Raw genomic sequence first — 72089 nt, 5'->3', positions numbered from 1 at the left:
CATCGAAAATATATACAATCAACATTGTAAACACCAGCAATCAACGACGAAAATATATACAATCAACATTGTAAATACCAGCAATCAACATCGAAAATATATGCAATCAACATTGAAAACATCAGCAATTGACATCGAAAATATATGCAATCAACATTGCAAAAACCAGCAATTGACATCGAAAATATATGCAATCAACATTGCAAACACCAGCAATTGACATCGAAAATACATACAATCAACATTGCAAACAACAGCAATCAGTGTCGAAACTATATACAATCAACATTAAAACACCAGCAATCTGCTCGAAAATACATACAATCAACATTGCAAACACCAGCAATTGACATCGAAAATACAAACATTCAACATTGTAAACACTAGCAATCAGCGTCAAAAATATATACAATCAACATTGCAAACATCAGCAATCAACATCGAAAATACATACAATCAATATTGTAAACATCAGCAATTGACATCGAAAATACATACAATCAACATTGTAAACACCAGCAATTGACATCGAAAATATATACAATCAACATTGTAAACACCAGCAATCAGTGTCGAAAATATATACAATCAACATTGTAAACATCAGCAATCAACATCGAAAATACATACAATCAACATTGCAAACACCAGCAATTGACATCGAAAATATATACAATCAACATTGTAAACACCAGCAATCAACGACGAAAATATATACAATCAACATTGTAAATACCAGCAATCAACATCGAAAATATATGAAATCAACATTGAAAACATCAGCAGTTGACATCGAAAATATATGCAATCAACATTGCAAACACCAGCAATTGACATCGAAAATATATGCAATCAATATTGCAAACACTAGCAATTGACATCGAAAATATATGCAATCAATATTGCAAACACCAGCAATTGACATCGAAAATATATGCAATCAACATTGCAAACACCAGCAATTGACATCGAAAATACATACAATCAACATTGTAAACATCAGCAATCAACATCGAAAATACATACAATCAACATTGTAATCACCAGCAATCAACATCGAAAATATATACAATCAACATTGTAAACATCAGCAATCAACATCGAAAATACATACAATCAACATTGAAAACACCAGCAATTGAAATCGATAATATATACAATCAACATTGCAAACACCAGCAATTGACATCGAAAATAAATACAATAAACATTGCAAACACCAGCAATCAGCGTAAAAATATATACAATCAACATTGTAAACACCAGCAATGAACATATAATATACATACAATCAACATTGTAAACACCAGCAATTGAAATAGAAAATACATACAATCAACATTGTAAACATCAGCAATCAACATCGAAAATAATACAATAAACATTGCAAACACCAGCAATCAGTGTCAAAAATACATACAATCAACATCGTAAACACCAGCAATTGACATCGAAAATACATACAATCAACATTGCAAACATCAGCAATCAACATGAAAACTACATACAATCAACATTGTAAACACCAGCAATTGACATCGAAAATACATACAATCAACATTGTAAACATCATCAATCAACATCGAAAATACATACAATCAACATTGCAAACACCAGCAATCAGTGTCGAAACTATATACAATCAACATTGCAAACACCAGCAATCAGTGTCGAAACTATATACAATCAACATTGTAAACATCAGCAATTGACATCGAAAATACATACAATCAACATTGTAAACATCAGCAATTGACATCGAAAATACATACAATCAACATTGTAAACATCAGCAATCAACATCGAAAATACATACAATCAACATTGCAAACATCAGCAATTGACATCGAAAATACATACAATCAACATTGTAAACACTAGCAATCAGTGTCGAAAATATATACAATCAACATTGTAAACACCAGCAATTGACATAGCAAATATATACAATCAACATTGTAAACATCAGCAATCAACATCGAAAATACATACAATCAACATTGTAAACACCAGCAATTGACATCGAAAATACATACAATCAACACTGTAAACATCAGCAATCAACATCGATAATACATAAAATCAACATTGTAAACACCAGCAATTAACGACGAAAATATATACAATCAACATTGCAAACACCAGCAATTAACGACGAAAATATATACAATCAACATTGCAAACACCAGCAATCAACATCGAAAATACATACAATCAACATTGTAAACATCAGCAATTGACATCGAAAATATATACAATCAACATTGTAAACAACAGCAATTGACATCGAAAATATATACAATCAATATTGTAAACATCAGCAATCAACATCGAAAATACATACAATCAACATTGCAAACATCAGCAATCAACATCGATAATACATACAATCAACATTGCAAACACCAGCAATCAGCGTCGAAAATACAAACAATCAACATTGCAAACACAAGCAATTGACATCGAAAATACATACAATCAACATTGCAAACACCAGCAATTGACATCGAAAATATATACAATCAACATTGTAAACACCAGCAAACAACATCGAAAAGATAAACAATCAACATTGTAAACATCAGCAATTGACATCGAAAATATATACAATCAACATTTTAAACAACAGCAATTGACATCGAAAATATATACAATCAATATTGTTAACATCAGCAATCAACATCGAAAATATATACAATCAACATTGCAAACACCAGCAATTGACATCGAAAATACATACAATCAACATTGTAAACATCAGCAATTGACATCGAAAATATATACAATCAACATTGTAAACATCAGCAATCAGCGTCGAAAATACATACAATCAACATTGCAAACACCACCAATTGACATCGAAAATTGATACAATCAACATTGCAAACACCAGCAATCAGTGTCGAAAATATATACAATCAACATTGCAAACACCAGCAATTAACGACGAAAATATATACAATCAACATTGCAAACATCAGCAATTGACATCGAAAAGATAAACAATCAACATTGTAAACATCAGCAATTGACATCGAAAATATATACAATCAACATTGTAAACTTCAGCAATTAACGACGAAAAAACATACAATTAACATTGCTAACACCAGCAATCAACATCGAAAATACATACATTCAACATTGTAAACATCAGCAATTGACATCTAAAATATATACAATCAACATTGCAAACACCAGCAATCAGTGTCGAAAATACATACAATCAACATTGTAAACATCAGCAATCAGCGTCGAAAATACATACAATCAACATTGTAAACATCAGCAATTGACATCGAAAATATATGCAATCAACATTGTAAACATCAGCAATTGACATCGAAAATACATACAATCAACATTGTAAACATCAGCAATTAACATCGAAAATATATGCAATCAACATTGTAAACATCAGCAATTGACATCGAAAATATATGCAATCAACATTGTAAACATCAGCAATTGACATCGAAAATACATACAATCAACATTGTAAACATCAGCAATTGACATCGAAAATATATGCAATCAACATTGTAAACACCAGCAATTGACACCGAACATACATACAATCAACATTGTAAACATCAGCAATTGACATCGAAAATACATACAATCAACATTGTAAACATCAGCAATCAACATCGATAATATATACAATCAACATTGTAAACACCAGCAATCAACATCGAAAATACATACAATTAACATTGTAAACATCAGCAATCAACATCGAAAATACATACAATCAACATTGCAAACATCAGCAATCAACATCAATAATACAAACAATCAACATTGCAAACACCAGCAATTGACATCGAAAATATATACAATCAACATTGCAAACATCAGCAATTGACAACGAAAATACATACAATCAACATTGCAAACACCAGCAATCAGCATCGAAAATACATACAATCAACATTGTAAACATCATCAATCAACATCGAAAATACATACAATCAACATTGCAAACACCAGCAATTGACATCGAAAATATATACAATCAATATTGTAAACACCAGCAATCAGCATCGAAAATACATACAATCAACATTGTAAACATCAGCAATCAACATCAAAAATACATACAATCAACATTGCAAACACCAGCAATTGACATCGAAAATATATACAATCAATATTGTAAACACCAGCAATCAGCATCGAAAATACATACAATCAACATTGCAAACACAAGCAATCAGTGTCGAAAATACATACAATCAACATTGTAAACATCAGCAATCAGCATCGAAAATACATACAATCAACATTGTAAACATCAGTAATCAGCGTCGAAAATACATACAATCAACATTGCAAACACCAGCAATTGACAACGAAAATACATACAATCAACATTGCAAACACCAGCAATCAGCATCGAAAATACATACAATCAACATTGTAAACACCAGCAATCAACATCGAAAATACATACAATCAACATTGTTAACATCAGCAATCGACATCGAAAATACATACAATCAACATTGCAAACATCAGCAATCAACATCGATAATACATACAATCAACATTGCAAACACCAGCAATTGACATCGAAAATATATACAATCAACATTGCAAACACAAGGAATTGACATCGAAAATACATACAATCAACATTGTAAACACCAGCAATTGACAACGAAAATACATACAATCAACATTGCAAACACCAGCAATCAGCATCGAAAATACATACAATCAACATTGTAAACACCAGCAATCAGCGTCGAAAATACATACAATCAACATTGCAAACACAAGCAATTGACATCGAAAATATATACAATCAATATTTTAAACATCAGCAATCAACATCGAAAATACATACAATCAACATTGCAAACACAAGCAAGCAGTGTCGAAAATACATACAATCAACATTGTAAACACCAGCAATCAGCATCGAAAATACATACAATCAACATTGTAAACATCAGCAATCAACATCGAAAATACATACAACCAACATTGCAAACACCAGCAATTGACATCGAAAATATATACAATCAATATTGTAAACACCAGCAATTAGCATCGAAAATACATACAATCAACATTGTAAACATCAGCAATCAACATCGAAAATACATACAATTAACATTGCAAACACCAGCAATTGACATCGAAAATATATACAATCAATATTGTAAACACCAGCAATCAGCATCGAAAATACATACAATCAACATTGTAAACATCAGCAATCAACATCGAAAATACATACAATCAACATTGTAAACATCAGCAATCAGCATCGAAAATACATACAATCAACATTGTAAACACCAGCAATCAACATCGAAAATATATGTAATCAACATTGTAAACATCAGCAATTGACATCGAAAATATATACAATCAATATTGCAAACAGCAGCAATCAACATCGAAAATACATACAATCAACATTGCAAACACCAGCAATTGACATCGAAAATATATACAATCAACATTGCAAACACAAGCAATTGACATCGAAAATACATACAATCAACATTGTAAACACCAGCAATTGACATCGAAAATACATACAATCAACATTGCAAACACCAGCAATTGACAACGAAAATACATACAATCAACATTGCAAACACCAGCAATCAGCATCAAAAATACATACAATCAACATTGCAAACACCAGCAATTGACAACGAAAATACATACAATCAACATTGCAAACACCAGCAATCAACATCGAAAATACATACAATCAACATTGCAAACACCAGCAATTGACATCGAAAATATATACAAACAATATTGTAAACATCAGCAATCAACATCGAAAATACATACAATCAACATTGCAAACACAAGCAATCAGTGTCGAAAATACATACAATCAACATTGTAAACACCAGCAATCAGCATCGAAAATACATACAATCAACATTGTAAACATCAGCAATCAACATCGAAAATACATACAATCAACATTGCAAACACCAGCAATTGACATCGAAAATATATACAATCAATATTGTAAACACCAGCAATCAACATCGAAAATATATACAATCAATATTGTAAACACCAGCAATCAGCATCGAAAATACATACAATCAACATTGCAAACACAAGCAATCAGTGTCGAAAATACATACAATCAATATGATCAACGTCGAAAATAAAAGAACAAGAATAAAGAATACCATTGCTTATTATAGTGTTACATATTGTTTGAAACAAATCATTCACACAATATTCATATATACACAAACAACAATCAATATCCAACCAAAAAATTACTTATGGGACACTGATATAATATTTAAACGTGTAAATATTCTCATCAAAGATATATTCAAAATGGGACAAGTCACTTAAAAGAGGGACGAAAGATACTAAAGGGACAGTCAAACTCATACATTTAAAACAAACTGACAACGCCATGGCTAAAAATAAAAAAGACAAACAGAAAAACAAAATATAGATAATATTAGGTTAAAAGAGATATATATATTACTATGAAATATGAAATACTATAAAACTGGGTAAAAAGCTTTTAAATAAATGCATTATAAATTGATTAAAGAAAAAATATTACTGTAAAAAAAAAAAATCTACGGAAATAAAATATATGTTAACAGTTACAAAAATAAGACTGAATATTGATACAATTCATAGTTTCAATCAATTTTCTGTTTGTATTAAAATCTTGAAAGTCTTAAATAAGTTTTGGGCATTCATTAAAAAGATTGTATCGAAGATCGTCATATAATAAGCATTCCATTAGAAAGTGTTTTTCTGATTCAATGCTGTTTGTTTCGCAAAACACACACATATTCTGTGTTCAATGGGTGTAGGCGGCCTGGAGTATCTTCTCGTCTCACACGCAAGTGGAAGTGGACCGGAGCGAAACAGAGCCATTATACGTCGCTCAGTTTTGAAAATGTTCAGACGGATATATTGTTCGGTTTTCACACTTTGTTTGTATTGCCTATAAGTTCGTAATTTGTTTCCGCTCTGTTAGTTATGTCTATCATTAAAAACTTCCCCGTGCCATTTCGTGTTATCTAATACACTTAATTGTTCGCTAATTGTACGCAAAACAGTTTTTTGAAGAGACAGATAAATTGTACACAAGATCTCTCATATTTAGCAAATCAACAGTTTTGTGCACTTGGAAAGCCCAGCCCTTTCTATAGTTGAAGTCCATTTTAGTATTTTATTACAGTTGCTATGTTGATCAGAGCATAAAAGTCTACACAAAAGCCAAGATTGGTAAATTTGATGTTTTGTAAAGCACGACGTCAAGCCCATATCGCCGCGAGACGCTAAATTAGACGTTCGTTTTCCGACAGACAAAAATAATTTACAGGCCCTGTTCTAAATTATCAAAATGGCACTAAACGATTTAGTGCCGCAAATACCACTACAATAGAGAAGAACTGGCTCTACCATTGATGTATGCAGTTTAGTGTAAACCTTATATATCATTCCGCCTAACATAGACGCCTTTGTCAGTAACGTTCCGAGGGCACGACTAGCCGCTTTTCATAGTTTTGTTACATGTTTTTCAAATGTCAAGTACTCGTTCATCCAGAAACCTAAATTTGCAGAATTCACAGTAATCCAGATTATTGCCTGAACAATTGAAAATCCGTGCTGACCTTGCAATTGATTGCTTTTGAAAATGTACGATTTTAGTTTTGTTAATGTTAATTAAAAGTTTCCATGTAGCGCACAAGTCCGACACGACAGCTAGCATTCGTCGTACACTATTTTCGTCGGGTGCGATCAAAACTATGTCGTCAGTACATACTAAAATATTCAAATGAATTCATCAACCTTCACTCCACAGTTCAACGCATTAATGCGGTCTGCTTAATATATATATAAAGAGAAAACAAAATGGGTGAACAGAAACATCCCTGATTTTCTCCGGCTTCAACGTAGAACCCCTGAGTAAGGTCATTATTTACACGAACGGCACAGTTAACATCATCATACATCGACTAAATTGCGAACAAAAACTTTCCCCTAACTCCTGCACGTTGCAGTTTATACCATAAAAAGCTATTCTCAACTGTATCAAAGGCTTCTTTCAACTAAAGAGGAAGAACTGGATCTTCCATCACTGTATTGGATACCTAAACTGCAGTCCTTACAAGCAATGGTATATTGCTGAGTTTCTCAAGTGCTCCACGAAACCTCTTTCTAAAATATTAACATCTAATTTATTAAAAATCAAAGACGGGCTTCAAAGTTATTGTGAGACTGCAAATTCTAGAGGTGGCGTGAATCAGATGTGGATACTTAAAAAATACCAAACATCTTTTAGAGTACATACAATCTAACTCTCTTTCATCTTGTAATAGTATTAAAACATTTGACTTTTCTACTCTTTACACGACAGAAGGGCCAACGTACGTAGCATGTGTAGATACAAGTATGTTTTCGTGGGGAGGGATAAATCCTACTTTGTAAAAGGATCACTCTGATTGAAACAATAAATTCTCTGAAACTAATATTATCAAGATGCTTGATTTTTTGATTGACAACATATTTGTTACGTTCGGAGGATGTGTTTTTCAATAGACTGTCGGCATTCCATTGGGAACAATACCCCTCTACTTGCCTTCTTGTTTCTTTATTATTATGAGGCTGACTTCATGCAGGAACTTCTCAGGAAGAAATATAAGAAGTTAGCGATATCCTTTAACTCTACTTTCGCTATATAGATGATGTTCTTTACAGTTAAGTCGGCCTCATATCTGACTTACATCTAGAAATTGACAATGAGGGTCGGTTGAAAACAAAACTTTACGACAAAAGATATGATTTCAGCTTTCCAATTGTGAACTTTCCATTTCTAAGTAGCAACATTCCAGCAGCACCTGCATACGGGGTATATATCTCCCAATTGTTATTCCCGTGCTTGCGTTTCATATCACGATTTTCTTGATAGAGGGTTGCTGTTTACAAGGGAGCTATTTAACCAAGAGTTCCAAATGGTGAAGTTGAAATCATCCCTTCGTAAATTTTACAACGCCATCACGAGTTGGTTGACCGTTATATAATAACCGTTTCCAAAATTATATCGGATATGTTCCTAACGTCGTAACTACAATTCCTTTCCCTTTCATGAATGTGACCTTCCGAATTAGACTATTTACAAAATTTGTTATCACATTGACAGCATTTGATACAGGGTGACATGAATATGAAGTTGTTGACAACAGTTAGGAATAGGACAAAAAGGAATAGAACCATGTTAACAACAAACTCAGGACTCAGTACTTCGGTACTGGCATGATTGATAACAAACCTTTTTTTTTGTCATACAGCTCTTCAACTTCGGTACTTATATATCTCTGGCTCTCAAAGATTTGGCATTGAGCGTTCCTGATGAAAGTAAATCCAGAAAAGCGCTTCGCATGATTTTATTAGACTTGTTGTTTACATTTGTTGAGACAATGGAAAAGGAGTACAGTGATGTTTCCACCAATAACCCAAGTAAATTGAAAAGAGCGATGTTGACATTGCTAAAACACAATCAAAAGATATCAAATGGACATTCAAAACAGTAGAAGAGAAAAATTTACTACACCCTGACAAAATCTAAAAGCACAGAGCAAACAAGCTATATTTTATTTTTCCGTACAATACATAGACAAGTGTGAACTGAGGAAAACAAACATTATCAAAAGCCGAAGAGGCATCCGATGTGTTAGTCCGTGTAAGGTAAAATATGCTTAAAGATGAAAATACCCCTTTAAACATTTTGTGAATAAATTCGCCTTCCGCAGCAATGCCTGAAGCCAAGCATGTATAAGAAGTTGTATACATAAAGATCTATATAATTTAATATTTGCTTCAAAGTAAAGTTATTCCAAATTTTCCTTTTAGAATTGAAATAGATAGTATTCAACCGATTCTTCCGAATGAAAAATCTGGCTATAAAAGCGGGTTGGATGCTGCAAACAGCTACCTTGTAAACTGTATTAATATTTCAACTAGTTACTTTTTATTCATAGCATGATGTTAATGCTATAAAAACGATGACGATTTTCCCATGTTTCCGTCAAGGTGTAATATTCAAATATATATTTGGAAACGACAGGACGACATAGTTCTAGAACACGGTGTGTTTTATGAATGAATGGCATTAAAACTGCTCTATTATTTTAGGCCATCCTGTAATATAATACTTATATGCAATAAAATTCTATTATAAACAAGCAGAATGAGGTTATTTAAATTGGAATTTGCATTTGTGTACTTTTTGTTATGTTCATTTATTTTTGATGATTAAGATAAAACATCATGTTAACTGGTATACCACTATTTTTAACCTATTTACCTTTTATATTTATTTGTTTTTGTTCACGCATCATTGTCAATATCATAAAGGTTGATGCGACTGTCACATAAATAATATGTTAAGTCCGATATAAAACTTGGTTTAATCCGTTTTTTCCTACATTAACAAATGCCAGTACCAAAACAGGAATATGACAGTTGTAATCCATTAGTTTGATGTGTTTTAGCCTTTAATGTTGACATTTGATTAAGGATTTTTCTTTTTGAATTTTTCTTCTGAGTGCAGTATTTCTGCATGTTCTGTGATATTACACAACCTGTTGAATACAATTTTCCAAAAATGTTTCATATTTTGTTCGAAACTCGCGATCGTATGCTGTTCGTATTCAGATTACGTGTGGACGCGAATTTTCTATAGATTTCACGTTTGCTTCATAAAAATTCACACAACGACTTGGGTGTCATCCGTCAGTCTTTTTATTTTAAATAATTAACTCTTTTAATGTTCTGTTAATTATTGAATAATCATTTGAATTGAAAGGACACATATTTCACAAATACTTGTAGATGTAAAAATAAGTGTCAAAATATTTGTATTCAAAAAGTAAGAATCATAATATATATTCAGTGTAAATAATATATCTTTTTTTTTCATATTATTCATTCCAAATAACGTCAAGAAAAATGATCCCAAACAGGAATAGGATTTCCGGTGTATGTTCAGTTTTCACTGTTTAATACACAAGTAAGCTGTCTCAAACTCACTTCAGATATATACAGATGAATACAAGAAAACCGTACCATACTGGTACTTAATTACAAATGTGTATCTTGAGTTTGTTGTAATATGCCGTAAGCTTGTGTCAACATAAAAAATCTCGAAATTAACATGAAGACTAAGCGAGCAGTATTGCGAATATTAATCAAATACATTAGATTCCCACTAATGAATGTAATCTAGTCTAGTCTTTCAAAAAATCCATGGGAATTTCAACGATTGCTTCTAAACAGAAAACAAAATCTCTGATTAAAAGAATGGCCATGAATGTTAAAGATGCACATTTCATCTCGACAGTAAAACAACTATTTGCGATTTATACCGATATATCGTGTAGAGTCACAACTATTTTACATAGAATATCACACGGCTGCATGTATAGTTAAGATAAATGTCGGTGCACTATTACAAATTTAACAGTTAAGTACAGCTCTTTTTTAAAAACCAGACAAAGTGCGATACAGGTTTCAGATTTTATCTATAATTGGCCTAGTAGAAGCAATACATGAATGCTGCTCAAAAAGTAATTTTGGGTGGGAAATATGAGTGGTTGCCATAGTAACGGACACACTATGTTTTGGTAAATTACCGTGGTAAAATCAAAAATCAGCTAAATCACAACAATTCAGACCTTTTGAGTTGATTTTACTGTAATCTTGTACTAGAAGAGAGAGAATTTGTCTCTGTGTTCCCCAACTTGACATACTGCTATATGCTCTTGAAAATGACTCAAGAGTCTGATCTTTGCATGCATTAGATTCATATAGAACCTCCTCAAATAGTGATTCCTGTTGTGGAAACAATACACAAAGTACACTGTGCATTATTCTTTTCGCTTTCCTGACATAATCATTTTTTGTCTTCTCAGATGCAGGATCAAAGTCAACAGTTAATGTTTTTTTCACAGGACATATATCTACTGTTTCAAGAAAAGTGTTCAGTAACATTTTCCTTTTTCCAGATGGACTTTCCTGTGAATCTTGACACTATGAATATTGAGATGGCTGTAAATACACAGATTCTGATATGTAGTCATCCATGCTGTCCATGCTAGGGCAGTCTGTTTGCAAATATTCCTAAAACATAGATGTAAATTATTTAATTTCCAATTTCAAACGTATCAAATTCAAAAACAATAAAAGTCAATATATCTGATAGAATTGAATATTAAAAAATACCACTTTGACAATTGCATGTCCCATTAAAGATTAATCAAATAGTTTTGAAGCAGAGAGAATGTTATTAGAACATATATTTTGCTTGAAATATGTGGTTTGTTTCAAATATATATGATAAACATGATTTAATGGTAACTTAGTTCAATAAACACTAGAAAACATTGAAAACGAAAATTTTCATTTTATATGGTTGATGAGAAAGTAATTAGAGATTTTTTTGGCATGTTTTTTTATTTGAAGCCTAGTTATATGATTGTAATCATAAATTTGGTTTCATCTGTTATAAAAATATAGCCTCTAAAGAGCCTGCGTCACTCAACTAATTCTATGTGCATAATCAGTAATAGACTCTATCTTGCAAACATTGCAGATTAGTATAGAATTAATTAATGACATCCATCTTTTATAGTTAGAAATAATTAACAGACGACAACAGAGAAAGACAAGGACAGATGACGGACGCCACAGACTAAATAAACTTACTTGGTCTGTGGGCCAGGTGAGCGGAAAAATTGATCAAATTATATAACCATGGACAAGTTTTCACTAGCAATTTGTTTCCAGCAAGACACAAGTCTAATTTTTCAACTATTGCTAAAAGCTCTTAAACTGCAATATTCTGCAATTAAACACTCCGTTTCCAAGGAAAAAATCGGTTGCTATGGTGATAGAACTTAAGAAAATCCCACACACTTTTTTTAATTTAATATGGTAAAGAAGTATCCAACCTACATAACTACAGTGCAAACTATTCTGTACACATTTGCACTTTTCTGAAAAACACCAGAAAAAAATTCTCAAATCCCTATTTCAAAAAGGTTGAAAATATGCTTTTTTTGGCAAATTTTTTTTTTGGTTGACATGCAATCTTCATGAAAATGAAGCTTAAACCAAGTTGTATCAAAGTAACATATGAACATTAATGAAAAATGCATGATTCTATTCATAATCAGGCTCTGAATTGTGGTGATTTAGCAGATTTTTGAAAGATTTTACAACGCTTATGAACCAAAAAATAGAGTGTCCGTTACCATTTCAACCGCTCATATTTTACCACTAAAAATTATTTTTTAAGCAGTATTCATTTATTGCTTCTACTAGACCAATTATAGATAAAATCTGGAACCCCTCATGTATCACATGTATATCATGTATATGGCACTCTGCCTGGTTGTTATAAAGAGCTGTACTTGAAACATGCGAAGAATGAACATTACTGTGTGTCCAACAGTTGTAGATAATTTGAACTTAGAGGTCAACGACTCTATGCAGTAACGGGATATTGTATTGTGAAATTGTTGGAACAGTGCGACTGATGGTTACCTTCAAATTATGTTTAGATAACATTCAGAAAAATCCTGAGCTTATTTGTAATGTTCTTGTGAGTGAAAAATAAAATTATAAGAACTATATGCATCAAATTTAACTTTTAAGATGAACTACGGGTTTATGTTTAATGCAGATAAGATAAATTTTAGGAGCTATACTATGAGATGAAACACATGTTTTAATTTGGGTTTTGTTTTCTTCAGAAATATCAATCTAGTGCCTATTGAATCATAGTTAGATAGCAGTTTTATTGAACTAATAATTACTAAATACTTTGCATACGTTTGCTAATCAGACAAAAGAACGAATTTCTGCTATTGACATCACCTGGTATTCGACTGTTAACTTTGATAACATTTATATCTGAAAATAAAACGCATTTTCGGGGAATCACAAGATTGGATATTTGAACAAAACTCACAAATTAGAACTTCACCTTTTCATTGTCCTTTTGGTTTCACAGTCTTTAATTTCCTTATCCAAAATAAATCTAGAATGATCCTATCCTCCCTAGACCAAGCATTGGTGTGGGCTTTGATTAAAATAGTCGGTCGATTGAGTCGATGTCTTAGTGTGGTCAAGGAATATCAAATGTCAACAACGAAAAGATTAACTGGCATAGTCTGTACGATTGCCGTTGATAGTTTGTGAAATGGCGATTCTGTTTACCACATTAACATTGTAGAACAAGAAATAATAATAATACTTTCAGATATTTAGATGATAAATTGGCTCTCAATAATGACGATTTCATTATGTGTACTTAAGAAAGTTATCCTGATGAACTGACTTTAAATAAGGCTAATTCTAACAACGACCTCTGCCCTTTCCTTTATTTTGATATCTATATCATTAACGGAAATTTTTATACAATAAATTATAATGAAAAAGATGGTCTTTTATTTCCTATCGCTAACTATCCATTTTTTTACGGTGACTTTCCCTTGATATCATCTAACAGTGTTCATATATCTCAACGTGTACGATTCGCTAGTGTATGTAACAATGTTTAAAATTTAAGCAAGAGAAATTTATGCATAACTGAAAAATTATTACATCAGGGTTTTCGATATTAGTCAAAGCATTTACTAAATTTTTGTCATCGGTACAAGAATATCATACGTAAATATAACTCAACATGCAGACATCTTATACGTTCAGGTATTTCACATCCAATCTGTTATCATAATATTCTTTACAAAGCACAACAAAGTCAGTATTTAGTTAAAAAGCTTTAAACAAACTTATCAAGAAGGGATTAAGTTACGGTACTGTTGTCAGGTCATTATAGATTGCATATTTTGGCTTTAAAATTGATTCACTTATTGTGTCTTTGCATCGGAATTAAACATATTTATTTAAAATCCAGTTGTCGGCAATGCAAGTGTAGTCCGATAGAGAAATGAAACAAATTCCGCTGACGAAATAATTATATATATATATATTGATACGAAGTGAGAAAGATGTTACACATACAACATCAAGAAATGTATAACTTGCAAAATCAATTATATTAACAAGGAAAATGATGCATAATAAGCTTTTATATTTGAATCTATCTTAGTGATATCAATATCGTACAGAAATAGTATTTTATATAGAAATGAAATTCCAAAGTCTCTGTTCTATAATTCTCTTACTATACCTTAAACGAAATATATTTATTCTTCTCTGGCCTTTTCTTTAACTCACGCCACTGATATATTATGGCACCGAATCGCCCTCACTATGCACAACGCGCTAGACCATTCAAATATATAAGCTCTATACAACTAATGAAGCTCTCATATCTTTTTGTTTAGCGTTTAACAAAGAAAATGATGTATCAAGATGCAGATTGAACATGCAGATCAGCTGAACTATTAATTGCTGAGGATCTTACAAGTTTATATAGACAATGACAATCAAAACCAAGGAATAAACAAAGACTCACATAAAACAAAGGAAAACTACATCAACAATTATAAATAATAAATAAAAAACAACACGAACTCCACTAAAACCCGGGAGTTAAATCAGGTGCTCTGGAAGAGTAACCATTTCCTGCACCGTAAACAGCACCCGTCGTTTTATTTCTTTGTCCCGTTCGGTATTAATGGATGGTTATTATGACTGAGGAAGAATATCCAATATGATTTCTGACACACCTTTTTTATAATGGCCAATCAGCTCATGATGGATACAGTCACATATTAAACAATTATATTATATCAACGTCTGAACCAGTAAAAACTCTACGACAGATTGTGTTAATCAGATCAACAGTGATGGTGATACAAGACTGAAAGTGGAAAAGGATTAAAATAAGTTGTAAAACTTGTTTCCCAATCCACTATAAATAAATATGTTTAAACTAAACTAAACAAGACTGAAAACAGATTTTATATTTACATATGAAACTACTGTTTCAGAAATAAAGCAGAGGGTTTGGATCAATTAAAACGTTTATCCCACTGCAAATTATTGCAACTGTCCTAAGTCAGGATTGTGATGTACAGTAGTTGTCGTTTGTTTATGTAATTTATACGTATTTCTCGTGTCTCCTTTTTTATGTAGATTAGACCGTCGGTTTTCCTGTTTAAATGGTTTTTCACTAGTAATTTTGATAGAGCTCTTTATAACTTGTTGTTCGGTGTGAGCCAAGGCTCGGTGTTGAAGGCCGTACATTAACCTATAATGGTTTACTTTTTTTAAAATTGTTATTTGGATGGAGAGTTGTCTCATTGGGACTCACACCAACTATTCCTATATCTTATCATTGTCTTAATACTAATCCAACAAAGTGATACCAACAACATGAACAAGTAAATGTAAGATGTATCGGATCGTCTAGAAAAGACGATACCACGCAGATGACGAAAATTTAAATAATAATAACTAATGCAATTTAGCCCATACTTATAACTTCTAGTCCAATCAAATTGCTTGAATGTGTCTTCTAACTTTCATAGTACATACTTTTTCCGTGTACTAAGTAACTGCGCATGAATGACCACAATAGTAAGTTTAATTGTATCGTAATCAAGATATTGAAATAATAATTGCTACTGGCTATTTTGAAAAAGAAAAAAATGTTGTATTCCAAATTAAACTAAATAGTGTTTAAATAGTTTTCAAATTAATTTCTAAACATCCCACTATTTAATCTAATTATCTTAGGATCTAAACATGTATTTGACAATTAAAAGTTTCTTTCATTCAAATAAAGAGTAACAAATATAGTTCTTATTAACTTGATTAGAGTACAATGCCATCTGATATTGTAATCATTTATCTTCCATGTAATTACTTTGTACCCAAAAAAAGAGTGAACCGTGAAACCTTGTGAATGAAAATTAGAGCAATTTGATCTTTTTCGTCATGAATTGTTTGATTATTGGTTGCTTAATGTCCAGTGACAGATATTTCATGCACGTAAGCTATCCATTAGACCACCTACGGGTACATATCCAGGTAAGATCCATCCTTTTTTAAAAGGTGTTACAACCAAAAAAAGGGGGATGGGTTCGACTACATGTATTCATTGCATTGATCACCCCCCCCCCCCCCGCCCCCCCAAAAAAAAAAATAAGTGTTTTCCACCACTCTCTTTATGGATCAGCAACAGCAAACTATCTATATGTTCTAAAATTTATCATGTATAGTAAAACACAGCTTTATACAATGTACTAATAAAACTACTTACACCAGCAACTACAATCTTTTCATTCGGTAGTCAATATCTTACAATGATAATAGTGAGTAGATTTACAAAACTACGTAAATGAGCTACACCAAGTCAGCAAAAACATATCAATAGACTAATTACAGGATTACTCAAGTTGTAAATATGTACTAAATTGGATAGTGTATAGAAAGGTATATACTATGAAAATAAGAGCTTGGGGCACAGCCCCGCGCTCGAATTGTTTTCATAGTATATACCTTTCTATACACTAACCGACACATATACATTAATATTATCTATATTTCTAGTTTACTTAAAAAGTTATATGTAAACTTTCGCTGACTTAATCAAAATTAATATATTGACGACAAAGTCAGAAAGATGTTACACGTACATTATCAAGACGTACATAACTTGCATAATCAATTATATGAACAAAGAAATATAAAGACTGTCGCTATTTGTTGTATAATGAGCTAGTATAATCAAAGTACTTTAATTTGCTATCATAACTGAATATAAATTTATAGATTATCGTTGATTATCTAAACGAGATATATTTTCTCGCTTGAGCTGGTACAGCGAAAGTGAGAAAAGCAATCGAGTTGAGATGACCAATACTAATCTGTTTATCGCTATTTTACCTATGACGACGTTGTCAATTTCAATGTCAATTTCGTTAGCAACGCCACGTGGCCTCCTTAGTTTCTAGCGATAATTTTTCCATCTCAAGCGAGAAGCATGATATGAAAATTATCACAAAAAAGGATCAAAGGAAAAATGCACAAAATAGCGATAATAGAATTTTTTCTTAATAATATCACAATAACATAATAGACAAACGACGAAATGAAATATTACAGTTTTCGTAAACCGTAACTATATATCAGACATTTTTTTTTTAAATCAAAAATGATTCAAACGAATTGTTACAACTTCTGAAAACCAACTGTCATATCAATGTTCGAATATGTTATTTTATTTCACTATATATATTGAATGTTTAGTCAATCTTTGATTGGTTGAGATTATTTAAAATTTCATTGAACAAAACTTCATGTTTTTTTTTACCTCTAAATATCATATTCCCCTCTGAAACGTTGGGACTTTATTGTACGGCGTTACACGCGTTTAATGCATGTACATAACGTCTTTATTTTTTTTTTCAATAGCGATATCAAAAATCATCATAAGTATTTATCATATTCATTCAATTTTTTTTCAGACGTAAAAACAAACAAAAATTTCAAAAGGCACGGGGAATAAATGTATAATATTGATCAAGAAAGTACGGAACACAGCATCAGATATCTTTGGTATTAACATATATCATCGACAGAATTTATTTTTAATCTTTTTGGTCTGAAACACATTGAATCAAAAATGTATAGATTTCTTGACTATAAATGACTATAACAGCTTACTCAGATACTTTGATGATTTTGTATTTTATGTACACATATGAACGAAAAACAATTATGTAACATATATAAACGTCAACCACTGAATTACAGGCTCCTGACCTTGGCCAGGCACATACATAGAGTATGTGGTGGGGTTAAACATGTTAGCAGGTTCCCAGCCCTCCCCTAGTGATCAATTGTATGCAGCTTTGGTTTATTCTACAAGTTCAATTTGACACTTCACCACCTTGAATTTGAGAGCCCTGGGTGTGTCGTTTTGAGATTAAAGACGAATCTGGCTATTGTTTTGTGCTTTTTTGTTACATAATCGTTTGTTTTTGTGGTAATTATAATTGTAGCACAATGTTAACTGCTGTATCTCTATTTTTTCATTTTTTTGCCTGTTGTGTCTGTTTGTTTTGTTCACACATTGTGGTCAAAGTGATTAAATTGGATTCGACTTTCATAAAATCAACTGGTTTAGCTAGCTATAAAACCAGGCTTAATCCATTATTTATTTTACTACAAAATGCCTGTACCAAGTCACGAATATGACAGATGTTATTTAGTTATTTGATGATTGAGCTTTTGAATTTGTCATTTGACTAGAGCCTTTCCGTTGAATTTCCTCTGAGGTTTTTATTTTATTTTACTATTTGCTGATTAAATAACAATATCCATAAGTAATAGAAAATACTTTAGTGACAGTTAAAGCTAGTAACACGTTTAACAATATTTGCTTATTCATTCAATATTGAGACAGAAACACAACATGTGTTACTAACCGATGTTTTAAACCACGCAGATTATTCACCACGTAATTTTATATAACTTACTATTTAAGTAGCCACTGAATTTCAAAAATCATCTTTCTATCTCCGACTCGGCTATTTCACATTGCGGTAAGTTTTCAATTATTTTCGTACAAACACTATTCAAGTTATTTAATTTTTTTTCAATACAATTTGATCATGAAAGGTAATAAAGGGGAAACTGGTTAAACCGAATCATGTTTAAACCTAAAACCTGCAGTATAAACCAAACACCGCGTAGTGAATCTTATAAAACCGAACAAAATCTTCAATTACGAACAGTTTCGGTTTAAACAGATTTCACTTTAACAGATTATTCCATCAGACAAATTTCAGCTCAGCAAAACGTCAAGTGTGTAAGAATAAAAATACAAACTTTACTAGCGATGAAAAATCGTTTTAAAGCGATGATTAAGTCATATTTAAGAGTACTGAAATATAAAATCAGCTACGTTAGCCTACGACATATGGCTTTGTTGTTTACTGCCTAGTAAGACAAATATATATTCTGAACTAGCTAGTCCATTGTCAAGCACTATTCGGGTTCTGTTATATTTCTGTTACAGAACAACTTCTTTTATTGCACAACACAAACTTTTCTTCATATTAGATTATAAGAGACAAGTAATAACGTTTTATTTAACAAGAAGTCGAACCAAATTTGTTAATTTTCGGATGTTTCTTTTACCTTAAACTGGACTGAATATAAAATGTTTAATTTCAAACACGTTTTTGATAAATATGAGAGTCACTCTAATTCTTACAGCAATGGCATTCAAAATAGAAAGCACAAAGAATAAAATTTGAAACCAAAAAATCAAAACGAATCCCTAACACAAATAACTTTTATTTGACAGTTCGATTACCAACCTCCGATTTTAACACATGAAAAATGATGCTCGCTATCAAGATACTTTGACAAATACCTGTAAACCACTACCATGCCTACAACCTAAAAGTGCTTGAATGCATCATCCAAACCCTTTTATTGGTAAATAAGGAATTTGGTTAAACAACTCTTGCATCTTTTTGGAACTTGAAATCAGCGATTAAAATATAACATTTAATGCTAACATGCTCACTGCACTTACTACAAGTTAACGGTACTTTCTTCATAAGTCCATAGCTGAAGATGAAACGCGCGTCTGGTGCAAATATAAACTTCATCCTGTATTGATAATGAGTTTATTTCTAAATTACTCGGAATATAGGATTGATATTGACGAGTTTTCCTTTTAAAATTGTTATACGATGATGACTGATGTACCCATATTTTGACTATTTTATCTATTGTGACTGTTTATTTAACGCATCATGTAAATGTAGCGGAATTTGATGAGAATGTTATTAAAGTGAGAGGGTTAGCGCTATAGAACCAGGTTTAATCCACTATTTTCTACATTTGAAAATGTCTGTACCAAGTCAGGAATATGACAGTTCTTGTCCATTCGTTTTTGATGCGTTTTGTTTTTTGATTTTGCCATGTGATTATGGACTTTCCAAATTGATTTTCCTCTGAGTTCAGTATTTTTGTGACTTAACTTGTCATTTCAGAATTATGATGAAGTATTGTTGTTTGATTGTTTTCATCTTTTGCACAATTGATGTGTCAAATGGCGGCAGTAAGTATTCTATATCTTTAAAACACTGTAGTGAAGATTAAAGATTAAGCTGCTAGACTTTCTCATGATAGTAAAAAGTAACGACCATTTCGCTTTGATCAAACGTTCTGTATTCTAGATTCAAATGAGACAAACAGAGTTATAACCTTTTTATGTTACAATTATTCAATCGTGTTACTACAATTATCAACCATTTGTTTTTATAGTAATTTGGAGTTAATCCCGACCAGTTATTACGATAATATCAGTACTTCGGTCAGCCACACAGCTGTGAAAAACTGTCCAACACTACTTTCCTAGTTTGACATAAGAACAATAAAAAAATCTGCATTTAGGAAGAACGATTTGTAAAACTTCTAAGCAGTGTAACAAGCATCTCGAGCAAATTTAGTAAATTCTATTTATGAGAAATCATAACGCAACTACAATATAAATGTACATGTTTTTCTAAGAGTTAACAAAATTCTTCTTTGTGTCCTATATTCAACATGGTTAATGAATTTGAGAAATAAAAAAAATACTTTATATCTACAATGTATATTCCTATTGTGTAATGTTAATGTATATATCAAAGTAAATCATGCTATAGTGTATCGGATTACTGTACAATTCAGTTCTTTCTGGAATATGCAACGCCTCCAACGGTACCTGTGGAAAAAAAGGTGTTCCATGTACTCAGACATTCGGGTCTGAATGGACGAATACCGGAAAATGCTGCAATGAACGACCATGTTGCAAATGTAAGTAAACAAATAAATTAATCATCGAGTGACATGCAAAGAATTTGATAGACAGAGATAGTTATTTTTTGGAGGAAAAAAGAAACATGGAACAGTTATTCATTCCCTTTCCTGAAATATTTTGTGCTCAACAAAAACAAAACATTTAAGTATGACATGTTTATACTTAAAATATCACATTTGTGATGTTCCAGTCAAAGAAAAAGAAATAAATGAAAGTTGCTTCAGCTGTGTCCTTGAATATTTTTTTGTTACAATTTTCTGATTTTTTTTTTCTGATTTCCTTTATGTTTTGGCTTTACGTCTGTATAGTCCACATGTGGTAAACACGTTTATATGTCTACATGTGATTATTTTGCAATCATTTTTATATTCATTAATGAATGTCGACTTACTTTCAATAAAAACGACTATTCGTAAATAATAAATAAAGAAAAAATGCATTACGTCAGCTGTACAGTTTTAACATACTCTGAAAATCATTATTATGCGTTGGATACTACTCAATTAAAATTTCAAAGAATGACCGATCTTATATAAGCTTGAATACAGACTTACGCAAAGCCACGATAATAAATGTCAACGAACATTTAGTCTAAAATAATACAATCATAAAAATGTATACACGTACTAATTTCTAAATTTATAGTAACACATTTTATAATTGTGCACTTTACACAGTACGTTCCCTTTTACAATGAATTTGATATTTACTTGTAATGTAAGTATAGGCCTTTCTTCTTTTTTTTCCTTTTCGTTTTTCTTTTGTTCTTCTATTCTTTTTTGTTGTTTATATTTCCTTTGTTCTTTTTTCTTTTTTTTCTTTTTCTTCCCTATGTTCAATGTTAGTTTTTTGCTATAATTAACTGCTGTGTAAGATAAAAATGTTCATACACAACAATGAGGTTTATTTTGAAGAGTTGTTTCATTTGCAATCATTCCGAATCTTCTTAATCAAAGAAATAACTGTATCTTCTATATACATATAGCATGTATATTCGTATTATTCACAATGAATGAATATATTTATCGCATGCAAAGCTCCAGTTCTTTGTCCGGCTTTTTTTATACTTTCTTTTCCCCTAATTTGTGCTCAGATGTTCATGTTCTAAATAAGTTTTATGTTTGCATTTATAGTTGTATACTACTGTTGTCTTTATTTGAATTGAACATCTCTGACGAGACATTAACTATTGAATTGCGAATCTGGTGCAAAAATATTTGTACCGTTAATGTTATAATGGCGTTATGTATTTGATCATTGCGGTTCATTCATTCCGTTAATTTCTATATGCCATCGTTTTCTCTTTTTGTGTTTAAATTGCAACTGTGGTTTAAATTTAATCCATAAATTTTCAGTTTTAAAACCGCAATGTGTTCCAGAAACTTGCCCAGAGGGTTACAGGCTGTTACCAAACCAAGACAGTAGTACTAGTTGTTATTTATATGGTGACAGTAAACCGTGGGAGGAAGCTCGGGTGAGAATTTTTATAAATCACTATTAATCTGTAGGCAGAAAATAAAACTAATAAGATATTACAATAAAGGTATCATTGTTGTTTTTACCAATTGAGACTATAAAAGTCTGTTTCAATCCCTGACTTGGGTAATTTACTACGTTATCGTTGCATTATAAGTATAACGAAAGATAACCTTACTTATTATACGAAGAATGACGACTTTCAAACCCGATTTTATAAGTTTTTAATGATCATGGTATTGGTGTTGTTTCTATGTTTAATTTATACCGTTCGTTGTTAAAGGTCTGGTTAATTTTGGATAAAAAGACAATTTTCATACATAAAAAACTTTGTGAATAAACTCATCATAGATGTGTGACGTTTTTCGTGATGTTGAATGAAGCAGAAATCAGTTGAACACCATTTAATCTGAGTCAACAATGATATTTCGATTATAGAATAATAGTACAATAAAAACCTGAATGGTTCTTGGTGGTTTACTGACTGCAAATATACCATTTTCATATTACCGACTTTTAATTCCAGAATACGGTGCAGGAAATGCTTACCCTTCCGGAGCACCTGATTTCAGTTTCGGTTTTTAGTGGAGTTGGTGTTGTTTCTTAATTATTATCTATAACTGTTGATGTAAATGTTCTTTGGTTTACTCCTTGGTTTTGGTTGTTATTGTCTTTCTATAGGTTACCTTCTCTGTATAAGAACATTCTGGTACTCTGTCAAGCAAGAACAAAGTTATCAATCTGCACAATTTTGAGGGAAAGTTTTATGTTAAATGCTTTCTTTACACGACTTAATACGCGGAAAACAGTAAACTTTCCCCCAAAATTGCACCGATGATATATTTGTACCAGGGTATCCTACCACAGTTGAAACCTGTCGAAAAAATATAAACCGGGAGTTAAAAGTCGGTAATATGATAAAAGTCTACTTCTATCACGATATGGGAGTTATATGTAGATGAAAAAACTGTCTATTTACCAAAAACAAAAAAATCAAAAACAAATATAAAGTATAATGCTTAAACTTTTAACAATACTGTCTGGGCTTAACGCTGGCTAGTATTGACCCTCTAACCTCTGCTTAAAAAAATATATTATCTACTGTATATTCGGTTATTGTCGTGGATACAGGAAAACTTACATGTTCGTGGATACTGAGTTTGGTGTTTTTGCTGACGTCATCATAAAGCCTATTAAAATGTGTCATTGGTTAAATATTTAATTTCGTGGTTCATCTGTTCCCACGAAATCAACAAAACTTGGTATTCAACAAATATTAATGAAACCACAGTACTATAAACAAACAAATTCAGTTTACGAAATGTACAAAAGAATATGAATGTAATCTTACTAAATTGCAGTCGATTTGTGCCAGTACACCAGGTGCCTACCTGTGGAGACCTAACACGGAACAAGAAGCCAATTATGTTTACCAGGAATTTATTTTTCGTAAGTTGAGAATATACAATAATTTTTTTTAGATGAAGAAATATCCAAGTTTCTATGTATTGCCTTATTCAACCAATTATAACTTTTTAGAAATGTTATAATGCTTAGAAGTATTTCATCTGTGTTAAATATATTTTTATTTCAAATCAAAATGATCTCAAATATATTTCGATAAATGTAACAGTATTAAAACATTAAATATAAAAGCATTTCAAAACTTACAATTGGGTAGTATGGACAATCCTTCCCTTTTTCAGTTTTGTCAATTAACGATGTTCGTACACAATGTCATTAGTTTAAAAATATATATGATAAGCATAAATGTAATAATTCGCCGTTTCAGAATCTAATGCATCCTGGGTAATATTTTCAAAAGCGTACACCAAAGCGTTTTGATTGATTTAAAACGTTATAAACAATGGAAATTTAACCAATGACGTAAGGTTGTTTTCACTTTGGAGTACGAACAATGAACTTACCCATGATGCTTAAGATTTTGAAACGGCCAATTTTGAACATGGGTACACAATGATAAATTTCGAGTAGGAAGTTGCAGAGGTACGAAATAGTCAAGTTACAAAACGACTTGCTTCCAAGTATTTGAGGTACATTGTTAGATAGATAAATAAAGGAAAGAGCAGCGAACAAAAAAACAATTTCTTGCTTTAATAAACTCACTCAAGAAAATAATTAATCTTTGATTATGTAGATTCGGTACGTTGTTCTCTACATTGAACATGACGTAGAAACAATTGTGTATTTTCACCCGGATGTCAAAAACCGGTAATACTCGTGAGCTACGAAGGCGATTTTATAAACACATTTAACTTAGTCAATGATGAATAAAAATCACATTTGATATGTTCATTTTATATATATATTTTCTATATTTACAAAACTAATTCTTATACCGGCAAACATTTTTTTTTAGATTTGTACCAATACGGTTACGCACCATAACAGTTTACATCGTTTGAACTTATTCTTTTCGTTCCCTTAAACCTCAACAGTATCAATTTATCTTGTTTCTTTGAACAATTCTAGCCAGGAATACGGGAGTTGTTTCCAATCAGTTTCGCTAAGTAATAAGTTTTTTCAAGTTGTAAGGTCTTTTTTTTTTAAATTCATTTGAGTTGATATTTATGTTCATACTGTATTTTTATTCTACTGATTTTTTGATTTTACATTTAATTCTTTTTACAGCCTATTACCATATTTTATGGACTGGTGCAAATGATAGAGACGGAGATGGGACCTATACATTTTACAAAGAAAATGGTCCATTTTCAATAAATCTTCTCCCATTTGGATCAGGTAAATTTGAGTTATTTTGGATAATTCATTAACAGTATATAAACGATACGTTGATGAGACAGTAAACATACAACACAAAAAAGAATAAATGTAGAACAGTACATGTAACAAACAATAGATGTGTATACAAAAGGTATAAACAAAGTTAATAGACTAATAAAGATCAGCACTTTTACATTAGGTACTTTATAACTAGATAAAAGGATGAAAACATATACTAGAAGTATTTTTTTTCGAATGTTATCTACTGATTTGGACAGAACAACGGGTTTGTTCTTACATTCACAACCCGACGGTGGGCACTATTTGTGCTGATTGTCTTACACTTCCAGAGCACTTGATATCACCGCTAGTCTTTAAATGTTGTGTTTCGTTTACTGCTGTTTTCTTTTAGTTAAATTTCTTTTTTTTCATTGCGTTGTCAATATATATAAGAAGATGTAGTATGAGTGCCAATGAGACACAACTCTCCATCCATGTCAAAATTTGTAAAAGTAAACTATTATAGGTCAAAGTACGGTCCTCAAGTACGGAACCTTTGTTCAAACTGACCAGCAATAACGTTTTTTTTTTCGACTAGTAGGTTGAAATTAAATCGGTTTTGTATATTTCGCATGGTTTTTTTTATACAATCTTAATATGATTTAATTCAATAAATGGTATTGAAAAATACAATTGTTATGATTAGTGCAATCAATTGCAGCATTAACGCTGCTGTCCATGTAGTTTAATCTATCGATGTGTCGCTTTAAAATACACTATAGTCGTGAGCTCATTTAATAAAATAACAAAAATATACCAAAGACAAATCGGGGCCTTTTTTATTGTTGACTATGCGGTATGGGCCTTGCTCATCGTTGAAGGCCGTACGGTGACCTATAGTTGTTAATGTCTGTGTCATTTTGGTCTCTAGTGGACAGTTTCATTGGCAATCATACCACAATTTTTTTTATATTATTTAAACTAGATAGGTACCTTTCATTGACATTACATTCTGGAATATGTTTTCAAATAAGAATTATTTGAGATTAAACATAGCAAATCATATATTATAATTTTTAAGGAATACAATTATTCTTTTTGAAATTCAAAAGAAAGTTATTGGAGAAAGAATCGGGTTTAATGACACTTGAATAGATATCGGTGACTATTGTGGACAGATATATTCTTCAAACTATTGTGGAAAAAATATTCGAATATAACAGTGTCTCTAAAATGACAGTAAGGAACAATTTATTTATGAGAATACGAAACTAGCAGCAGATAGATTTTCCACAAGACGAGGTAGAGTATACATTGAAGCTGGGTTTTTGTAAATTTTATAGGAGGGTTGCGCAAGATTGTCTGTCACTTGGAATTGTCCTTCTTGCTTTTTTTAATACGTAAAAAATATTCGGTTCATTATTTCAGGCGGTTCTTCATTTAGTACTGACGATGCCTATGTGACGATACAGTATATTTATAGCATTTTTTCAAGTTTGTGGCTTTGGAGCAGTTCGAACAATTTTGTTTCTAATCGTTACATATGCGAGTATCAACGAGTAAGTATACTCCTTCGTTTAGCCTTTAATTGTAAATATATTAAATTTCCTTCAAAATAATAATATATAACTTCAACATTCTCATGCATAATGAAAGCTTCAGTACATGTCACAGATAGGTTACAACCGCCTGGTATTCGATACACATATATTATGTTTTGTTTAAAAATAATGTATTGGTACTTTCATTCGTATAAGTGGTATTTGCTAAATAACCCTGGTTAAGAGCAAATTTCTAAAGCCGTTCGTTAAAGAAAAAATGATTTACCTCGATACCGGTATTTTTGACAGATGCCACTTGTAAGCATGATAAAATTATTTCAATTCTAACAAATGTTCTTTGTATCCACTTTAACGTAATGTTAATTTAAGACTGATTAATGGCCTTCGGCTGTTGTCTGCTCTTTGGTCGCAATGTATTCCCTTTGACACATACCCCATTACCATTCTCAATCTTTGACACATACACCATTACCATTCTCAATCTTTGACACATACCCCATTACCATTCTCAATTTCATTATTGTAAACATGTATTCTACATGTTGTATGAAAAGTCTTCCGGAGGTCTTTGGAAGTCGCGTTATTTTGAGTTTTGGTATTTCCCATCTGCCGTGGTATTTTTTGGCCAGTAACCCCCGGCACGTTGAAATCCATTGTAAGCTCACCTGGCCCAAAGGGCCAAGTGAGCTTTTCCCATCACTCTGCGTCCGTCGTCTGTCGTCGTCCGTCGTCATAATTTTTACAAAAATCTTCTCCTCTGAAACTACTGGGCCAAATTAAACCAAACTTGGCCACAATCATCATTAGGGTATCAAGTTTAGAAAATGTGTCCGATGACCCGGCTAACCTACCAAGATGGCCGCCATTGCTAAAAATAGAACATAGGGGTAAAATGAAGTTTTGGCTTATATTTCAAAAACCAAAGCATTTAGAGCAAATCTGACATGGGGGGGGGTAAAATTGTTTACAGGTCAAAATCTATGTGCCCTGAAATTTTCAGATGAATCAGACAACCCGTTGTTGGGTTGCTGCCCCTAAATTGGTATTTTTAAGGAAATTTTGCTGTTTTTGGTTAGTATCTTGAATATTGTTATAGATAGAGATAAACTGTAAACAGCAATAATGTTCAACAAAGTAAGATTTACAAATAAGTCAACATGACTGAAATGGTCGGTTGACCCCTTTAGGAGTTATTGCCCTTTATAGTCAATTTTTAACCATTTTTCGTAAATCTCAGTAATCTTTTACAAAAATCTTCTCCTCTGAAACTACTAGACCAAATTAAATCAAACTTGGCCACAATCATCATTTGGGTATCAAGTTTAAAAAATGTGTCCGATAACCCGGCTAACTAACCAAGATGGCTGCCGCGTCTAAAAATAGAACATAGTGGTAAAATTTGTAACTCAAAAACCAAAGCATTTAAAGCATATCTGACATGAAGTAAAATTGTTTATCAGGTCAAGATCTATCTGTCCTGAAATTTTCAGATGAATCAGACAACCCGTTGTTGAGTTGATTATGCTGTTTTTTGTTATGATCTTGAATATTATTATAGATCGAGATAAACTGTAAAAAGCAATAAATGTCGGCAAAGTAAGATCAACAAATAAGTCAACATGACGAAATGGTCAGTTTTAGGAGTTATTGCCCTTTATAGTCAATTTTTAACCATTTTTGTAAATCTAAGTAATCTTTTACCGTTAATTTTATTACAAAAATCTTCTCCTCTGAAACTACTGGGCCAAGTTCATTATAGATAAAGATAATTGTAAGCAGCAAGAATGTTCAGTAAAGTAAGATGTACAAACACATCACCATCACCAAAACACAATTTTGTCATGAATTCATCTGCATCCTTTGTTTAATATTCACATAGACCAAGGTGAGCGACACAGGCTCCTAAGAGCCTCTAGTTAAAAATACACCAACAGATAAAAAATATCTCAATATATAGGAAATAATTGAAAAATACTATTTCTCTCATCCAATAAAAATCCAGCATTATTCTATTACATGCAAGTGTATGCCAATACATACGCATTTTTTGAAACTGTATATCTTTTTAAAGTTTTGAAAAATTGCTTAACCTCCTTTGTATTGATACTCTGTTTTAAATATGAAATTATTAACACCTATGTGCAAAATGACATCTTTGCCTAACGAGGTCAATAATCGTTGATTACGCACCGATTTCAAGAATAACTTTTTGTCTTGGCTTGGATTAAGGGAATCGATTTTTTTTCAAAAAAATGATAAAAAAATCGTATTTGAAATCAAACCTGTACTCCTCTTAGGTTTATGCAACTTGCTGATTTCAAACCACAAAAAGTAAAATATTTATAGCTTTATTGGTTGACAGGCAGGAGTATTATTAGTGAGCAATAGCGCACAGAATCAATTGTTGACAAATATTTTTCAATGTATACAATTTAAACATATCATGTGATCTCCATTTTTAAATCAGATAGTAGTTATTTTAATGTGTCTGTTGATTTATAGTATTGTCTTTTCAGAGAGTCTGTCCGTAGAGAGGATATATGCCATTGCAGTACTTGATGTAATAAAATCTTTGAAGCAGATTTTTCCTTTCTTGTAAAATAAAATAGAAATGAAATATACCAATGCAAAATTAACAATTCCGTTGTTACTTTATTTCCGATCGATGAGTTTGACTGCACCTCTCATATCTTTCGCTCCTCTTCCTACCGCCCTAATACTACGTACTCTTTTCCGACAATTTAGAGAAAATGTCTAAATAAGGGAACTAGGTATTGCAATGACATATGGTTGCAATGATAATGTCAAATGAGTAATATTGAAAAAGTCTTCTTTATGTAGATTTTCCTTGTGAGCTTTGATGACAGTCTTTTACATGTTCATACTCCGCTAGGCTTATACAACATGAGAACTATGCACTGCATGTTTATTTTCAAAAATGTCAAAAATAAGTGTTCTCCAATATACAGTATAATTTGTGGTGTAGCTCTTTAGTTCTGTCTTTTTAAACCAGTCAGATCGAAACCTTTACATGATGAAAAAAGTAAATCATCCCTATTTAGTTTACAATTAACATGATTAAGGAATTGATGCAATGAGCATCAGCAGTGTTCGACATTTCAGGGAGCTGAATTTTCTAATTCCGCCATGTTACTAACTAAGTCTGTTCCTATTGTATCCTACAGTTACATCAAAACTACAGTATAGGACCTTGACTTAAAACAATTCACGAACCCTCTAACATGTGGCTGTTCCAAAAAAAAATAAAAAAAATCTATTATTTAGAAAATAAGTATCATCATATATAAATAATAATTTCTAAATTTTCATTTTGAATAATACAATACAAATATGTTTGTTATAGTGAAATTGTGTATTGCAAAAGTTTACAATATCAAAATAATTTAATTCTCCAAATGTTAATGCTGAACGTTATAAATATCAAGATTGTTCTGTCTGCAAGGTATTCTATATAATTTCGGATATAAAGGTAATGTTTTTTATAAAGTCTTTGTGTTCTTAAATTTGTTTTCAATACATTTCAAAATATAGATAAAACAGTTTTTTTTAGAAAGCATACATTTAAAAATATGGCTGCATATAAAAAAAAAGAAAAAGTAAAAATCGAAATGTTAATCAATATGTAAATTATTAATGTAATTGTTCTGTAATAGCTTTCAGTTGTAATGGTTGGAATGGAATAGGTTGAATTAAGTCAATTGATCGTTGCTATAGGTTGGTTAAATGTGGTGGCATGTTTAAAATTTACTTGTGTGAACTTTGAGACAGTGTTGAGGGCACCTTATCTCGTGTCTCTGCAATACCATGTCTTACGTCACTTATCGAGTTTTCACCTGTCGTACCCACCATATAGGCAGATTATTATATGTAACCAATATGTGTACCTTTCTTTAGGCAGATATAATAACTGCTATTATTGGAAATTGTTGAGGACAACTCTTTTCTTTTTCAACTTTCTGCGAGAGCAATATGTAACTTGTCGGTTTTTTTTATTAGTTTAAATGGTAACAGTCATTACAGTGTTTGGCGGAACTTGCTGAGTTGAAATCTCACCTCCACCGTTAACAAATGCCGTATTTATCACTGTGTTGTTGATGGTGAGTGTGGGAGTAATCTGATGTTTCCTTGCCTCCATTGTGTCCAAAATATCAAGCCCGTGTATTACATCGTCCGTTAACGGCGCTTTTCACACATCCTATTGTATGTTACTCTTTCAATGTTGAGAGAGGTGTTCTTTGTAATATTCCTATTAACCCCCTGTTCACCCAATCCACGAAGCATTTCGGTATCCTAATCTTCAATATCTTCTAGAATTACTTTTGTAATTCACTGATGTTATCATTGCAGCAGTATCCATAATCATGCTAAAACTGTGGTCATATAGAGTGCCTCGTACTGATAGGCGATTTAAATGGTTCGTTTGATGAAATATCGAACGAGGACGTAGACCACTGTTCGGTTTAGTCATAAGGTGATGTTGTGTTGCAAAAAGACTTGGGAGCCGAGCGTTGGCCTGCTGGCCCGACTCATTGTTGTGTAAAGACTCCGTTATTTGAGTACGCTTTAATTTGTTCTGTGTCCAGGTGAAGGTGAACGTTGCCTACAATAGCCAAGATTTTTTGAGTTTCTCCGTGGAGATGCTGACTATTGTCCTTAAGGACTATAAGATCTCTAGCTTGAAGGAGGTGATGTTTGTCGATATGTATTAAACTTGGATGTATTTCTATCTGGTGATCTACAGCTTTTATATTGATCAGGTGATCTTCTATTGATCTGGTAGTCTTCCAGGTTCATATTAATCAGAAGGACGAAGGTTATATTGATAAGCCAATCCAATGTTATGCTGATTAGTTGAAATCATAACATCACATAGTTTTGTGACAATTTAAACGTGGTTACTCATCTCATTTTTATAAGGACTGCTCATATTCCCTTTATCGGTCGGTGATACTGCGCCATTAACAAAGAAGACTTGCCGATTGGCATATTGGTAATTTTTAATTCATGTATCGCCATTTGAGTTTTTTTAATTGTTTTAACGCTTTGTTGATAGTTACTGGGTTTCTCTCTATGTTTACCCTGTGAGCGTACCCAAAGGCAACATCGGCCAGGCAATCACAGATCCTACACACATTTTTTTGTTGTTTTCCCATTGTCGTCTACTGGCAGTCAGTTTTATTGGTAAATAAACGCCCTCCAAGTTATTACTCCTCTTTGATGGAATATTTACATTTTTGGGAGTTGTTAGCTTCGGCTCCTGTCTCGTGCATCAGCATGTTCTTGCTGTTTCTACGCTCCTTTCGTTTCCTCTGCCAATCCCTGGTATTGATCGTCAGTGGAGTCAGCTCGCTATTTTGCAAGCATGTAGAGCTCAAGGAACTGACGAGTTTGTCATAATTGGAGTCATAAATGTGGCAGCAGGAGGATTTGCCATTGAAATGATTGACTCGACATCGTTGGTTCTGCATTGGATAAATCTAATAGGATCCTCTTGGAGCCAATTGTTTGTGTAATGGTGTGCTGTTCTGAACCAATTATGATTGACTCATAGTATTCGTTAAGAGTGTGTAGGTAAAGGTAACAGTAGCCTACTGCTGTTCAAAACTTGTAAATCCATGGGGGAAAAAATGGGATAACAAACTTAAACTGAGTGAAACGCATTAAATATAAGAGGAGAACATCGACATAGCATTAAAATGTAACCCACACAGAAACGGACTTAGCATTAGTCAAAATCCGATGAGAATAACAAATATAACATCAAAAACAAATACATGAATTTGGGATAATAAGTACTGTGACACTTCTTAAAGTAATGTGAATTCACACTCAAATATCAGAGAAATCAAACAACACAACGGAAACACAACGTTAAAATGTAACACACACAGAAACGAACTATAATATAACAATGGCCATATTCCTGAATTGGTACAGGACATTTTTAAAAAAAAAATTGTGGGTTGAACCTGGTTTTGTGGCATACCAAACCTCGCACTTTAATGGCAATGTTAAATATAACATTAAAATGACAACATAATATTACAGGACTACAACACAAATAAATAGGGAGAACATATTAGACAAAGAAACACATGAAAAATATCTAACAAAAGGCATCAGGTTCAAAATTCAATACGCCAGAAACGCGCCTCGTCCACACAAGACTTACCAGTGACGCCAAGATATAAAAGTTCGAAAGTCAAAACAACTACAAAGTTGTACAGCACTGAGGATCAAAAGTTCAAACAGGTTTTGCCAAATACCGCTACGGTTTTCTGCTTGTGATAAGAACATCCTTATTATTTAGAACTATTTGTGCTATTGCAAACAGTAAATTTTATCAAATGAATATAAAAGATATACATGATAAAACTGAAGTATTATAGTAACTAATTACAGAAAACAAAACCTGGATACACTATATAAACCATACAAAAAAAGACTCATCCGACTTAGTAAAGTCCTCAACGCAAAAGGTAAAAAAAGTGACGTCACAAACGAAGTGGTGAAAAGGCACAAAAATTACGTCACATTTGAAATTCTGAAATTTTGAAGACACGAAAGCCATTTGTTGTTATCCTTGATCAGTACTAGACGTGTCTTGCATGTTCTAAAATGGAGATTATTGTTGAATAATTTGAACAGTGTCATGAAAGGCCAAGTGCCCTGATACAGGACTTCTGACCTAAGGTGAAGACACCAAATGTGCCTTCAACAAAGTTGGTGTCGTTGATAGTTCATGCGAACTAATTGGGGAAATACCCGAGGCAGGGAGTTTGTAATGTACTTGTTTGGCTTAGATGATGTATCCATTGCAGGAATTTTAACTTCTTTATTTCGCTTTGTCCACTTTTACACTCACAACATAGGCCATTTGTTGGAAAGTACCCTACTGTGCAAATGCACTTTGAAGTTGAACTGTGTCTGCTTCGTCAGTTGCTGTCAGCTTGTCCACCCGTCTCACCACAATATTGATTTTTTTCATTGGCCTAACCCTCAATTCCACCAAGACCTTACCACTAGCATAATGGTTTATCTTGTCTTCAAACTGCTGAAGTTAGTGATATACTGCTACCATCTGTTCATTATAAGAGACAATATCTGAAAAAGACTAATTTTTGGCAATAAGAAATAAAAAGAAAATTTTTGGACCCGGTATTTTAATAACACAAATCGAAGAACAAACATTGAGGATCTAGGAACTGTTGTCAGTAATTTAACCACTTGTTAAATGTGGAAACAAGGAATAAGTTAAAGATACTATTTGTGGTTTACTAGTATATCCTGCAATAGTTTATCAAGTGCCAATTATAGATTTTAACATTTACAATACAAAAGGTTTAGAAATATCCTAAAATATAGTCAGATATGTCGGTAACATGAAAGTATCTTGTGTAACAAGACAGCGGTTACAGGACAGAGTTGGTAACAGAAAGGATTTTTTTCTAGAAAAAAATGCTTTGTTTTATAGTTTAGGAAACATACATCATTTCAAACTGGTCACAATTGGAAGATAACAGCAAACAATGTCATTTATCTTTTAAAACTGTATTTGCAAGATGAAAAATGTGCCTAGGTAATGAAAACTTCTAGAATAAATTCCTTTCTGTTACTATCTACTATACTAAAATTGCACAATGTTCTCTGATGTTATCATAAGCAAAGTACTTATTTTTTCATTCAATATACTGTATAAAGTAAAATCACAAAAATACTGAACTCAGATGAAAATCAATTAGGAAAGTCCACAATACATGGCAAAATCAAATAACAAAACGCATCAAAAACGAATGGACAAGAACTGTCATATTCCTGACTTGGTACAGGCATTTTCAGATGTAGAAATATTATTTTGAAATATTATTTTGAAATTTATTTAATATGTTGATGATAACTTATATTAAATGTAATAGTTGGCTTATAGTAGATTAACTTTCTTGATTCATACTAGTTGCTACTCACCTAAACATATAGAGTCATACATTAGGGAAATGATGCTCTTCACATTGCATTACAAGAAATAAATGTTTGGTCTTTCAAACATGTCCACAGGTGGGGAAAAAACAAGAGGTAACAGGAGGGAATTTACCCCTGGGGACAACATATAAAACACCCTTAAAAATGCAAAATTTTCTTACATCCTTTAGTTATAACAAAACCAAACCAGTAATGGAGAAGTTTTTTTTATATAATCTATCAGATTTGTGAAATAGGAGACTGTTTACATAATTTAGATATTCTTTGAATTATTTAATTTCAGACCATAACAGAGATAACAACATGTGTTTTTGGGAGGTTGACCATTTAAATTATAATATTTTATTAGAAGAAATATTAAGGGGGTAGACCTTGGTCCAGGGAGATAACTCTTAAATTCAGTTATGCGTTTGTAATAGTCAAGTTTTATTAATGTATTTTAAGCATTTACCTGAAACAGATTATATAATCTATGTATCCTAGAAGCTTAGAACGTATTTATATATTTATATACGTACTGATGATTTTCAGAGTTATTTCCCTTAACCTAGGTCTACCACCTTAAAATGACTGTTTAATTGGTTGCAGCTGGTGCATTATATACTCTAGTTAATACTGTGACTTTAAATTTTACAAAAAAGGTGCCTGAATAAAAAAAACTAATTACTGGTAAAGTGTGGGACAAGGGAATTACACGTTTCAGATAGTGTCTCATAAATATTCATTGCCTCTTTCTTGCTTGCATCGTTATGAGACAAACACTTATTTCATCAATCCAAGCTTCGCTCTGTTATATATTGCAGTCAACCTGTACTGTACTTTGAGCATTAGACTTACTATCTGCTAAAAGTTCTCGGTACAATTATTGACTAGTCATTTCTGTGTTGTCGTGTGTAAAAGGTGTTTTCAGCTGTTGGTTTCTCCATACCTCTAAGTGATTCAGTTTCTGCCTTCCAATGTTCTGGTCTTGTTGTACTAAATTCCTGCCATTTCACTGATATTCGATACATTTCTCAATATAACATCTTAAATTGCAATATATTGCAACTTAAGAAACAAGTAAGGCACTGGTTTACATCTTACAGCAGATGAATGTAAAATCACAGCTTTTGTGTGACACAAGAGAACAAATATTGCAGCTTTTTATGACAGCTTTGTCTTTGTATATGAAATGAAAAGATAGGCAAAATCAAAAGGAACGAACTGGAACTAGAACAGTGACTAAACGACATTACACTTTGATAAAATGATTAAATGCAGGTCAATTTTCAATAATGAATATTAACTATTTTTTCAAGGTGGCCATTTTTAAAATAGCTGCCATTTTGAATTTCAAAGATGTATCAACACAAAATCTTGCTTAGTACATCAAATTATTCAAATATGTTGAGTTTTGTGCATCCAGCATCAAATCCACAATTGTTTGTACAATACTGGAAACTATTTTAGAATGTATGACGTATGTATGTTTGAAATAATAAGCCCAAAGTCATACTGCTGCAAAAAACTGCTGCGACTTGAGTTAAAAATCAACAGATTCAGTGCCAGAGTAATATTTAATGGTTTACAAGTGATTGCAAATAAATGTTTATTTATTCAATTACAGCCTGGTGCCGTGCGAAAAAAATGTCACCTTGACATAATAGATCATTTTTATACCCTTAAAAAATGAAAAATTATGGATGTCAACTGTGAACACTGGAAACGTGATCTAAATATGTTTAATTCAATTGTTTATGTAGATTAACTATTTTTACTAAATATCATAAATGAATATGCATAAGTATTTATTTTATGTGTTACCTATATACATTGCATGCGAGTTATTGTAAATTTGAAGCAGGGAAAAAATATAACTTTTATAAATATATGTAGTTTGTCGTTTTTCGCTCTTTTTTGCCGGACTTGTGCGTTTTACTTTCTATCTTTATTTTTATTGTGTCTATAATTTAAGAACCTTTTATATTTTTTTTACATACCAAAGGCCTTCGTTAAAAATAAAGTTAGAATATTCTTGCAGAAAAGGGCATAAATGAATTCATTTAAATTTAAATTTAATTTGAAATAGATTTGATAAATCATAATAAAAATGTAACGTATGTATACCTGAAGTAAATTTAATGACTGAGTAACATATATAACATGTATGCAGCATAATAAAGCTGGTTCAATTCGAATTACTATCCACGATGCCCGGCCATTAGGAAATTGTCAAGTATTATCAAAAACGGATATATATATATACATACAACTCGTTTAAACATCAACCCAACAATGTTAGATCTGTAAAGAAAGCAAAGTTTTTGTTCTTCCCTCGCTGGGATTCGAACCCATGCTACTGTGATATCGTGACACCGAATCGCCTGCACTGCAGTCGTCCCGCTTGACCACACGACCACCTGGGCTCTACAAAATTAAGCTTTCATTGGCCGTGTGTTACCTTTCCTCGTCAGTTTTAATCTAGCGGCGTACTACAGTACATGATATATAAGGCATGGAGATGTATATATATAAAACGTCTGAATAGTAGTCAAAGATTTTCCCCACGAGGGCGCTGGATCGTTACGAGTAATGATACGTGTACACAATAAACAAATTATATATACGCCTTTAAAAATGTACACAACAACTCCAAATACAAAAAAAGGTAACTATAAAATTAATTTTATCATTTATAAATATTTCTGATAACAGATATCCTTCCTCAGTCAGATTCTGATGTTAAATGAATCATCTTTAAGTCTTCTTAGATTAAACTTTTAGTAAATTTTGAAATTTATACAATAAAAAAGTCAAACCGAACATCGGTTAAGACGCTTGCACCATTCTAAAAATGTGTTAAACATGACATAGGTTATATGGCTTATTACAACAGAGAGCTCACATGTATGCTTTAAATACAAATAATAATGTGCGATTTGAACTAGCACAATTCTAAAACTTTTTCGGGAACGACAATTATGATGGTATAACATGTATACGCATGAGAACGTCTGTAAAATTACCAAATAGACACTCTAAACGATCTAAATTTTAAAATATTTGAAATTGAGAGAGTAAAGTAGCCACAACAGAGTCCGAATATTTAAACATCGCGAACAAACGGCCGTTAAAATATAATAATAAGTTTTGACTAAGTATAACTAGAAGAACGTGGCTTGGTACTTATACATCCCTCAAAAAATTAAGCAATTTAAATTGTTATCTTCAGTCTCTGTTTCTTTTTCTTAACCTTTTTCATTTATTAAATAAATTTGTTGAAGATAACAATTAATATTGCTTAATTTTTGGGATGTATAAGTACCATGACATATACATGTAAACTTCTATGCCAATTGGTCTCTGGTGGAGAGTTGTCTTATTGCAATCATACCACATCTTCTTCTTCTTATATCTATGAGATGTCACAGTGTCTCAGTTCTTAAAATCACTATTATATACATTTGAAATCTTTCGTGGATTCCACATATCCACATGTGCTCACTACATTTACAGTTTCGCTATGTCTATAAATTCCCATATGTGTGCATGTGCTTTTAACATTTTATTGTTTAGTAAAGGTGAATGTATTGCCTCCTAGTAAAATATTCCCTTTTTCTTCATAATTTGGGTGATTAAGACCTTGTAAAATGGTATAGGCACTTATCTTTTATTCAAGACCGGTTGTTGATTAATTTATTTACTTTATTTATAATGGGAAGCGAAAATTTCTGTGTTCTCACAACCTGTCTCGTTTATTGCACCATAAATATGTAACTTGCAACACTCTATATTTGCTATAGTAGTATAAGAAAAACTGAAAAAAGCGTTATGTGACTTTGTTCTTTTCCCACGAGCAGGTATAATAAAAAAAAATCTAAAGCAAGGAAGGGTTAGCTTATATATTAGGGTTATCCGATATTTTTGGGTATTATTTTATATTTGATACTTGATCATAGTGGAATAAAACGTTGTATTATCTTTATTGTAATCCGGAATTTACTTTTTTTGTATATCTATATACATTTGGTCAGCTTCTTAGGTGAGTTTTGTGTAGATGTTTTTAGTACTGTATGAGAATAAGAATATAAATGGTTGAAATCCTAACATCCAGTGGCAAATATTTGATGTTAATTCAGATCAAATAAAAAATTAGTATTTTATGAACTTTCTTAAAGGTAAGCCAACTAAATACAATACATCGATACATTGTACAAGTAATGTGTGCAATGAAATATAATAAGTTGGTACGCATGTAATGGATTTTAATAACTTGGTATGTATGGTGATAAAATAAAACAAACTGGTTTAAATGTCGATGAATAGTAATAATCAATAGTACGAAACTGAAATCTTTCCAGAAAGTCAAAGTTATATATTAAGTTCCAATGCCGTAAATTCATTGAGGCAATTGAGGCATGTACAATGAATTACATTGTGATGAAGGGCAAGGGAATGTACAAAATTGTTTTAAACACAGAGATGAGTTTGATAGCCAGAGAAATAGTCAAGGATTGTAGGGTCCTTGAAATATGAAGAGAAATTAAGTTTTATGATAAAATAACTCGATGTAAAGTTGTGAGGACACTTACATCTAAAGAGAATTAATAATTAATAATAAGGTATTTGACATAAAATTGAGAATGAATCGTTTCAATATATCTTTGCAGACGACACTTAAAATGATAAAAACTGGTATCCTGACAGCTTTATATCTGGTGTTTACCTTGATGATATTAGGTACGTGTGATACATATATTAAGAACTCCTTTAACTTTGCAAAAATGGTTTGACACTGACTGACATAAAAATAAAACAAATTAAGAGCCGTGGTGTAGTGGTTATAGCATCGAACTTTACATGTATTACAAAGATTCCTGGTTCGATCAATGTTCCGGCAACAAAATGTCTGGGACTTAATTGTCTGCTCTCCTTTGACACCATTGCGAGTATGGTCTTGAGATACGACGAAAGTCCGTCGGATCGTTAAATGGCTAACCTGAGTTTAGAGAAAACACCCTTGTAGATTTCAATATTTTTTATCCCCTGATTATAGACATAACTTGTCAGTTGTGCTGCAATGACCATTAGAGGGGTTACAGATGACCAAAATGTTAAAACACGCGTAAAAAATAAGAGATAGCTAAATTTGAATAATGAAATGGATATTTTTAATAATGGAATGAACTGCTGCGACCCTTCAACAGTTGAACCTTATACCTCATTCGAAAGCTTATCAATAGAAGAACAAAATGTATATGGTCAATAATTTCCACACCATTTGTAAGTTTATTTATAAAGGAACGAAATGGTTGTAAACAATATGTGCCGTAATGACTATGGAGAACCTAAATGCAAAAATACGCGTGAAAATTAAGAAATAGCCAATTTTGAACATCTCTAATGGACATTACGGCCCAATCGACAAGTTATCTCTATAACCAAGGGGCGGAGAATAGCAATGGTACAGTGAAAATGGTCGTCCATACATTAAACTAAGAATTTCTGTTATTTTTTGGGGGAGAAACCCACTATTTAATCCTCCGAAACTGAAAAAAAAATAAATAAAGATACAAATTTTAAAGAATGTTTTAATTTTTTTTTTGTATTTATTTGAATTTTTGTTAGAATACACCAAAATGATAAATTCAGATATACGGGTTAAAGTACTAGTGTCACAGTCAAAAATATTTTTTCATTTTATAATTCACTCTTCATTCATTATCAGTCACTTTTCAACTTGAAGACTGAAAAACAAACTATTTCATTATTCATTATGCATCACTTAACGTTGAATAGTGAATTATGAACTATTTCATTATTAATGATTGCATTTTGAAAAAATGGGAAATGAATAATGAACGTACTTCAGCGCGGTGAATAACAAACACCTTGAATTTCTATTAAAACCTTGCATTTATGTTAATATATATAACCTATGCACATGGCATTTACCATATTCTTTTACTTTTTAGGGTGTGCAGCACAAAATGAAACTGTCACAGAACCAAACGCAGCAGTAACGCAGTGTATAAGCAGTGTGATTCTTTCTGCATGTGTCCTAATAGCCTGTAAACTCATGTAAAACAAATCTTTGAGTAATGAAACGTCTTTTCTAAGACGACGATGCTCTATCCATAATAAGTACATTGTTTGTACATGTATCCGTGTGCATTTGAGAAATGTGTGACACTTATATCACAATATCAAATTGTTATGAAATGAAGATTGAACATGTACTTGAAAATATTGATTAAAAATTATGCTTCTTTCAAATAAAATTTGGTTATTGCTATCTGTCAAACCTGTATTTATTGTAACTAAAAAAGAACATTGGAAGGATATAACTCAAACGATGTTTTCTAAATTGTTTAGACACTTTTTTATTTTAATAATTCACACACCATCGTAAAGGGGTCTAACAAGGGACCTCCTCTATCGGATCCACCCTTTCATAATACTTGACCATCGTTAATTACTCTATCACGATTAGTTTTCCCGATATATTCATACTTGTTAACCAAGAGGGTTTCGGTGGTCAAGCAGTCTTCTCAATTTTACGTAGTCGAACTGTTCGAAAAATGCACTTACCAGGTGCACTACTCCACTTTAAATTGACAACGATTGTCAGTTTCACAACCGAAAGTCAGTTGTTCTCTGCGGGTATTCCGGCTTCAATCACCAATAGAAACTGACAGCAATGAAATAGCACAATAGTGTTGAAAGTGGCATTAAAACATCAATCAATCATTTAATGGTAGGCAACATTGCCTATTCAATAGTTATCAAAGGTACCAGGATTATAATTGTGTACGCCAGACGCGCGTTTCGTCTACATAAGACTCATCAGTGACGCTCATATCAAAATATTTATAAAGCCAAACAAGTACAAAGTTGAAGAGCATTGAGGATCCAAAATTCCAAAAAGTTGTGCCAAATACGGCTAAGGTAATCTATGCCTGGAATAAGAAAATCCTTAGTTTTTTCAAAAATTTAAAGTTTGGGAAACAGGAAATTTATAAAAATGTACTGTTCCTTCAACACCTCTTTGATCCGAAAATAAATAGTTTTGTCTCCTTAGTGAATAATGACAAATATCGTATATAAAATTGAGTCACCAATGTCAAAGTGTCAGAACCAATGTCCTCGAACACCAAAGTACCCATGTGCTATCTGTAGCAAAGCCTGTAAATGGGGTCAAAAAACCCTTGCATGTGACGAATACGACCACTGGTACCATGCCACTTGCACTGGAATAGACACACTAGAATACACAGATCTAGCAAACACATCTGTTTACTGGCATTGTGTAGTATGTAACATCTGCAACTACTCAACTGTACTTTACGACCTTCTAGATTCGGCCGACAGTAACACATACTCGGTATTATCATCAAACCAGAGTTATGCTAGCGCGTCAGATTCTCTGATGTCTAGCCCTGGTCATCCACAAGCCGCATCATCTCCAAAGCCAAACAAACCAAAGGTTTTACCATCAAAACGACAGCAGAGTTCCCTCAGAATACTCATTATCAATTTTCAGAGCATTAAAAACAAACGTAACGACCTGCAAGTTTTACTAGAATCTACAAGACCAGACGTCATACTTGGAACTGAAAGCTGGCTATCTGACAAGATTCATAGTACGGAGATCTTCCCGGATTCCTTAGGTTTTAACATCTTTCGTAGGAATAGAAAAGGAGACCCGCATGGAGGGGTGATCATAGCAGCACGACATGACCTTGGCCTATCATGTAACGACAAAACATGCACAACTAATTTCAGGAAACATCAAAATAGGACCTAGGATATCAATATCGCTCAACTGTTTTTATAGACCACCAAATAAACAAGACCTAGAATATATAGATACAGCAGTGGCAGAAATGAAAAACCTACGAGAGAAAATAAGAACAATATTTTCCTATTAGGAGGTGACTTTAATCTTCCGGACATTGTTTGGACCTCATATGATACCCACAGCAATCAAGTACCAGCACAGGTCATTCAAGCTTTCATTAGGATGACCGCAGACCTGAGCGTCCAACAATTGGTGAACAAACCAACAAGAGGGGAAAACACTTTGGACCTTATGTTTACATCACATCCATGACATCGTACTATTAGACCTAGCAGCTAAAGTTACAAGACCAAAACCTACTAGTAGAACCATCAACCTCTGGAAAAAAGCCAATATGGAGGGAATTAACAAAAGCCTTACTGATAACTTCACTGAATTTCAAACCACCAAGTTCAGTGATATCAACGCATGTGCAATGACCACATACGTACCAACTACACAGACCAAGGAGAGATACAGCCACCCTTGGATGAACAAACAGTTACGTAAAATTAGCAACAGCAAACAACGTGCATACACCAAAGCTAAAAGAACTAAAACACTAAAGACTGGAAACGCTACAAATTTCTCAAGGCAAAGCTACAGAAAGAATCTAGGATTGCCCATGGAAAATACATGGAAGACATCATAAGCACAGACCACAAGGAGCAACCAAAACGATTTTGGTCCTACATTAAGAGCAGGAATCAAGAATCCACAGGCATTGTTACACTCAAAGACAAAGATGGACTTCTCCACAGCGATACACCAACTAAAGCTTCAATCTTAAACCAGCAGTTTTAATCTGTCTACACCAAAGAAGACATCGATAACATGCCACCTATAGGACCAAGTCCATTCCCAACTATGGACAACATCAGAGTCAGCCAGGCCGGCGTTTACAAGCTACTCCGTGGACTAAGACCATTCAAAGCAACTGGGCCTGATGAAATTCCAGCCTCTATACCCAAAGAAGCAGCTGAACATATATCACCATATATGACCATACTTTACCAGAAATCTTTGGACACTGGAATTATCCCTGACGACTGGCGAGCTGCCAACATTGTCCCAGTCTTCATAAAAGGGGAAAACACAAAGCTTCCAACTAGTGAGAGTGGGAATCACGATGGAAGATGAGATTCCATCCCGAGAAGTGCATCGTGATACGAATAACCAACAAAAGAAACCCACTGATAAGGAACTACCAACTACACACGAGATGCAGTCGAGCATGGAAAATACCTGGGAGTCACCATAAACCATGACCTACAGTGGAAGACACATACCAACCAGACGGTTGGCAAAGCATCAAGGCCACTAGGCTTTCTGAGAATGAACCTAGGACGGTGCAAACCAGAAGTCAAAGCTAATGCCTACATCACCATGGTCAGACCAACCCTTGAATACGCCTCCTCTGTATGGGACCCTTACCAACATAACCTTGAAAAAGATCTAGAACAAGTACAGAGAAGGGCAGCTAGGTTCGTGTTCAATGAATACCAAGACGTATCCCCAGGTTGTGTCAGCTCTTTAATGGAGAGACTAAGATGGAAGCCTCTTAAAGATCGCCGCTGCAAAGACCGACTCACCATGGCATACAAGATCCGCAATAGATTGGTGGATATTGACCCCTCAAATTATTCTAAACCCGGAGATTCAAGGACCAGAGGAGGCCACCGCATACACCAACAGCGAACTCTGAAAGACCAATACAGGTACTCCTTCTTCCCAAGATCAACCAGGGAATGGAACACTCTACCGGAAAAAAGCCACAACAGCAGCAGCTACACTAGAAGAGTTGAAGGCCAGCCTTACCATCTTGCCAGAGGCCTTGGCAGGAGCTTCACACACCTAGAACTCCTTAGACCCCAGATGTAATTAGTTTTATTTGTAAATAATTTTCCTGTAAATAGTTTTTATTAATTGAGGAGGGAAGGCCTCATGATTTCACGAGCAAGAAGAAGAAGAAGAAGAAGAAGAAGAAGAAGAAGAAGAAGAAGAAGAAGAAGAAGAAGAAGAAGAAGAAGAAGAAGAAGAAGAATTACTATTACTGTATAATACACAAATCAGGTGTATAACACACAAGAGTTTACTCTTTAGAATTCAACAAATAGAAAAGAATAGACAAAATATACAGAAAAAAAAGATTAGACAAACATATAAATTAGAAAAGAATTGACGAAAAGTGGGTGTTAAGGTGGATCCCTACAGATATAGCAAATTTTTTTTCACCATTGAATTGTTCTTAAAATTTGCATACATATACTATGCAATGGCCTCTATGAAAATTTGAGTTAAAAATAGTGTCACCAGACTCGTTTCCATGGTAACGGTCACCAAAGTTGGTACATCACGTGTATGCATAAATACATACCTGATGTAGAAACTCTTAATTTTTTTCAAGCCTTTGAAAGTATTTTGAAGGGTTTGTTCTTCATTTATTACAAAATTATTATTTAAAATGTAAATGAAACACAAATAATGGCAGTTTTATTCATTTTCATTGATTTCGGCTCTAATTTCATCAACACTGCTCCACAAAAAAAACCACAGATTTTGTTAAAAATTTCTATTTTTCTTAAATTTCCAAAAAAATGGTCCAATGAATATTTTTTTAAATTTGACATAAGATGGTCATAACAATGAGCTTTAAAAAGAAATAAAAAAAAATATGGGTCACCAGACTATTTTTTGCACGAAAAATGTTTTTGTGACCCCTAACGAAACAGTGATCAACAGCAGTTTTTTGTATATCTTTCATCATCGGTGATCAAAGTGTGACATATGTTGTCATATCCTTTGTTAAACTAACACAGAATAATACAGTTTCACAAGGCAATCAAATAAGAACAATTTTTTGGTTTCTATGAACAACGGTTACCATGGCAACAGGACATGAAGTTGGAAAATTCAAGTTTTTGCATTGTTCTGATGTGCAAGATTAACAACCTAACAGACAATGGCAGATCAAATACCATGATTTCAGAGCAACAACACATGGCTTCTATGTAAATGTAAACAAATATTATGATACATTGTAATGCAGCTTATATTAGCAGTACTGTGGTCTTAAGGTAGATTCATGGTATACCGCCATCTTGGATTGTACAATCACAGTACAAAATCGGTCTAGTTATTTGCCTAAATCTGCAAATTTGAAAACAGATTTGCAATTAAATGGTTATACTGTTTTTTCTTTTTAAAGAAAACTTGTTATTTAATGGTATTGTTCAAAATATTTTAACTATATATCTTTTTTTTTTTGGTTTTAAAATTATTTTTTTCAAATGAGCCATTTAAGGGGAGATAACTCTTTTATTAAAAAATTTATACTGGGCTAATAGGGAAATTTTTTATTTTTACTTCTAGCAAGAAAACAAGTTCGGTGACACCATGTTTTATTTTTATTTTCTTAAAACATATTATGAAACCTTTCTTCTCATAATTTATTTCAAAATTCTATCTCTTAGAATTTTTTTTATGCACATTAATGTGTTTTTTCATGAACAAACTAACCAAACTTTGGCAATTTTCAACGGCTCATAGCTTGAAAAATAGCACGGTGACCCATTTTTGAAAAGAGCATAGTAAAATCTTCATTTTGGCAAATTATAAAAAAATTCTGTCTCAAAAAAGATATACTTGTGATCTACCTTAAATGAGCAAAATAAATTACTCAGAAGTTAGCGAAAATCACCAAATATATTTTTTTTTTTTAATTATCGATTCATAGGTAACAGTCATGCAAGTAAATGGATTAAAAAAGACTTTGTCACCTTTTCCTCAATTAATGATTTAAGTTTGATGAAGCATAATGATAATACATTATATATTTCAGTTGTCATAGTAACATAACCAAAAAATGATGAAATTATAACTTTTTCAAAGGTTTTTCAACTTTCTTTATTTTGAATGCCTCAATAATCAAGCAAACATATAACTGTTATATTTACAAATATGTAAATAGTTTACTCCTCTGATTCAGTCAAGTACTTATTGATAGTCATAGCATTATTAGAGTTCACTTTGTTCTCAGTCAAAATTGTCAATCCTTCCATATTGAATAGTACATGTTGCTCCCAGTCAGATATATCATATTATTATTAGTGGCAATTCTTTTCTTTCAAAATCTTTGTTTTCTGGTTATCTGTTTGCCTCTCTAATTTCTTATTCATACTTTCCCAAATTTTCTACGTAAAATTTTCAGGGGAACATTCTGTTGCTGCATTTACCTGAAAGTTTAATTTATTTATTTGTAATGAAAAGGTGTAATATATACTAATAAACTACTAAATCTATATAATATTTCAGTGAGTGCAAAATAAATCCAATCATGCATTACAACATCAATTTAAAAAGATTATATTATACCTGACTAACAAAGGTACTCATTAAGAGTTTTATAATATGATATATGGCCAGGTTTTTGATGTGATTGCAATAATTAGGTCAGCTGATGGGTATGCATTTTAAAATGCTTTTGCATATGATGGCCATCCTTTTTAGTGGTTTTTGTTTTGTGAACAATGGCAATTTGGAATGCAATAATTGACAATATAAATGATATAGGGAGCATTATAGGGTCCAATGCAAATAAATTCAAGGTATATATGTATATTTAATAGGTGTGACCTTTACCATATACAGTACACACAGAGAGGATGTAATCTCATACTCCCAACACTGATTCTAGTGTAACACAGTGTCACACTGTGAAACACAGATTTCCCCTCCCAAAAAAACACCAAGTTATTACTCCCATCCATGTTGATTGCAGGTCAGAGTAATAAAAATCAACAAAGCATGACCTGACAGTGACACATAATTACACTATTCTCTCACTTCTTCCTATTTCAATCATTTCCTATTTAGTTTTATTTCTGAAAGCTATAAAAAAGGTTAATGAAATGATTTAAAAAAAATATATACAAAAAGTATTTTTAGATTGGAAAATTATTTACATTCTTTCATAATCTCATAATTAAGAATGGCAACTTGATAATAAGTTGTATTTATAGTCAGTTTAAACATATATAATAATATATAATACATGGTTTAAAAATAATAGTAATGATACAAAAAAAATGAATATAATAAAATAATGTAGATTAATTTCATATATATTATATTTATATAATGTTCATTAATTATTTAAATTTATAAAAATAAAATTGAAAAAATTCAATTCAAATATATGTCTTTATTTTCTATTAATTATACTCCACTTACAGGTGATATTTTGTTTGTTTTATTTATGTTTCTTAGGTATGAAAAATCAACACCGTCAGAAAAAATACTGAATATTTTAAATAAATAAAGTTGTGCAGGATTCTTTAATAAAATCAGATTATAATATGTATCTCTGATTAAATTTAACAAATCTCACACTTTTCATCATTTTTGTGACTCATTTAATGACAGGAAACATAAGAAATGTTTATTGTAGTCAACAACTAGTGGCACACTTCAAAGGTAAACATAGCAATAAAAATCATGGTGTTGGGAAAACCACACCAAGGTAATAAACAATAAGGAGTTTTAGGGAGGAATTACTCCAAGTTTCTCCCAATTTCCTCCCAAAATTTGGAGAGTGTTGCTGGAGTTTCCTGGTGTGACACCAAGTTTTTACACAGTGTATGGAGTATGAGATTACATCCTCTCTGTTTGTACTGTACCTTAAATCAATACAGTTGAACTGTTCTTTTTGGTAAAAATTTACATATATACAGCATGTGACCAAGTTTGAAATAAACATAAGTTATCTACATCACATAGTTATCTTCATTGTCAGAATTGTGGCCCATAAGAACCAGTGGCAGTCTTGATAAAATACTTTGTATTTAAATTATAAAATAAAGTACAAATCAATAGTGTAAAATGTGGATCACTGTGACTTCTTTTGCCTGGAAGCTGAGTTACTTACTGAGACTCTGAGAGTGTATATATAAGTTTGCATGATCTGACACCTTTTAGTTGCTGAGATATACATTTGTTGTATATGAAATTGGATGTTTAATGTAACCAAAGTCAGTGAAGTGGAAAATGTAGGTCAGTGACATCTGTGTACAAGTTTACATGATCCTACATTTTATAGTTGAGTCTACTAAATATATTGTCCAAAAAGAAATGTTATAAATGCCTGCAAAACACCATTATCAGACTAAAAAGTCTCAAATGAAACCTAAGTTTTTTTTCAAAGGTAACTACATGTAATTATCCTAAAATGTATGTATTTACCATTGACAGTCATCCTTTATTTTTCTACAAAACTGCTGCTAATAACCTGCTGTTAAATGATGACCATGAGACCTACAATTGATAACAAATATAACAAAAATTAAATAAGTAAATTAATATAATTATCAGATAATATAGGATTCATAAAAAGTGAGAGTTTTATATTACTTTTTATCAATGTTGGTTGTTCAATATCAAAATAGTGAAAATAATGATAAAAAAGGCCATATTCCATATAATAACAAGAGCATTGCTAAGTATGGCATCCTCTCACCATAGAAGACTGTTGCTTTCACATGGGTGTTTAGAATCTACAATGTCCACTTTCACCTTGACATTTGGGAATATCTTTTCTATTAATAAAGTTAAAGTCTAAATTCTTTAAATTTACCTGTATTACTTTCATAGTTTCAACCAGTACCAAACATTTGCAATTCTGCAACATAACTAGCTTCAACCTAATGAAAAAAAGTGATAACAAATATATATAAATGAAAGTGCATGCAGTGTTCAAATACTATAGCTAAAACATATTACATTTAAAATCAACTGGAAACTCAGGCTGTTAACAATGAAATTTGTAATAATAATATGTATAAAGGCTTTCAAAACCAAATAGGTTTCATTAAATTTGTTGAAATTATACATTAATATAGATTTCATTTAATAAATACATATGTAACTAATTCTAGTTCAATATTTTTGTTGCAACAAATTCTGTCATGTTCTATACATGAAAGTCTTCAAGTATATATAACAATGCTTTACCACAAAATTGATTTGAAATATTGACCCTAAACTTGAAATTATTACCAAGATCTGTTAATTCATTTTTATGACTGCTTAAGTGCAAATATGAATATAATTATGGTCCTCATTATACTTTATATCTACTTAGGAAAATTTATGAATTATATGACTAAAGGTTTAATTACCTTCCAATTATTCATTAAATTAACCATGTTTAAAACTGTTTCTTCTTTTGAATTTATTTACAGGATTCTTTTGCAACTGCAAATATTTTCTTTCCAGTTTAATTCTCCTTTTTCTTTAAGTATGGCTGATGAATTCACAAAAAGTACATTCAATCCATTAAGGAAATTGTTGAAATGTGTGGCACAAATTCCTGCATGTATCATTCCTGAAAAATATGATATGAAATGTCAGTCGGCACATGTATTGGTTAATTAGATAAACTATAAACTATTTAGACTTGAGTTCATAATTTTTTTTGGAATATACAATTGATTTTTTCAATTTATATTTATATAATATGATTGTGAATTCATGTTTACCTTTATTCTTATAGATCACAGACTCACATTTATTTCTAATAATGTGGGATGAGGGTGGGTGCCCCCCTTCTTAATTTTCTTTTTTGCCTTCATGCATTATCCTGCATTCTACACATCATTCTAGGTGTTTTTAAATGACTAAATATGTAAGGTATCAGACCACTTGGTCTCTGATCACATGCAAAAGATGACTTAATATCAAAATTCTGTTTTTAAAATAAAGAAAACTAATATTTTGAGTTTGTAAAACATTATTTTTGTGAATGAATCATTGTGACTGCAATTGTTTACTTTTTTAATTCTAATTTTATTTATGGTTATATAATTGCTACCAAATAAGTATTTACAAAATAATCCTCTCCTTTTGGATGCAAAACTAAAAAGCCCCTTATTGTATAGATGTCTTTGTGTTCATTGCAAAATTATAAATAACTTCCAGGGGCAAAATTCCAGAAAAATTACTAAGTCCAGCTTCATAAAAAATTTGGGCAGCACTTCCCCTCAAAATAAAGCTTTTTACCCTCAAACCACATAAACCCCAGACCATAATAGAGGGGAATTAAAGAAAGAAAAAGAGAGGTGTGGGGCAGGTTCATTTATTCAAGACATGAAACCATACACCTTCTCCAACCAGTAAAATGTGTAAAGTCTAAAGAGAATATATAATAAAGAGAAAATTGAACTCTCTTACCATGTGCAGCTTTTGAATTGATAACAAATTCACCAGTCCCATGTTTTCCCTCGTTTCTACACTGTCACACATGATATGCAGGTTACATGCACTGCAGCTACAACGATATGGTATGGACAAATTGCTCCACGGCCTCCACCTCCTGGTAAAAGCCTTGAAGGTCGTATTTCCGTTCACAGACAGTATCCGCAGGGGACAGTTTTGCATCTTAACGAACATATTCTGCGCTAGGTGATCAACCAGAGCTAGCCGTCGACCTTCTTTCCAGGTTCCGTCAAACGAAACATCACTGTCTGTGATCGGAGGTATCGGGACCGTTCGCCCTAGTAACATGTTCGCCCTGGGTCCGTTTGCCCTGAGTTCGTTCGCCCTTAAGAGTCCGTTCGCCCTACTAAAAAATATTAATATTCAGGGCATTGAAGTTGAATAAACTTAATCAGATATATTTCTATGGTATATATTCTTGAAATTTATGGAAACATGGAAATATCTAAAAGTTTATGGCTTGTTAAGGATCATTAATTTATTGTTTTATTACAAAATAATTCGGATCACTGCTTATTGTGATACCTGTCTTTTGATGGATTTATAATATAATATAAAAAACAAATTTGTTTTGATAATATATTCAGCTTGAAATTCATTTAAAAAAAATGTACGAACTGTAAAACGGATTTACAAGTTCATTCATTAAAATACTCTGAGACTAGTCGAAGTTATACTGCATACATTAGTGAATGACTGAATACAATTATTTTGTTAACAAATACCAACAAAGATAAATACATTGTATTGCAGTATAGGGAAAATGATGAAATTGATTGCGGCAATATCAATATTCGGTGATTTTTTCAACAAACTTCAACATATTTTATTCAAATAATAAAAATTATGCCACTAGACAACAATTAGTAAAAAATAAAAATCAGGGCGAATGGACCCTGGGCGAACAGGTATCAGGGCGAACAGGTACTAGGGCGAACGTGAATTAGGGCGTACGGACCCGGATTCGTGATCGGACGCCGAATTTCTCCAACTTCCAAAATTTTATATCATATGATATTATAAGTTGAGAATCATTTAAGACTGTGTGAACTTTCAGGCTGAAGCTATTCATATTCTTTATTTTTGAAGAACGCATGCATTTATCCTTTATGATAAACCTTCCTTTCTTCTGTCACAGCGATGAGCTGTAACTTGGAAGTTGTTTACAGAGGCCCCTCATGGGGGGGTCCCAGTAATCACATAATCACCATTTTTTTGCCAATATAATCACATAATCATTAAATATTTGCTTATCTTTAGTAATCAAATAATCATAAACTAAAAATACAGTCCTAGGTAATCAAATAATCATGAAATATTTGGCTTAATAATCAAATAATCATTAAAAAAACGGCCAAGTAATCACATAATCAAAAACCCCATGAGGGCCCTCTTTACACACGTTGACAACAGACGACATCGGAACTGTTACCGTGACCTAGATATACAGGCGATATATCCTAAATTGTTAAACGGGAACCAGTTTTACATCAGTAAAATGTTGTTATCTCCCTTAGTATCGGAAGTCACCTTAAAATATTAAAAGATCAAATATATACAGGGCCATAATCAGACCCTGTAACATGTTCATGTAAAATATTGTGATTTCTTTGTTAATCCAAATTACTACATATCGCCATCTAAGATTGTAATGTCGCTTTAACATAACTACGTATCGCCACCTAAGATTGTACTAAAATTGAGAATGGAAATGGGGAATGTGTCAAAGAGACAACAACCCGACCAAATAAAAACAACAGCAAAGGGTCACCAACAGGTCTTCAATGTAGCGAGAAATTCCCGCACCCGGAGGCGTCCTTCAGCTGGCCCCTAAACAAATATATACTAGTCCAGTGATAATGAACGCCATACTAATTTCCAAATTGTACACAAGAAACTAAAATTAAAATTATACAAGACTAACAAAGGCCAGAGGCTCCTGACTTGGGACAGGCGCAAAAATGCGGCGGGGTTAAACATGTTTGTGAGATCTCAACCCTCCCCTATACCTCTAACCAATGTGGAAAAGTAAACGCATAACAATACGCACATTAAAATTCAGTTCAAAAGAAGTCCGAGTCTGATGTCAGAAGATGTAACCAAAGAAAATAAACAAAATGACAATAATACATAAATAACAACAGACTACTAGCAGTTAACTGACATGCCAGCTCCAGACTTCAATTACACTGACTGAAAGATTATTATTTCATCATATGAACATCAGGCACAATCCTTCCCGTTAGGGGTTTAGTATCATACCATCATAACATATATGAGAAAAACATAACCCGTGTCATGCCAACAACTGTTTTTAGAATAAATGTGTCTAGTTCCGATACAAAGACCTTATCAGTGACTCAATATTAACGCCAACATATGCAATCTTTAATGACTTGACAACAGTATCGTAATTATATCCCTTCTTAATAAGTCTATTCAAAAGTTTTGTAAGTTTCTGAGGTGAATGCTGACACCTTTGTGCTTTATATAGAATATTTCCATAAAAAATTGGATGTGAAATACCTGAAGGTATTAGAAGTCTGCATGTTGAGCTATATTTACGAATGATGTCTTTATACCGATGATAAAATTTAGTAAATGTTTTGACTAGTTTGTGATATCGAAAACCCTGGTGTAATACATAAATTTCTCTCGTTAAAATCTAAAACATTGTTACATACACGAGCGAATCGTACAAGTTGAGATATATAAACACCGTAAGATGGTGACAAGGGAACTTCACCATCTAAAAACGGATAATTAACGATAGGAAATGAAAAATCATCCCTTTTAACATAAATTTTAGTATTCAGCTTTCCATTAGTGATATAGATATCAAGATCGAGTCGCTTTAACATAACTACATATCGCCATCTAAGATTGTAATGTCGCTTTAACCTAACTACATATCGCCATCTAAGATTGTAATGTCGCTTTAACCATCGGTCTATTTCTTTGCTCTTAAATCTAAAAATTTAGAGACATGCAGAATTACTATTTATCAAAATAAAGAAAAACAGAAAAACAAGTGATTGAATGCATTATCGAGACCGTTTTTACAAATAAAAAATGCATAAAAAAGGCATGGACCATTTGACTTTCTGGTTGGGGGGGGGGGGGGATATGGGATGGGTTTGTTTTGGAAAAAAATAATCTGGCCTCAATCTATGACAGTTTTGTTAGATTTCTTTGCCAGCTTTTCTTATTAAATTGTTCATATTGCCTTGCATCTGTGCGTCTTCCATGGAAAAATTATGACGATATTGACTTTAGCAAAGAATTCTGCTCACACCGGTTCTAGGGACTGTCTTGAAACTTTCATTGATACGAGAGTGATTTCTCTTTGTCTCTTTCAAATTTATTATGTATATGTTTTAATGTTGTGTCAGGATCTTGTTCACATATCCCGTTCTACTCATAATGGACATATATGTATTACTTGTACTTGTCTGATTAAGATAAATGGTTTGTTACACATTGAGCAGGGGCAGGTTAAGGCGGGGCGTGCACGTGGCGGGAAAGCGTCCCCTAAAATTTGCAAAGCATGATAATGGGTTTTCCTCAGCTTAATAAAGAATATTTTGACGATTTTGCCTTAATTTTTTTTTTCCATCTCACTCCGCTCGGCTGAAAATTTAAGTTTGAGTCCCCTTAACCTAAAATCCTAAATCTACCACTATTGAGGCTAGAATGATTTCACCATGTTGAAGATCTCATTGAAATTTTTAAAATAAAGAACAGCAATTAAGGCATGTATATGTATTTTGTGTCAGGATCTTGTCCACCATATCGTTTTAATTTCATTAATGATATATGTATTACTTAATTTTCTTATTAAAATAAAAGGTCTGTTGCACAAACATGTAAATGGAAAAATACTCAGTACCTCTTACATGTTTTATAATCTGACATTTAAGGACAGTGACACTACACACCAGAATTAATATAATACATTGAGACTTTAAAACTCAGAGAATACATCAAATGTATTATATAAGTATCGTAGACTGCTCGGTTTGCATGATACCCCCCCCCCCCCAAAGTCAAATGGTCCATGCCTATTTTCTTTTGTAAAAAGGAATGGTGATGAAATATTTCACTTGTAGTAAGAATACGTAAAAGTATATTAATAAAACTTCCTTCTTAAATTTTATTTTAAAATCTAAGATTTCTGTCTACTAAGTTTTCACAAAACAAGATTTTGATTTGTCTGTTCACAAAAAAGTGTTTGTTCATGTGTAATCTATGCAAATTGTGTATTTTGCACGACTTGTACTTTGTAGGTTGAAAAATAGCACATGGCTCATACTTTTTATTATATCTATGAAAAGGAAGTGAAAATCTACAATTTACAAAAATATTTAAAAAAAAATCTATCTGAGTACATGTAACTATTTAGTGATGATCCACTTTACAGCTAATTTCCTAATGCATGTAGAGCAAGACTTTGGTGTAACGTGCTTGCTTAGTTTGTATATTGTACAATTATTTTGAGATAACCTCCAATTAAATATAATATATACACAGATTTAATTATGTCTATAGACTATATTGTTTGAAGATGTTAATCTTAATTACAAAGCTTGAATAAACATTTATACAAACAAAGCAAGCAAGCCAATCAAAGTTTTACTCTACAAGCATTAGGAAATTAGCTGTAAATATCTGCTGTATTAACGCAATGAGGAACTAGAGCGGTAACATGTGAGTACACTAGCCGACCTATTTTTTCCGCCTTTTACTTCCTACTTAGATGATTATGTTATTATATATATATCCGTCCACTTTGAATGCCATTAAAGTACCGGACACGCGTATTAATCGCTTTAAATCATCTGCATCTGACATCGCCGGGCGAGGATAGAAAGATGTGAGTTCTAATAATTTTGCATTTTCATTTATTTTCATTCTTTTTAGTTTAATTTAAATAAATTTCTTTCGGCATAAACACTAATTGTATAAGACACAGGTCAAACAGAATTATGAAGTCTTCTCAATTTAACATTTTTTTAATTCGTTCTTGTAAAAGTTTTATATCAATCTTAATATATGTTTCAAGAAAACGTAACAAATATTCAGAAAATGTATTTTTCATATTTTAGAAAATAGTCCAGTACTGCAAGGATTTTACATAAATCTCTTCGATGAAGTATGTTAAAGGGCAAAGTTGTTATATTTGACGGTTTTGTTCTATTAACGCACTTTTAAATTTTAGACTCTGCTTTTTTCTCCACTTTTGGCCTTTCTCAGAACATTTGCCTGCAGTGTACCCGTTGGAATATACATCTGTACTGTCTTATAATAATAGTAATGAAGATTTTGACGATGCAAAAAAAAAGTAAAATCTGTAATGTCATATATTTTAAGTATGAAATTCAATGTGATTTTTGACATGTTTTTAACGAGAGTTAAACACGTAACAATTAATGTGTTAGTTTCTATTTACTGGAAAAAAACCAAGTCTTACTAATAACAAGAATATTCATAGAAATAATGCACTAAAACGATTTACATGTATGTTCTGATTTAGTCAGTCATTAAAAGGGGAATAATGCAACACAGGACAAAAACACCAAAAGAACGAAAGATCATATGTAAAAGACCGTATCTTTAACTATAATAGTTTACTTTTATAAATTGTGACTTGGATGGAGAGTTGTCTCATTGACACTCATACCACATCTACTTATATCTATTAAAAAGGACAACCGACAAAAAGAGAGAAAAATGTATTTAAAACTAAATGCTGCATTTAATATATTATAAAATGTTATATTTCATACTTTAAAGTGATAGATTGAAAAAAATCTATGTTCACATGTTATCTTACAATCTAAGTTTAACATGTATAAGTGTATAGATATTATAATATACTAATTTTTCTATAAATAGACAAATAAATTAAAACAACTAATTTCCGCAAAATCTGAAAAATGATTTATACTTCATAATGACAGGAAGTAGACCAAATTAAATCTACAATCGATGTTCTCTTCTGATTGATAAGTACTGACCCCATTTCAAGTTTTAATTTAAATTAATTCAAGGCCGATTGAAAAAATTATCCTACCAAAACGGCAAAATAATCTTCTTTCCGCATGCAATCCCCTCCCCACCAAAAAAGGAAATTAAAAGCTTAATGTGTCTGAGGATACGAATGTCCCCTCTCAAGCTTTGCAATTTACCAAGGTAAAAGGGCCATAACTCTAAAACGGCAAACGGCTCTCTGATTGTATTAGAACTCTGACTGCGCAATAAGGTTTTAGAATTGTATGTGAGTTTCATAACATGTGGCTTCTTGATTGTATTAGAACTCTGACTGCGCAATAAGGTTTTAGAATTGTATGTGAGTTTCATAACATGCTAGAATGAGACAAACTTAACTTTTATCTCAGATCGGCTATTTTAATATTAAAACTAAGTAAAAATAAAAACTTCCTTGATGTTAAGATTACATATTAACTAATATGACTTGAAGCTGTTTCAGTATTCATGCAAAGTAAAACTTCCTGATCAAGTTAAAGTGGTATTTGCATAAAAAAATCTTTTGAAAGTTAGCAATCAACCACTAAAAGTCTATATATTTCCTGTACGTTTTTAAAAATTAAATAAACTTAAATTAACCCAGTTTCTTTGATTGCCGACTTAGATATTTCGTAGGATGTTGGCAATTTTTAATTTAAGTTTAGGAAATTTTAGAGAATGGATGATGGAAATACTCACAGAAAATAACATAAAAATAAAAGAATGGAAAAACTTACCGTTTCCTTTATACAGATCCATTCACATGTTTACCCTTTTCTCTTTTTTATGCTATAGAAATATTTAGAGCATAATCCCCCTGTTCCCTCACTGGAGAAATTTTTACTTCCAACCCTCATCAAATGTGTTATAGTGTTGCTACCCTTGTTTTTTACTTTTTCAGGTATTCTGAATCCTCTAGGCTTATAAATAAAGTACAAAAACACGACTTCTCCTACACCCCTTTTCATAGTTTAATAACATATAGTTTTAAAAAGACATTTTTAAATATTTTATATAATCCTAGTTATTTTTTCATTCACACATCACATAAGAGAATAATTAAATATTTGCGATGCATTTATTTTTATCATTTCATTTCATCTTTGCATAATCTGAATCCTCTAGTGTTATACATGCAATTGCAAATACAAATTTAACTATTTCCTCGACTTTTCTTTCATAGCTTTATAACATATCTACAGTTTAAAAAGCTATTTTTTGACAATTTATAAAATCCTTGTTATTCTCATATTTTTTTTCAAGAGGTGCCAATGCCAAATGTATAAGAAATTTAGAAATTATCATTTCCCGCCAAATTTCAAGAGACTATATCTTAAAAAGAATGAAAAAAAGTTCGTGCTTTCCAAGTTCTCTTATTTATATCATATCAATTGATTACAAGCTTTAACAAGCTTTGTATTTTGAAACAGAAAAGCGAACATCCGTATTCTTCCTAAGATACTTATTTATTGAAATACGGTAGTGTCTATATCACGGATATTGTTTCGGTCATTAATCGGTTTTATTACAGCCATTATTAAGGCGATTATTGTTGCACTATTGCACGACATATAATTTGTTTAGTAAGGTAGTCAGAGCAACAGAGAAGAAGTCGGTCGACTCATTGTTTTAGATCGTAAAATACCAGCAGGTAATTCGTCCATATTTGTATTTACATGTATTCAGTAAATGAAACTTAAAAATGTAATTTAATTAATTATTTAAAACTTTTCCGTTAAAATGAAGAAATCATGTTATATTGCAACTTTTTTTTAACCTAACAGGCAATTGGCTTGTTGGCATATTTTTTAAACTTTGCCTTTTAAGGGATAATTACTCAGTATGTTTTGTCATCTATTATATTATACACCTTTAAACATATATCTTATTAATTTTCATTGTCCTGCATATGCATAAAATTCTTTCAACTGGATATTCAGCAGGTAAACAATCCATTTTCTTTATGTGTGTGTTTCGTGTATTTATTACCATATTCACCTCCGAACGTTTGTCCCCGACTGGGGAAGAGAAATATGGTCACTTTGGTATTCATCCGATGGGCAGAACACCCCTTACTAAAGTAAAGCGTCTGATTTGGCTGTGTTGGATGTATAAGTACACATCCACGACAGTCAGACTAAGGACGTTTAATCAGATGATTCGTATAGATAGAGAGAGAGAGAGAGAGCACCACGCTCTGCACGGAACGAACCTTTGTAACAACTATTTGAGAGTTCTGTATGTGGTACATGTATGTTGTATGACGAATTGTCTTGTCTGTCCCTATCCAATATAAGATTTTTTTAAGACTTAAAACTCTTAGATTATCGAAGGTATATGTCTTGTATAACTTACATAAAATCCAGGTATTTCCATCAACTTACAAAATAGGTCAACACGAATGAATTTCATAAAGTCCTTTTACATATAAGTTTTTCATTTCAATACGTCACAACAAGGTGCTACGAATTAAGACTTGTTCCCTTTTCTTTATCAGTTTGAAAACAAGGTAGTCTCATTTTTTTTATATAGATTAGACCGTTGGTTTTCCGGTTTGAATGGTTTTACACTAGTAATATTGTGGTCCTTTATAGCTTGTTGTTCGATGTGAGACAAGGCGCCGTGTTAAAGGCCGTAGATTGACCTTTAATGATTTCCTTTTATAAATTGTTATTTTGTCTCATTGGCATTCATACCACATCTTCCTATATCTATCAGATGCCTGTATGTTGCAAGGGAGAGAATCAGCCATAACGCTTTTTCCCAAATTGTCATTAATGGTATTATTCAAGTTGGTGTTTTTTCTGTCTTGGTCAAAGATATATATGATTTCATTCGTTGTGGTTAGAACGTTACATAATTCTGCATATATGTTTATTCTATACTTTTTTTCCTAATCAATTATGTGTTCTGATTTCAGACAGTCAATATGATTAAGGCAGTGGTAACAATTTGTTGTTTTGTAGTCATCGCTATGGTATTTGGTAAGTAAATATTCAAGTTAGCAATAAATTATTGTGTTCCTTAGATATGAAAACAAGAATATGTGGCATAATTGCAAATGTGATAAACTCCAAATGAGATAAAATGACATAAAAATTATCAACCATAGATCACGGCCTTCAACAATCGGAAAGAATGTAGTAATAGAATGTTATAAGCCTTTTGGTTTATTTTGGGATACCCAATTGTTAACCAAGCAGTCATCCTTAACAAACCCGAAAAAATCTATCACAATGTTATCATGGTTTTTAACTAAAAATTAAAGGAGTATCATTTTGATATCCTTCGTCAGTATTTCGATAGAAGTCAATGTCTTAGTAATTTTTAAAAGTTGCCAATTAGAGCTCTTATCACATCTCCTGCTTTTATATTAGATAAGGTTTGGAATTCCTTTGTTTGAATTGAGATTCCAGTTTTGTCTTCGTTAATTTTATATTGAAAACAGTGGTGTTCTATATGCAAGAGAGAAAACAACAAAGGGCTAGCAAATATAAGAAACTAAACAACAACAGCAAAACCAATACTTACTAAGCGAAATCTTTAGGAATCTAGTAAATGCGCATTAGAAAACCTCTTTCTTTTCTGTGTAGCCATTTTGATGCAAAATGTCCTAAGAATTCATTTGTAAATCATTTTTTATAGCGAATATTGGTATACGTAGAGTAAATAACCCTACGACTCAAAAACTTAAAGATAATCAGACATACACATACAACATTTAGATAGAGACAAGTGCCTAAACATATTTCAAGTTTACCATCTCCAATTTGATTAGGGCAAGATCGTAAAGTGTATTGAAGTAGAGGCACTTTGTTCAGTAGAACGTAAAATATCAAAAAAAAATGTCGAATTCAAGGGAAAATTTCAAACCGAAAAGTCCCTAATCATAGCAAAATCAAAAGCTCAAACACATTAAAAGAATGGGAAACAACTTTCATATTGCTGAATATATATAGATACAGGCATTTCTTAATGTAGACATTTGGTGGTTTACCGATGTTCTATTTTCGTTTCTGAATCTATAGCATTATGGGTAATATTTTCAAAAGCGTACATCAAAACGTTGTTATTGGTTTAACACGTTCTAAACAATGAAAATTGAGCCAATGACATAACGTTATTTTCATTTTGGTGTACGAACAATGATATAACCCATAGCCCTTTAGATACTGAAAAGACGAATTAAGTAAGAAAATACAACATCAACTTCAACCTCAAGGTATGACTTGATCAACAAACGGGCCGTGCCTGCAAGAGACGACTTGATAAGCATCACTTGCTGTACACGAATCACCCTTACATTGCATGGCGTTGTTAGTTTATTTTCAATCTAATAGTTTGACTGTCCCTCTAGCTGGTATCTATAACCCCGTGAAATTCCGGCATCAGTCCGTGAACTTCGGCATGGGTTACATTAAAGTCTGTAGGTCTATAATCGACACTATGGCTGCTTTGAACGCAAGACCGTATAAAAATATATACAAATTTATTCACACAAGTTTACAGTTCGAAAGCAAGGGGAAGACTGCCCCAGCAACAGTTTACAAAACATAAATTAAGTCAAAGATAAGGGTATTAAAACATTATAAAAGGTTCTCATAAAATATACATTTTGTAAATATAATTGTCCAATGTTATGTAATAATAATAGGATTATTGTCTGACAGCCATCGGATTAAGTTGTAAAATAGTAAATCTTTAATTAATCTCTTTGGGTATTTGAAATAAAGAAACATTATATAAGAATAAAGAAACATTTAAAACAAGAAATATTCAACTTAAAACTAAAATGAGAAATATTCAATTTAAAACGAGAGTGCATATATATATATTCAATTTAAAACGAAGGTTCATCTAAAGCACTTTGCGAATTATTGCAAAAGTTCCTGAAGTCACTTTTCTTCCGGTTATATTCTCCACTACTTCCCCGAAGTGCTCGTCCCGAGCACAAATTGCTACATTTCGTATTTGGGTTGGTAATGTTCTTTCATCTGTGGGTAATTCGTCCTTGGGTAATTCGTCTATGGGTAAGTCGTCTTTCAATTGGGTAGTTCGTCTTTGGGTAATTTGTCTTTGGGTAATTCGTCTATGGGTAGTTCATCTTCCTGGTTGCTGAAAGTGTGTACATACTGAAAACATCACGAACATAGAAAATGCACATATTGGACCTTTTAATAGATATACAAAGGGGGTATGTGGAGGGGGATAAACATAAATTTACTAGATATTCTGAGGAGAAGGACTATCATACATACACTAAAATATTCTGAAGATGGGGACTACTGACATGAATTTACTAATACCGTCTGAGGAGGGGGACTCCTGACATAAATTAACTATACTCTGAGGAGGGGGACTACCGTGACATAAGTATACTAACTCTGAGGAGGGGACTACTGACATAAGTACAACAACACTCTGAGGAGGGGGACTGCTGACATAAGTATACTATACTCTGAGGAGGGGGACTACTGACATAAGTATACTAACTCTGAGGAGGGGGACTACTGACATAAGTATACTAACTCTGAGGAGGGGGACTACTGACATAAGTATACTATACTCTGAGGAGGGGGACTACTGACATAAGTATACTATACTATGAGGAGGGGGACTACTGACATAAGTATACTATACTCTGAGGAGGGGGACTACTGACTTAAGTATCCTAACTATGAGGAGGGTACTACTGACATAAATATACTGAAATATCTATTTCAACTTCACAACTCAAAAGAGCATGGCTCTATTATATGTATAGATATATAAACAACAAAGGGTGCTTTTATCATAATCATACAAGTAGAACTAAGTATCTGAGTATTCAATGATTTGCGGAAAAAGGGGGGGGAATAATAATCATTGACCCGTTTGTGATTCTAACAAAAACTACACTATACTGGAAGGTTTTCGAAAACTCTATCAAGAATTTGAACAGATTATCAGATTATCAGTGGTTATATTTCTACCTTGTAAGCAGGTTTTGATCAAACATAATAAGACATTTTCTGAAATGTAGTATACAGGTCGTCACTCCTGTACACCCAACGGAAACAAGACCACAAGACAGATGACGAGTCCATCTTGCATTTTTGTTTCGCATTAAAATTGTATTATAAAATGATTTTGTTACACCACCGATAATCTATATATTCATACGGAAGCTCATACGTGTAAAATCCAACTACTAATATAGTATGTTGCGTGAAATGATACAAAATAATAACGACAACTAAACAATAATTGTGGTTATTTGGTATACTATAGTCAGTGATCTTTGTTCAAAGTTACAACCTTCACTTGTGTAAAACACTAGGTTCTATGATACAACAAGGATACACTGACTTTAGCTCGATCTATTGCTTATTTTCCAAATGTCAGTGACAAATATCTCAGAAAAAAAAGTGAATATTCATAGTAGAATATTGAAGTTATCTTACTGTTATTCGCAAATATTTCAGACATATTTAGAAAAACGTTGTTGTTAACTAATCTTAGAAGTTTTCTTAATACGATAGATTCCAAATGTGAAAATGAAAACCAAAAATAGAACCTATTCTTACATTTATTTTACAATCGGCTTTTGAACAGCCTGTATTTGCAAAACAATTTACAATATTCTGAATAGGGGGCTATTTCTAGAATTCATAAACCTGTTTTTGATTGAATTATGGGATAGGTTGGACTTAGCACTACTTGGATAAAAATTGTTTCTCTGAAGCCTTTTATTTGGGGGGCGTTTCTGTTGTCTATAAACATAATTAAGTACATTGACAGGGGGGACATAAAATTGTGCATTCTCAAAATGTTCGTAACTATGACAGTATGTATCACACTTACCATCACTTCTGGGTTGGATCTGTGGTGTAGGATTGTCCTCTAAAGCACTGGTGACTGGTTCTGGATTCGATGCTAGCTGCATGTGATGTCTGCTAGCAAAGCAGCATCTATGGCCTCACTTACGGAAAAGTTTTGTTTAAGACCGGTTGCGGTGACAAACGGAACAACAAACTCTGGTCTAAGTCCACGAAGAATAAATTGTTCCATCATTAATGTTTGACCAGCTAGAAAACAGAGTCTCTCGATTCTGGATATAAACTGCGAAACAGTTTCGTATTGTTTTTGTTTTAAATCGGCTGCATCTTTCCACAATCCCACTTTTTCTATACTCTTTCTCCCAAAGCGCTCCGTGAATTTTCTGAACAATGTCTGCTTGTTGTTTCTGTCTTCATTGTCTAATAACATGTACCATGCTAAAACGTAATCGTCAATAAAGCATGTAAACGCTCTTGTGGCTTGCACGTCATCCCACTTTGAAAATTCGCACATAAGTTCATAACGCTGTATCCACATATCTGCATTTTCTGTTTCGAACGCGTTAAATTTTTCCAACTTTGGTAACTCCATTTCTTCATATAAACTGGGACTAGTTCATAAGTAAAACACTCGCTTGGCTGCTTAAGGTTACGGTAATCGAGGAATCCTCCCCAATTATAACCCCGTGAAATTCCGGCATCAGTCCGTGAACTTCGGCACGGGTTATATTAAAGTCTGTAGGTCTATAATCGACACTATGGCTGCTTTGAACGTCAGTATTTAGATAGAAGTCAATGTCTTAGTAATTAAGGTGCCAATTAGAGCTCTTATCACATCTCCTGCTTTTATATTAGATAAGTTTTGGAATTCCTTTGTTTGAATTGAGATTCCAGTTTTGTCTTCATCAATTTTATATTAAAAGCAGTGGTGTTCTATATGCAAGAGAGAAAACAACAAAGGGTTAGCAAATATAAGAAACTAAACAACAACAGCAAAACCAATACAATTACTAAGCGAAATCTTTAGGAATCTAGTAAATGCGCATTAGAAAACCTCTTTCTTTTCTATGTAGCCATTTTGATGCAAAATGTCCTAAGAATTCATTTGTAAATCATGTTTTAAAGCGAATATTGGTATACGTAGAGTAAATAACCCTACGACTCAAAAAATTAAAGATAATCAGATATACACATACAACATTTAGATAGAGACAAGTGCCTAAACATATTTCAAGTTAACCATCTCCAATTTGATTACGGCAAAAAAGATCGTAAAGTATATTGAATTAGGGCACTTTGTTTAGCCGAAAGTAAAACAACAAAAATAGCGAATACAAGGGAAATTTTCAAAACGAAAAGTCCCTAATCATAGCAAAATCAAAAGCGTAAACACATTAAAAGAATGGGAAACAACTTTCATATTGCTGAATATATATAGATACAGGCATTTCTTATTATCCTGATTTAAAGTAATTTCTCGCAATTTGATTGGCTGATATTGTCCTAATAAATTTCAGTACAATTTTTTATCATGTCAATTGGAATTATCTCCCTTATTTATTACGTCAATTGGAATTATCTCCCTTATACCATTGACCTAATAAAAAAAACAAAAAACAATTAAGTTGCTTTGTAGTCATAATATTTTTTATTTTTCACATTTTTTTATTTAATATCTAAAATATATTTATTGATATTGTCCTAACATTGAATTTGAATATAATAATATGTAATATAACAAAATCAGGATAAATTCGTTACACAGTGTTCAATTGTCCTAATACGGAATTTATCGGGTCAATACAATTCATATCGGGTTTGGCTTCGCCTCACCCGATATAAATTTTATTGACCCGATAAATTCTCGTATTAGGACAATTGCACACTGTGTAACTAATAATGTAGACATTTGGTGGTTTACCGATGTTCTATTCTCGTTTCTGAATCTATAGCATTATGGGTAATATTTTCAAAAGCGTACATCAAAACGTTGTTATTGGTTTAACACGTTTTAAACAATGAAAACTGATCCAATGACATAACTTTATTTTCATTTTGGTGTACGAACAATAAGATTACCCATAGTCCTTTAGATACCGAAAAGACGAATTAAGTAAGAAAATACAACATCAACTTCAACCTTAAGGTATGACGTGATCAACAAACGGGCCGTGCCTGCAAGAGACGACTGGATAAGCATCACTTGCTGTACACGAATCAGCCTTTCATTGCATGGCGTTGTTAGTTTATTTTCAATCTAAGAGTTTGACTGTCCCTCTGGTATCTTTCGCCCCTCTTTAACAGAATATCACTACCACAAATGTTTCAATTTTTTTCCATTTTTAATTATATGTTCTGGTTTTTCCACTTCTAACATAATACTTGTTATTTTACAGAGACACTGGCCGCGACAACTGAATCACAGGCAACAGTCACAAATACACCATCAAAATCAACACCTACGACATCGTCTGCAGTCATTCAGTATATCAGTGGAACCGTTTTTATGGGATGCATGGCGCTTGTTCTAAGTCTGTTCTAACTGAACTCTAATCACGTGGGCGATTGACGCTTCCGGTATTTGAAATGTGAACATTTGCAATCAACCAACAAATATGTCACCAAGCATTTTTCGTTTAATTTCATTTTTTATTTCATTCTTACTTTTGTTTTCTGCTTATTAATAAATTTTTATGCGACAGGTATGTGTATTAATAAAAAGAGTGGAAGCATATAAATGGCAGTGTGTATTTCATATATGAATTTAATTCTAGTAAAATAACTTTTATTAGTACTTTTTTGTTTGCTTCTTTTTTAGAATGATATATCAAGAGAGTAACAACATCAAACAACAAAATAATAAAAGCAGTAAAACAAACACTGAAAAACACTAGAACTTCAACGAAAACGACAAAAAGAACCAATAAAAGCATTACCATTACACAGAAAATTTAGGACTAAGCAACAACAAATTATCCGAGGATGTCACTCAAGAGCTCAGTCAGGGTTACAAGTTCCTACTGTACACCGAAAGTTGTGAATTATATACTTATAGTTATACTTTTATTATAAATTAGAAAAGTAACACATTAACATGAAAACAGAGCCATATTCTGTATGTTTGTGTCTGTCCCAAGTTAGAAGCCTGTAATTCAGTGGTTTTCGTTGGTTTAAGTGTTACATATTTGTTTTTCGTTATTTTTGTTGTACATACATTAGGCCGTTAGTTTTCTCGTTTGAGTTGTTTTACATTTATTATTTCGTGTCCTTTTAAAGTTGACTAAGCACAATGGGCTTTGCTCATTGTTGAAGGCCGTACGGTGACCTAAAATTGACAATTCTTGTGTCATTTGGTCTCTTGTAGAGAGTTGTCCCATTGGCAATCAAAACACATCTTCGGGTTTTTTTTTATACATAACACAATATCAACAAGTACATGTATGATCCTAGTTTTGTTGTGGTTTAGTTGCTTTTAGTTCTTTGGTTAAGGTGTAACAACCCCATTGATTTTCCCATCTTAGTCATGGTTAAATTTGCAATTTTCAAAAATAAAAAAAGTAATCTTTGTATTTTAAATATACAGAAATTCTTGGCATGTGTAAAGTTACTTTTATCCTGTCCAGTACCACAGACAAAACTTTTACATATTATTTTATTGCATATAAGAAAATAACCATAATTGGAAGTTAACGAATAAAATGTTTACCTCTTTTCTATCGGTGTACAAGCTTTAGTAACTACTAGAACACACCCGTGATATCGCGGGTCCGTGACTGAATTAAAGTATATAACTATGCGTAAGCCTTATTTTAGTATTGGTATTGTCATCTGATAAAGTCATGCCGATTATAAAATGCACAGTTTTCTCTGCTTTCAAACACTTTTTGTTTGAACCCGTCGACCTGGAACTTTTTGGTAATATTAATTATTTGGAAAACAAAAGGGCCTGGAATGGAGTATTTTTTTTTTATTGACAGCATTGTCCCATATTAGTTATAAATAACCGCTGTTTTACGTCATGCCGGCTAACAAATTGAAAACTGTACCTACACGCCTTATTTTAAGTCCAGATTTTTAGTATTCGTATTGTCATCTTAGAAAGTCAAACTAAATAAAATACTACAATAGGAAACAATGTGACAATGATTGAATTTAGTAGTGTCAACACTGTGATTATGACCCGTGTATTATAGCAAAATCCTAAATACACCCGGTTTGGTGGTGCGCCTGTCAGATGCGGAACGTACAGGTAAGATAAAGGTGACAGGTGAATATACTATTGATATCGGTATCGACCCGGAACTTCTTAATTATTGGCAATATTAATTACGTGGAAAACAAATGGGCCTAGAGTGGTGTAATTTTTAATTAACACCATTGTACTATATTAGTTATATATAAACTTGAATTCTTTGATTCATCGATTTTACGTGATGACGGCTGACAAATTGGACCTCGTAATTTTAGTATTATAGATTTCAAGTTTTCAAAATATTCTACAGAAAAACCAAATAAAATATTGGTGCTTTGAAACACCAAAGATATATGCTTTATAAGCCAAATGGTTTTTATCTACAATGCAATGTAGGATTAATATTCCTGTCAATTTCAAGGGAATTGTTTTTTTTTATCCTTTTCCGTATGCAACCGGATGTGACGTATTACACCTATTGACGTACATGTATTAGAAACCAATAATATTCTAGAACAAAACACAAACATCTATTTCAGGACGGAAGCAAAGTGAGAAGTAGAATATGCTTATTCGGTCAGATTTTATGATGTCACCCCTGATTGTTTTGGCGTCGTGTTGCCTCAGTCTTAGTTTAGTACATGTTCATAGTGATCTATGTACCTGCTCGTCTTTGTGTTAAACAAAATTGTATTCCTATCTTTCATTTTTGCTAATGTGCTTTGTCTATATGGTTTTTGTGTTTCTTTGTTACATGATGAGGCTCTGTTAAATTATACATACCGTCATTGTGCTATTGTGCTCCTTTTTTACATATTTGTTTGTTTTCATAGTGATAAAGATTATAACACAAAGTTGACTATTGATTTGATATTTTTACCCATTATGTCTGTTTGCTTTGTTCACACATTGTTGTCAATTTAAAAAAAAAATTATAAAAACTAGGTTAAATCCACCATTTTCTACTTAATAAAATGCCTGTTCCCAGTCAGAATTCCTCAAATACATCAAACGAATGACTAACAACTGCAATATTCTTGAGACTCAGGAATATTACAGTTGTTATCCATTCGGTTGAGGTCTTGATTTTGACATTTGATTCGGCTCTTTCACGTTTGAAATTCCCATGGAGTTCAGTATGTTTGTGGTTTTAATTTTTGCTGCGTCCAACGTTTGTATCAGGACTTCAACTTACAAAGTTCCTAACGTATGAATATCTAAAACAACACTTCAAAACTTCCCTGCATTCGAAGCGCTTTTCTAGATCCTCAGGAACAAAATCGAATATTTGATAGCCACATATGAAGAGCTATTTGACCAAAAATGATTTAAAATTTGCATTAGTTTCAATGAATCAATGTGATTTCATAATAAAACTAGAGGCTCTAAAGAGCCTGTGTCGCTCACCTTGGTCTATGTGAATATTAAACAATGGACACAGATGGATTCATGACAAAATTGTGTTTTGGTGATGGTGATGTGTTTGTAGATCTTACTTTACTAAACATTCTTGCTGCTTACAATTATCTCTATCTGTAACAGTACTTTCTGTGGAAAATGTTATTGAAAATCTTCAAATTTTAAGAAAATTGTTAAAAATTGACTATGAAGGGCAATAACTCCTTAGGGGTCAATTGACTATTTTGGTCATACTGACTAATTTTTAATTCTTACTTTGCTGTACATTATTGCTGTTTACAGTTTATCTCTATCTATAATAATATTCAAGATAATAACAAAAAAACAGCAAAATTTCCTCAAAATTACCAATTCAGGGGCAGCAACCTAACAACCGATTATCCGATTCATCTGACAATTCCAGGGCAGATAGATCGTGACCTGATCAACAATTTTACTTCCTGTCAGATTTGCTCTTAATGCTTTGGTTTTTGAGTTATAAGCCAAAAACTGCATTTTATCCCCATTTTCTATTTTTAGCCATGGCGGCCATCTTGTTTTGTTGGCCGAGTTACCGGACACATTTTTTTAACTAGATACCCCAATGATGATTATGGCCAAGTTTGGTTAAATTTGGCCCAGTAGTTTCAGAGGAGAAGATTTTTCTAAAAGATTACTAAGATATACGAAAAATGGTTAAAAATTGACTATAAAGGGCAATAACTCCTAAAGTGGTCAATTGACCATTTTGGTCATGTTGACTTATTTGTAGATCTTATTTTGTTGAACATTATTGCTGTTTACGGTTTATCTCTATCTATAATAATATTCAAGATAATAACAAAAAACAGCAAAATTACCATTTCAGGGGCAGCAACCCAACAACGAAATGTCTGATTCATCTGAAAATTTCAGGGCAGATAGATCTTGACCTGATGAACAATATTACCCATTGTCAGATTTGTTCTAAATGCTTTGGTTTTTGAGTTATAAGCCAAAAAACTGCATTTTACCCCTATGTTCTATGTTTAGCCATGGCGGCCATCTTGGTTGGTTGGGCAGGGCACCGGACACATTTTTTAAACAAAATACCCCAATGATGATTTCGGCCAAGTTTGATTAAATTTGACCCAGTAGTTTCAGAGGAGAAGATTTTTGTAAAAGTTAACGCAGGACGAAGACGGACGACGACGACGGACGACGACGGACGACGACGGACGCCGGACGCCAAGTGATGAGAAAAGCTCAATTGGCCTTTCGGCCAGGTGAGCTAAAAATATGATTTACCATGATGTCCTAGTCTAATAAAATCTTATTTACCATGATGTCTTAGTCAAATAAAATCAGATTTACCATGATGTCCTAGTCAAATAAAATCTGATTTTCGATGATGTCATAGTCAAATAAAATGTGATTTACCATGATATCCTAGTCAAATAAAATGTGATTTATCATGATGTCTTAGTTCAATAAAATCTGATCTGCCATGATATCTTAGTCAAATAAAATGTGATTTACCATGATGTCCTAGTCAAATAAAATATGATTTACCTTGATGTCGTAGTCAAATAAAATCTTACTTCCCATGATATCTTAGTCAAATAAAATATGATTTACCATGATGTCTTAGTCAAATAAAATCTTATTTACCATGATGTCTTAGTCAAATAAAATCTGATTTACCATGATGTCCTAGTCAAATAAAATCTGATTTTCGATGATGTCATAGTCAAATAAAATGTGATTTACCATGATGTCCTGGTCAAATAAAATGTGATTTATCATGATGTCTTAGTTCAATAAAATCTGATTTGCCATGATATCTTAGTCAAATAAAATATGATTTACCTCAATTGATGTCCTAGTCAAATAAAATCTTACTTCCCATGATATCTTAGTCAAATAAAATATGATTTACCATGATGTCTTAGTCAAATAAAATCTTATTTACCATGAT

At 32.3% G+C, this 72089-nt stretch overlaps 4 long non-coding RNA genes across 5 annotated transcripts; 3 read left to right on the top strand and 1 right to left on the bottom strand.

Moving 5' to 3' along the window:
* Window positions 1-21010: 21010 nt before the first annotated feature.
* LOC143074798 (uncharacterized) lies at window positions 21011-24744 on the top strand. The gene is made up of 4 exons (XR_012978092.1): window positions 21011-21079; window positions 21694-21819; window positions 23179-23297; window positions 24661-24744. It is a non-coding gene; the product is annotated as an uncharacterized LOC143074798 (long non-coding RNA).
* A 14776-nt stretch (window positions 24745-39520) lies between these two features.
* On the top strand, window positions 39521-41890 carry LOC143074801 (uncharacterized). Its single transcript, XR_012978094.1, has 3 exons — window positions 39521-39628; window positions 40257-40326; window positions 41562-41890. It is a non-coding gene; the product is annotated as an uncharacterized LOC143074801 (long non-coding RNA).
* A 5417-nt stretch (window positions 41891-47307) lies between these two features.
* LOC143076596 (uncharacterized) lies at window positions 47308-51950 on the bottom strand. Its single transcript, XR_012978714.1, has 5 exons — window positions 51653-51950; window positions 50602-50807; window positions 50058-50124; window positions 49667-49738; window positions 47308-47661 (listed from the first exon to the last, which is right to left on the bottom strand). It is a non-coding gene; the product is annotated as an uncharacterized LOC143076596 (long non-coding RNA).
* A 4489-nt stretch (window positions 51951-56439) lies between these two features.
* On the top strand, window positions 56440-67336 carry LOC143076595 (uncharacterized). 2 transcript variants are annotated; one of them, XR_012978712.1, is made up of 3 exons: window positions 56440-56570; window positions 60645-60708; window positions 66939-67336. It is a non-coding gene; the product is annotated as an uncharacterized LOC143076595 (long non-coding RNA). The 2 variants fall into 2 exon arrangements; XR_012978713.1 differs by lacking the exon at window positions 56440-56570 and adding an exon at window positions 59267-59375.
* The last annotated feature ends 4753 nt before the right edge of the window (window positions 67337-72089 follow it).

Source organism: Mytilus galloprovincialis, chromosome 5, assembly GCF_965363235.1.
Source record: "Mytilus galloprovincialis chromosome 5, xbMytGall1.hap1.1, whole genome shotgun sequence".
Classification (NCBI taxonomy): Eukaryota; Metazoa; Mollusca; class Bivalvia; order Mytilida; family Mytilidae; genus Mytilus; species Mytilus galloprovincialis.
This window is presented reverse-complemented; position numbering and strand designations above follow the sequence as displayed.